Raw genomic sequence first — 72,089 nt, forward strand, 5'->3', positions numbered from 1 at the left:
CAGTTCATGATTATCTAATTGAAATATTATAATTTACACTTCACAAGCAGTCTTCAGTTTAGAAGGTTGCACATCCTTCATTTGGCAAATGGAAGATGTAGCTAAATCTTGTTGTGCATCCATTTGGTGTGCCTGAAAAATAAAAAATAATAATTAAACACATAATTTTTCAGAGCTACCAAACCTGGAAATTAATAAAAATGCATGAATACGTTCACGTTACAAGAGATACCTCCCCATGCCTGAAAAGTTAGGAATGAAAGGTCGACAATAAGAACACATTCCCAAGAAGGAAAGATTTGTTTCTTTGTGATGGGTTTAGGAGTGGCAACAATGGCCTCAACGTGTTCGGGAGACAACGTTTTTCTGCTGGGGTGTCAGAAGGTGACCCAAGAAAACCACTTCCTGGTTGAAGTTTGCACAAGGAGGCTTTATGGCCTTCTGCAGCGAGATGGCAGAGACGTTTCACTGTGTCGTTTTCACACTTGTTTGGAAGGAGCGACTATCAACAAGTCATCTACATATCATAACAGCGCCGTCCCTGGAGTGAGTGTCAGAGAAGAGAGACTCTGAGCTAGACCCTCACAGAAGATGGTGGGGCTGCATGTCAACCCTTAACAGAGTCGAGTCCAAGTGTACTTCTTCCCTTTGAACTGGCAGGAAAAATAGGTGTTTGAACAGGTGAGTCATTACACGGAACGATGACTCCGGCCGACAGTAGGGACTTGAAAACAGGTGTGATCCCCTGTATAGCCTCCTCTCAAGCGGATATTGACGTTGTTGTGGTCTGTAGCCTGAATTCGGTACAATTTTGACTGGAGGACAATCTTTAATGAGGCCTACCATGTTTACTGGTAGACCTCAAAGTAGCAGGAACTTGCATCGTGGGAGGGGCTCGCCACAAGCTGCACAGAGCAGAGGCAATGACATTTGACCAACTAAGGAAGTCTGTATGTGTTAGTTGGTTTAGAACAGAGGAGCTGTGGTCTGGTGGGGGGAGGAGAGTAGTTGCGTACTTGTGTGACTTTCTTCATGAACTCGCCCACGCTCTTCCAGCCTGCGGTAGGTTTTGTTAGAGAAACATGAGGTACAGAGCCAGAGGCATGATAGAATTTCTGCTGTGTGTCTGTGAGTGTGACAGAGTAAGCACAATAATCATCATCAAAATACAGATCTGTCAGGGTCAGACAATCATTCAGTTCTCTGTAAAAGCTCGCTCAGAGTCTGGTCCACGTGACACAAAAGCTGTGCAGTGGAGACTTTCAGGTTTCATTTTGTCTGAGGAGGAATTTAGGAATGGTGCAGCTGTCTCTACCAGAGAAATAGATGTATTACAGAATGTGTGGCACCTGAGTCCACCAAAAAGGTGATATTTTTCCCTTGAACATTACACACAATAGTTGGCATTTTCTTATAAGCATCATTATTAAGCATCATTATTTAAGGTTACATGAGTTCTTTCGGGGGTGAGGAGGCTCTGTTCTAACTAAGAGATCTTTCCCTGAACTAAAGGAAGCTGTGTATCAGTTGCAAGCGGCTCTTCTTTGCGACGAGCGTTGTGTGTTGTTTGTATGTGTCAGTGTCAGACCAGATCTCAGTCAGAGTGAGGAGACTGGAGCTGTCACTTTTGCCAGTTTCCTAAGTTCGGGCAATCTCTGGTCCAGTGTACGTCCTGTCCACATCTGTAGCATCGGTCACTTGGCCAGTCATCTCTTTCTCTGCCTCTTCCTCGTCCCCTGCCACAGACACGCCCTTGATAGTCTCCTTTCCCCCAAACGTGAACAGCTGCCCTGTGAATTGTGCCATTGTGAGGTTTGCACTGTATGTGGTTGAACGTCCAACTCATCTTGCATTCTGTGGAGCTCTGACAGGATGGGATAATGTCCCGATGTGGGTGTAGGTGTGTGTATTGGCGGTTTATCTTTCCCTTTCACTTCCACTACCACTCAGATTCACAGGCATCTGTTTCTGCAGCTGTTTTCTCTGCCTGATTTCACATTCATCTATCCACAATTTCCACACATCCATTTCATTCTCAAACTCTTGTAGTTTCCTTCCCTTCACTTTTGCTTTTGTTTTTCATCTATATCTTTCTCTATACTCTCTTGCAATTTTCTCAACTGATTCTCGCTCAGACTGCCTTCACTTGGGAAACCACGTTCATTACTCCACTTAGACATACATTGCACAGATTTGTTACCATATTTCTTTTTCATTGGTTGCATATAGGAAAGTGACAGTTTTCATCCAGAGATCGACCTCTGCTGCTGTTGGACCCCATTTTTTCCAACCGGACTTTAAGGCGAACTCGATCTGTGGAGGTTTTGGCATGAAATAAAAGTTCTTTCTTACCAATCAGTGTTGAGGGTTCTTTTTGTTCAGATACCGAGTTGACAACCGTCTCCGATGTCCGGTCCACTCCACACATCTTTTCCATGAACTTTCCACCATTTGAGTCTTACTTCTTCTTAGACAGGAGGTGAGAAGATCAAGAGGAAGTGTAACCGAAGTCAAACGAGACAACTAAAGGTCTTCAGTCTGCACATAGAAGATACAACATAACATCACACTTATTATGAACTTTCTATGAACTTCTGATGAACTTATTTCAGCTTGTTATGAACTCACATAGGCTAAAAGGTCACTTAAGCAAATACAGACAGAGAGAGAAGTAAGAATAAAATGTAATCACATAGCACTGATGCCTCCCAGTGAGAAAGTCCGAGTTCGTGTCCAGCTCAGGCCCTTCTGGATGGAGTTTGTGTGCTCTCCCTGTGTCCATGTGGGTTTTCACCAGGTACTCTGGCTCCCACCTCCAAATGTTAATGCTCGTGAGGCTAATCTGTGACCCTAAATTGACATTGCAAATGGTTGTTTGTCTCTGTGATAGGCTGATGCCCTGTCCCTGGTGTACCCCGCCTCTCGCCCAATGTCAGCTGGGATAGGCTCCAACAACCCCTGTGACCCTAGTGAGGATTAAGTGGTATGGAAAATGAGATAAGATGAGATATTCTTGATGTAATGTTACCGACCACCAGACCCTGAGTTGTCTCAATCTCTTTTCTGAAGCTGATGACTGACAACATCTGAATGTGTGTAACGTTTAACATTTACTGTTTCTTTGTTTCTGGGTAATGTAAAGGAGCTTCTCAAGGATAAACAGGGAGGAACAAATGGCTGCAGACTATTGGTGCTGTCAGTCTCTTATTTCACACATGCAGATAAATATATTTGTATATATTGAGTACAGTTCGACGTTATCTTTTGTGTTGTGTTACTCAAATAATGACCCATCAATCTATTATCTATATTATCAAAGTCTACTATGAAGGAAATGCTGCAAAGACCAAATACAGAAGGTTCACAGGATGCAAACTATTCATAAACCTCAAGAATGGAAAGACCAGATCAGCCTTTGCCATAAAAATCATCCAAAATAGACGGAGCAGTCCTGGGACAGTATTCTGCCTCTGGTTCTGATTATTAATGAGGCAACGATGGACAGAAGTAGTCGATGGATCCTGAAGTGTACAGAGATAAACTGTCAGCTCAAGTTCAGTGAAAAGATGCAAAGTTGAATGGATGATGTTTCACTGTAATGACCCACAACATACCGCCTGATCTGACAACATTACCTGATCTGACCCTGACACAGACATCACACTTGATCAACACAAAACTAAAGGAATTGAGACCCATAACACAAAAAGCAACTGAAGTCAGTGGCAGTAAAGGACTTGGCAAAGCATCACAAACGAGGACACTCACTGGAGCAATGACTGCCTGAAGTCAACTCTCCTCCAGTTTGAATGTGAGTATCGTCCAATTAAAGCTGGGCCTATACTTTACCCTCAGCAAACAACAGTTGTGTCAGTGTCCAAACATTTATGAACCGTATATACGAAAATCATTTGAAAACTTCATTAGTGTTAGGTATGATTGAATCTACGGCGTCTTCAGAGGCCAAACAGAGGAAAGATGACAACTCTAACTTATTCTATCTTAGCCACTAAATGTAACAACATGAGGAACTGAAAAATGGGTCGATATTATGATTTATTTTAACATTTATTCAAATGAATGTCCTTTTCTTTTGAGGCCAAATGACTCCACACACAATGCTGATTAAGCTTTTAGTCCAACTCTAAATGAAGAATCCTTCGCTCTCTTTCATCATGTCAGAAGGCTCAGATGATGTCTGTAAAAGGGAAGTCAAGTTGATGCCACTGAATTTCCTGCTCTCTGCACACAAAAACATTACGATATTGCCAGTTCTCACACAGTCCTCTGTGAACATCTTCCATTCATTCCTTTACTAAAATATGTTGGATTCATGCTAATATGTGTTTAAAGAATTTTAAAGTTGTGGGAGAAAATTAAAATGATATATATATTTAAAAAAAGTCTAATTAATCAATAATTTGGTCAACAGGGACCCTAGGGTTCCCTGTATGAAGAAAGAATGAAGAATCCTTCGCTCTCTTTCATCATGTCAGAAGGTTCAGCTGATGTCTGAAAAAGAGAAGCCAAGTTGATGCCAATGAATTTCCTTCTCTCAGCACACAAAAACATTATCGTAGTGCTAGTTTTATAATAGTGCACTCCTCTGTGGCTAACACTGAATTTCCTGCTCTCAGCACACACAAAAAAAGGAAGATAGTGTCAGTTTTCACACACTCCTCTGTGGCTAACACAGCTCACTGCAGAGTAAGGGACACTTGTAGCTGATAATTAGATAAACTTTCTAAAGCTGCAGACTGACTCAACAGAGGCTGAACTGAGAGGAGACATGAAAGCTGTGTTTGGACTGTTGTTGACGCTACTTGGAGTCTCTCATGGTGAGATGTTTTTTCTTCTCTACTTTTTTGTTCTGTTTTTCTCTACTGAAAACCGGCATGTGGTTGTTTTTGTCTTTATATTAAGTTCTGTAATCCATTTCACAGATATCTAATTAAACATGAATCTTTCTTAAAGAAAATATATGATATGAAATATGAATAACGAATTTGTAGCCATATATTTATCTAATAATTACTGTAGTCACAAGATCGATTATTTGTGTTTGTCAGTCAGCTGTAAACAGTGTTCCTCACAATACTGTGTTTTTTCAATGTTAATATTTAATTGTGAGTACTGGAATATGGATGTGTCTTTGGGTTGTTAATAATTTAAATCAAATGTTTCATAATTTTGTTTGTGTTGTACGAGACCAACTTCCTGTCTGCATACTGTCATTGGTTCTGTTGTGGATAGGCCACAGGACTGTAAGGACTGCAGTTGAGTTTATTCCTTTACCCATGTGCAGTCATGAAGATTTCCTTTCCTGGCCTGTGTCAGTAATGGATCAGCCTTAGGTCCAACTGTGGGACCTCTATCCATGGTTCAACATTGTACATTTCATGACTGCTGAAGATTAACTTGACTTTGAATAAAACATCTTGGCTCCTATTATCAGGTCAGAGGTTTCCCTCTACTGGTTCATAAAGGCTGTGCTGTTGACTTCATATTTTGGCAAGAGTTAAAAACATTTTCATGTGGCCGTCCAGAAATAGAAAAAGGGAAAAAAAAACAAATAAAAAGACATAAAAAAAGGAAAGAAAGAGAAGAGAAGATCATTTCAAGGAGTTGAAATGATTATAAATTTCCAGTTGACAGCTTTACATTGTGATAGAAATGGAGACTTTATATCTGTTTCCTCACAATAAAAAATATTCAGTCTACATGTTGACTATCAAAAGATCCAGTTTAATGGTCGACTATAACTTTGTTGAATGGATAAATGTTTTTCTTAGTATCTATCTTGTCAACCATGTTGTTAGTGGTGTCAGGTTGTTTGGATGTTGAAAATACTGTGAGGTTTCTTTTTGTGGTGAGTTAAGTTATGTTCACTTCCTTGTTGTTGCCTCTCTATGTTCAGTGTTTGTAAAACCTCTTCTTGTGAAGGTGATCAGTAAAAGGAGACGTTTCAGACTGTTCAGTGTAGGATGTATGCTGATGTCTTAGAAATGTTAGCTTTCAGTGTCACAATGAGGGATATTTCCTTCTCTTCCACTCAGTCCATCACACAGAAAAACACACTTGTTGAACTGAGGCTAAAAAAGGAAGAAAGTTGATTCTGCTTCCCTTAATTTTTACTTCATATAACGAGAAGCTTGAAACAACGTTGTGCACATTTCACACACTCTCCTCTGAGGCTGATCACTACCACAACACACTGCTTTCTGTTGAGAGCAGGGTACATAGGTTTGACTTTGGGAGGAATTAGATAAAGTTTGAAAGCTGCTGAGTGCTGAACAGAGTGTGAAGAGAGAGGAGACATGGAAGCTGTGGTTGGACTGATGCTGATGATACTTGGAGTCTCTCATGGTGAGATATTGACGTGGTACTTTATTCAGGTTTCTAAAGATGGTTTAGTGGATGAGTGAAATGTTAAACTTCTTGTTAACTGGTTCTGAAAGGAGGTTTGAAAGTCTCACACGTTTATCAAACAGTTTGACTGAGGACAATGAAGATGATATGATAGTCTTTTATACACACGGCTTTAGTTTGTAACTTTCCACAAAGTGAAGACAGCTTGATAATTTGGTGGGTTTAACTCAGTTTGACACACACACAGGTCTGTAATTACTGGTTGAATTCAACTAATGTAAAAACTCTGTTTAACAGATTGATGTTGTTAAATGAATCACAGCAGTTTTCCAGCCACTGACCTGTGAAATGCTCAGCAGCAGAAATACATGTTTGATTGTCTGTTTTAGGTCAATGCATGTGAATGAAATATTGCAACAATTATGCTTCATAGTGGTAGAAATTAAATACTCTCAATGTTTTAATTCACAGGTGGAGAAACTTACTGTGATGGCAGACAGAGTGGAGCTCAGTGTTATGGAGCTTTGGGAGGAACTGTGGTCATCAGACTAATGGACAACGCCTTAGAAACATTTAAATGTGATGTGAAAAAGGGATCATCAGTAATATTAAGATGGAGAAACAAAACGATTGTAACTAATGTGATAAAAGACAGATCTGTCTTTAATCTCAGTGATGGAACATTTAGGATCAATGACATGAGCAGGAATGACAGTGGTCAATATGATCTGAAAAGCTTTGACTCAAATGGATCAACATTATCTGAACAGACTCTACAGTTGTTTATTGAAGGTAAAATATTTTTTTCTACTCCAGAGAAATTAAGTCATATTGACAGATCTAAATGTCAAATTGTATTGATTTGTGTAAAAACAAAGATATCTTACATCCACTTACCAGTTTTTAGATTCACTAGTGAAAACAAATATAACAGTCCTGAACTGAATCCTCCTTCATTACTGTTACAGTCAGAGTCTAAATAATATACTTTATATTCTGCATGTTTCTGTATTTATTTATTAAGAGATAATTACCTTGTTATCAAAAGTCATCTGTGTGTGTTTCTCTCAGCTCCGGTGTCCTCTGTCCATCTGGTCTCTGAGTGTCTGTCCCGTGGAGAGAAGAGGGTGTCCTGCTCCTCTGATGGAGGGGACAGTCCTCAGTACAGCTGGACTCTGGATGGACACTCAGTGACAGACGCTGAGCTCCTCTCTGGAAATAATGAGACTAATGTCATCACTCTGAAACAAGACGTCTCAGGACATCTGGTCTGTTCAGTCAGGAATCACATCAGTAATGTCTCCAGAGGAGAGAGGATCTCTACCTGTGGTGAGTGACAACATGATGAGAAATAACTTGGTAATCATGTTGGTGTCATAACATCAGTCATAAATGATCTTTGTTTGTTCATAGGCTTCATATTCATCAACTGCACCTTACCTAATGGGACACACATATCAGAGTGGGTGTTTGGGGCCAATAACACAGTGTGTATTAACCCAACTACTGCCCCTCCCACTATTTTGGGTAAGTAGACTACCATAGTGTCAAATAAACCCTACAATCAAACTTTAACCAGTGATGAACCGTGGTACATTAATAAGTGAAACTCGACTGCCATGGATTCATTAACATTTTTTTTTCTTTCTATCTTTGTTTGTCTTCCTAAAAAGACATGTATTGTTCTCTGATTTAAAGTCCATGTTTCTTCTGTCTTTTATCTTCCAACAGCCTATTTGCCAATAATAGTTGGTGTATCCTCAGCCCTGGTCATTGTCTTGGTTGTGGTCTTATCAGTCATCTGGGCTCTGAAGAAAAAGCGAAGAAACAACAAACCTCAAGGTACAAAACTAAACTTCACTGGAGTCACAGTTATACCATTCGCTGTAATTAATTTTTAAAAAGATATTTCACACACAAACTGGAAACAGAGGAAAACAGTTAACTTGGCTGTTGCTAATGCAGACATTGACGTACATGAATATTGTGTCTAAATCTCTTCAATAAAGCCAAATAAATGTATTTCCCAAAATGTAAAACTTGCTCTTCAATAATTAACAGTTCATGGTCCTTGTGTCTTTCCTTCCTGTTGCTCTACAGATGAAGAAATTGACCAGGAATTAACCTACGCTGATGTCAGTATCATGCAACAGCAGGCTGAGCAAAGGCCGAATGTGGAGGTGGAGTATGGTCGAGTCAAGTCACGACCCCAGAAGACTGAACCAATAGAAGATGATTGTGTTTATACAAATATCCGTCAAGACGGGTGATTTAAAGTTTTACTTTGAAAAAAAAGAGAAAATGTTGAAGCTCTTATAATAAATGTTACTTTGATAAGAAAATAAAATGAAAGACAGACAGAGGCCTCCACCATATAAAGAGACCAGACATGTATTTATTTGAGCTGTAGGAGGAAGCTGGGCCACCTGGATAAAACCCACACAGTCAGTAGGAGAAAATGAAATCTCCTCTCAAGAGACAGAATACAGTCCAGAAACTTCCTCAGCTCAACAGAGACAGAGGAGTTGAAACGACGAGAGAGGTAGAAAACTCACACCAGTTCCTCTTCCCAGACACTGTTTGGTCATAAGGTGGCAGCACTGAGCCCTGTTTTACCACGAAGTGCATTTTGAGTAATTGTTGTTCTTCTTCCTGCTGGATGTGGGGCCTGAGAATTGCAAAGTTTGTAACGGACACCCTGTTGCTTAAATGAAAAGCTAAAAAACAAATAAACAAAAAAAAAAAAAAAAAAAAACACACACACACCATCATGTTGGAAAATATTGTACAGTGGAACATAACTGTTTGTGAAGCAACCGAACATGATAATTGATAAAGAATGGTAATACATGATAGGCGTCAACCACGAGGTTACATGCTGACATTCCGACATTCTACTATTCAGACATGTCACCATTCCATAGGGAAATGTGCACACTTCCGAGTGTGTGTGTGTTCTTTTTTTTTTTATGTTTTAAGACATGTGTGCAGATGTGATACAGTCAGTGGAAGCTTAATCGATAAACACAAAGTCTTGCCATCCCAAAGAGGAGTTGCATTGAATGGGAAGCAGACCGCCGTGGTTTTCAATCACACACTCCGATCAAAGACGTTGGAACTAGGGGTGCGGGGGTGCGGCCGCACCCACTCTTATCCGCCTTATATTTATCTCACATAATGTATAGATCTATGCTTGTGCAGCCTGCCTGACTCCATGCAGCAGCCTGGCATCTAGCACAGTATGCATGGAGTCAGGCTGCATCTGACAGCTCAGTGTGACATAGGCTACAGCCGATGACCTTTATTGGAGGCAAGCTTGTAAATACAAGCCGGGTCACACACACAAAAAAAAATAAAAAATGAGAACGATATGATCAGAAACTCCGTGTCCGGTCGAGACCGGAGCATGGATGTATTATGATAGATTCGTGGACCAGAGACGGACTGCAGCGCACGCTGGGAAAATGCTCTGACTGACGCGAGTGAAACGCTACAGCGCAACTGAGACAGAGACCCAGGTCCGACAGCGCAGCGAGGAGAACAGCACGTGAGGAAGATGAAGATGAGTTACTGAACGATGAGGATTTGAATTGAATTGAATTGATTTGATTTAGAAATAAAAGCTTCCCTCAGATCGAAGCTTGCCTCTAATAAAGGCCGTCGGCTGTAGCCTACGTCACACTGAGCTGTCAGATGCAGCCTGACTCCATCCATACTGTGCCAGATGCCAGGATGCTGCATGGAGCCAGGCAGGCTCCACCAGCATAGATCTATGCATTATGTGAGTGAAATTTAAGTCAGACAAATTGAATTTAAATTCAGAGTCTTTTTTCTTTTTTATAAGTGTGCTGTGGGTAGGGAGGCTGATGGAGTGCAGGGGGCGGATAGGAGGGGGTGTGGCCGCACCCCTAGTTCCGTTCTGTTTTGGTACTTTACATTTAAAATTGTTTGTTGAAAGGTTACATAACATTGTGTTGCGTTGTTCTGTGTGATTAGTTCTTCGACCACTGCTTATTTTGGGACATTATATATACTTTATATATACATTATTTATTTTTTCAAATATCAAAACTGAGAGCAGCCCTCAGATTTTTGGGTTATTGAAAGGCCAACTATTGCAAACAAAATTAAAGCTGCAAAACCCCAATTATTGTGTCCTGTGTGTGTGTATTCAAACCCCATGGGCTACACACACATCAGAACATGTCATCAAAATGTCAACATCATGATCTTCAGAGATGTTGTGGCAGTGCTGCTGTTGCATTACTAGATTTATGTTTGACACAGATGTGACAATAGACGCATGACTGTAGTTAAAATAAAAAATAAACTGAGTAATGATAACAACTCAGGGGAGTTTGTTTTGATTCTCCACATACAGGATTTAAAAGGTTGATCAGTAATAGGAGACATTTTAAAATATTTCTAGTTTGATACACCTTCATGATGGTGTCTTAGGAATATCAGCTGTCAGTCTCAGAAGGAGGATGTTTCATTTTATTTCAGAGGACACATGGAAGCTTTGGTGGAAGCAGCTTTGGGACCATGAAGCCACAGGTTCAGATCCCCCTATGTCCATGGTACCTCAGCTGTGTCCATGACTGAGGACATGAGGAAGTCCACTGCTCCACACTGCTGTGTGAATGAATGACTGGGTTAAATGCAGACAAACTTTTCCTCCATGAGAGATAAACAAAATAAAACACATCTTTTGTACAGGTTCTAGATTAAATATGTATATTTTTGAAAGGGTAACCTCACATTTTAATTTTTTTAATAAAAGCACAATTTGTGTTTTACATCAATAAAAATATATCAACTGGCTCCAAGTTTGTTTGTTCGTTTTTTCAACTCATAAATCATTGCGTTGTGTAAATAACAGATTTATGCTTCCATCATTCGATTACAGTCATTAACTGTATAATATTGTTCAAAGCTTTAAAAAGGAAATGTGTTACTGTGTTGTTCTTTGTTCAGTAAACCTCTCTTTTCTTCCATGGAAATACACAATCCATAAAAAAATAATTTCTGCTGTTTGCAGGGATTTTTCTTTGTAGGTGTCTATTTACCGTGACAGAGATCAGACTTAGACTTTAATGATCCACAAGGGAAATTAATTGATCACAATAGCTTAATTGAAACAAAAAGATGAGCTGTTATACAGCTGGATAGAATAAGGAATAAAGGAAGTTCTGTGGCGTTCACTATGGCAGCGGAGCTGAATCAATCTGCTGGAGAATGAGCTCCTCTGACCCTCTCATGTTTGGTGTAGTGAATTGGATGGATTGTCCATAATGGAGAGCAGTTTATCCAATGTCCTCCTGTCCCGCGCTGAGACAAATGACTCCCTACGGATCACGTCTCCAGCCTTTCGGATCAATTTGTCTATCCTACTGATGTCTTTTTTGCTGGTACTACTTCCCCAACAAACCACAGCAAAGAACAGGGCACTCGCAACAACAGACTGGTAGAAAGACTCTAATTTACTGCACACATTGAAAGACCTGAGCTTCCTGAGAAAGTAGAGTCTACTCAGGCCCTTCTTGACTCGCAGATACTTGTAGCAGTCCACTACTTCCACCTCCAGTCCCTGGATGGTGATGTTCTCCACTGGTGTCCTCTTCCTCCTGAAGCCAGTTCCTTGGTCTTGCCCACATTCAGGAGTAGGTGGTTTGCCTGGGACCACTCAACGAAATCCGCGATCAGTGTCCTATACTCCACCTCCTGTCCATCTCTGATACACCATACCACTGCAGAGTCATCAGAGAACTTCTGCAGGTGACAGGACCCCGAGCTGTAACCCAAATCATAGGTGTAAAGAGTGAACAGTAAAGGAGATAAGACGGTCCCCTGTGGTGCCCCTACATTACTGATAACTGTATCCAACAGGGACCCCCTCAGCACAAACTGAGGCCTGACAGACAAGTAATCAGAAATCCAGGAGACAGTGAAGGAGCTGACACCCATCCTGAGCAACTTCTCACTCTGGGCTGAATGGTGTTAAAAGATGACCCAGCCTCCCGCAGTAAAAGCAAAGTCTGTCCTGCTGAAGACGCCGTCACTCCTCACCCTGCCTTGCTGCATGGGCTCCTTTGTTTCCACTGTGGGGGAGTAAAGAGTAGAGCCATACTATTCAGTAACCCTTCACCTACTTCCATGCCATGGTGTTACAAGTGCTGGAGAAATCAAAGAACATGGTCCTCACAGTACCCTTCCCACCATCCAGGTGAGAGTGAGCTGCAGCAGGTAGATAACGGCATCATCCACACCAACATGAGACTGATGCGCAAACTGAAGAGGGTCCAAGACAGAAGCCACCAGGGGTCTCAGCTGAGCCAGGACGAGTCTCTCCAGGACCTTCAAGGTGAAATTTACAAGATGTTTCTTTTTCTGTTGTCATCAGAAACCTACTGAGAATATTAACAGACTACACACATCACAAGTTATTTTGACAGATTCATCACATCTCGCATACAAAAAAAGATCAATCAAGACTCATCAAGTTATTTGTCAACATTTGGTTTCATTCCTCTCGCTGCCAGAAGAGGGAGACAAAAGATCATCACTGTGACTTCAAGGAAGTAAGAGCTTCACGCAAATGATCACCGTTAACTGTCTAAAGGATGATCACTGAAATTCACGTTTACACTGACATTAATCAATAGTTTTGTAGTAGGCTTTACTGTAACAGAGGAGACTGAGGTCATAAAATACCTTAACATGGACTTCCTTACACCAATTTTAAGGTCTCTGCTCTGGTTAAGTATCTGCTTCAGGAGCAATTTTAAGATCCTCTTAAGGGATTTTAAAGCTCTTAATGGTCTTGGTCCTAATTATTTATCCGATTTGAACACATGAGCCCTCTAGAACTCTCAGGTCTTCAGGCAGCAGCGTTTTAATTACGGCAAAAGTTTTAACCAAAACATACGATGACGCCTCCTTTTACCATTATGGTCCCCGCTTGTGGAACAGTCTGCCTGAGGACCTGAGGAAAACAGACAATGTGGACATGATTAAAAGCAAACTAAAGACCTACCTTTTTAATTTTGCTTTCAACTGAATTTTATTTTCCTTTTAGTCTGGTTATTTTATTTTATTTACTCATTTAATACTTTATCGTTTTAGTCTGACTTTTAACTCATTTAAATAACTTTATTATTTTTACCTTTTTAGTATACATTTGAATAGAATTTTATTTATTATAGTTGTAATTTTATTACAGTTATTTTTATGTCTCTAGTGTTTCCTCTGCTTCAAGGTAGTGAGGGTGGGATAGCGTTTCGTTAGTGTTCTTAATTCCTCACTGGTTTTAAAAGAATGGCAGAATTGACAGAGACAATGTGAATTTCAGTCAAACCTTTCCTAGATGTCAAGGGTGTAAACAGCTGCCCTTGCAGCCTTCCCCCCACTCAATGATTTTTCACCTTTCCCAGTTAATGTGTGGGTTGTGACGGAGTAGCCAAAGGATGTCCCAATATGAAGTTGATGTGAATAGGAAAAGGTTCATCTGCTCCTGGTGTCCATCAGCGTGGAGATCAAGAGGCTCTGTGGTGTGTGTGTAATGATGAATAATGCGCTTCCATCAAGTGCACACGCCTTAATGGGCCTATCTAAAAGTTCAGTCTTCAGACTCAGTTTGTCAGTTAATCTCCAGTCCTTCATGCTCTCGTCAGCCCCTAGTCTATGAGAGTTCCCAGGTGTGTGGGGGTGGCATGGTGCATTACCTTGAGTAACCTTGAGTTTTTGTCAAGTGGAGCCAGAGGCTGTGAACTGACTCATCATCGTGGGTCGCTTAGCAAGGCATGCTGCGATGAGATGACCCAACCTCCCGCAGTAAAAGCAATGTTCCTCCGACTGACGACACCGTCACTCCTCACCCTACCTTGCTGGATGGGCTCCTTCGTTTCCTCTGTGGGGGAGCGAATTTGTCGCTCCAATGATGAACGGCAGGAATGCAATGGTTTTGGTGCTTGTGAGTGTGGGATTTTTTTTGTAGTTAATGAGCAGGTGCTGGATACTGAGTTAAGCTCACAGATCCTGCTATCCGTGCGAATGGCTAGTGCTATAAAGGAATCCAGATTGGGGGGTAAATCCAACAGCATCAGGAGCTCTTGGTTGGGAACAGCCAGCCCCTTGAGGAAGACATCATACAAGGAGGTGGAATTCTGTTCATTCTCCGTCGCCAGGGTGCGGAAGTGGATGGCCTAGTCGCAGATGGTTCGGTTACCTTGTTTCTGCCCACTCGGTTCCTGTGCCTTCTCCTGGTCGATCGACACAGGATCAAAAGTTTTCTGTAATGCCTCTTTAAAAATAGTAAGGAAACTGCACAGCAATGAGAGCCTTGTGACTACTCTTCCATATTCCATGTTCGGGTTCTGCTTGACAAGTGGGATATTATGAAGGCTATCTTTGACCTGTCAGAGAGAACTGGGGCAAATGTTCAAAGTACATGGAACATGCATTGTCCGATCCCTCCAGAGAATCGCTCTGAAGCAGCTAACTTATTGCCAGTGCCAACTGAAGGCACGGCTGAGGCAGGAGAAGCAGCGAAAGGCTGCCGTCATCTGCTCCATCTCTGCTGAGTCCATACTGGCCAAAGTGTACTGTCAGGCTGGGACTCAAAACAGAACTCAAACGCAGAGAGGAGAGGGATGCGGCTGCGACAAAAATGCTTGATCAAAAAACTCTCAAAGGAAAACCCACTCCAAAGGAGAGAAACTAAAAATGGCGCAATGCTGAGACAAACTGTGGTCAAAAAAAAGAAAAGGCTGGAGTGATCGCATGACGACAGACGAAACACTCTGGCACCGGACAAGGGAAGACGCAGACCATATATACACACACATATGGGAAATGAGGAACAGATGCAAACAACTGGAAAGGAAGACACACCCGTAACACATGAGAGAAGGACTAGTGACCTGAAACAAGAGGTGACATTCTTTTCAAAATGTCCATGTGGGGCCCATAAGGGTTAAATTTGGGCTGCAGATAAGGGTCCCAAGTGAGTTCCGCAGCTTCCATGGTGACCCCACCTGTGTTTGCCCATATGGGCCTCAGTTAGGTTCTGACCGGGTTTCAGGTGGGGCCCAACTTGTTGAGTTGCACAGGACCAATGTAGGCCTCATATCTTTGCCCACATGGGCACAAAGGGGGATAAGACTGGACCTTAAATGAGGCCCAACTTAAAATTTGCCCTTTCTATGCCTAAGCCCACTTAGCCCACTTACATCTCTTATGGGGCTCATACAGCCAGCCCACATGGGTTTCACACGTGGGGCCCAGTTCAATCCCATGCTCACTCAGTACCTACATAGCCCATATTTAACCCTTGTGGGCCCCACATGGGCATGCTGGCTGGGCTCTGGTATAGTTGGTCAGGGCTTCATCCTACAGCAAGATAATGACCCAAAACTCTAGTCCAATCTCTACCAGAAGTACCTCAGGATAAAAACAAGATGGAAAGCTTGAAAACTAGGAGTGGCCCATGTCTCCATGGCCCAGTCTCTAGACTTTAACCCCATGGAGCTGGTTTGTGATGAACTGGACAGAAGAGTGAAAGCAAAGCACCCTACAAGTGACACACATTTCTGGGAACTTCTGCGACAAAATTGGGAAGAACTTCAAAGATGGTTACTTTGATGAGTCGAAAATGTAAGATAGATTTTGGGTTATATATTGATTCCATGATTATTGTTATTTTTTTGGTTTCTTTGTTTATTTGGTCTGCGCTTCCATTAAAATGAGATATTAAACTGCAGAAATATTTGAGTGTTTTAAAACTTTTGACCAGTAGTGTATGGTGTAACGATTCATCCACTATATCAATGAATCGATTTATTTTCCTACGATCCAACTACATCGATCTGTGCTCGGCAAGTTGGCCTTCCGGACGACATGTATCGATCTAATATCGTTTTAAAAGGTAATCAATCGATTGTTTCGATACTAGGAAATAACGTATTGGATTTAAGCATGTCATACTTTTTATTGATGTGTTTCTTTAGCACTTTTAATGATAAAGGCGTTAAACCTTACTCGATTAGAATTACAAGAACAGACTCTACAGTTGTTTATTGAAGGTAAAATACTTTTTTCTACTCCTGAGAAATTAAGTCATATTGACAGATCTAAATGTCAAATTGTATTGATTTGTGTACAAACAAAGATATCTTATATTCACTTACCAGTTTTTAGGTTCACGAGTGAAAACAAATATAACAGTCCTGAACTGAATCCTCCTTCATTACTGTTACAGTCAGAGTCTAAATAATATACTTCATATTCTGCATGTTTCTGTATTTATTTATTAAGAGATAATTACCTTGTTATCAAAAGTCATCTGTGTGTGTTTCTCTCAGCTCCGGTGTCCTCTGTCCATCTGGTCTCTGAGTGTCTGTCCCATGGAGAGAAGAGGGTGTCCTGCTCCTCTGATGGAGGGGACAGTCCTCAGTACAGCTGGACTCTGGATGGACACTCAGTGACAGACGCTGAGCTCCTCTCTGGAAATAATGAGACTAACGTCATCACTCTGAAACAAGACGTCTCAGGACATCTGGTCTGTTCAGTCAGGAATCACATCAGTAATGTCTCCAGAGGAGAGAGGATCTCTACCTGTGGTGAGTGACAACATGATGAGAAATAACTTGGTAATCATGTTGGTGTCATAACATCACTCATAAATGATCTTTGTTTGTTCATAGGCTTCATATTCATCAACTGCACCTTACCTAATGGGACACACATATCAGAGTGGGTGTTTGAAGCCAATAACACACTGTGTATTAACCCAACTACTGCCCCTCCCACTAGTTTGGGTAAGTAGACTACCATAGTGTCAAATAAACCCTCCAATCAAACTTCGATCAGTGATGAACTGTGGTACATTAGTAAATTAAACTTTACTAACTAAATAAAATAAAAACTCTCCTGTCACAGCTTCACCCTGACATGTGACGTTTGTGTCTCTGAACAGGTCACTTGTCCATCATATCTGCGTTGAAAGTAGCTGTGATAATTCTCTTGTTAATTATGTTAGGTAATAATATACCCACATTGAGCTATGTGATGTCCTTGTTTAAATATAACTACTATCTGTCCTTTAATAAGGCCAACAACATGTCTTGGACAGTCCTCCAAGCAGCCAGAGCAAACAACAGTTGAGCAGAGCCAGTACCGGTACAAGTCCAGTAACACAGTCTGACCAGATGCCCTTCTCTGGTGAGTACATGCATCTGTTGCACACAATTACTCTTTTGGGTTAGATGGGCTGAAAAATAACATAATCTACCTGTAACTTAGTGTAATATAGTACAATCAGCAGCAGTGAATTGACAGTGTGCTTATAAATCAGTATCATCAGTTGGGTCTATCTTCTCTAGATTCTGATTTGGTAGCAAATGACACACAACTAATGATGGGATGGGATTATGGGATGAACACAGGATACTTTATCACAATGTACAGAAAAAAATGACTTTTGTATCCAGCAGTAGCAATAGTTCCCCCAACAACAATATGTTGTTCATTTAGTTCTCATGTATAGTCAGCCTGGTGTGTATTTTCTTTGTAGTGTGTTATGTTGAGATCTTGCAAGCTTGTCTGTCCCAAAGCAACGGTGTCATCTATAGTGGGACTCATGTGCCTGCTGTGGTGTTGGAAAGGGCTGTATCGTCTTGCACCTTTATCCTGGTCCTGCCTCTTAAACTGTTATTATTTAATAGCTGCTAATATTTTCTGTCTTCTCTTCAGGTGGTTACAGCTCAGAAACTGCAACTTCACTACGATCAACAAGTAGTTCAAGTATGGACACCACAACTCATCAACTGTATAGAGCAGGGGTCGGAGACCCGCAGCTCCGGAGCCGCATGCGACTCCTTCGTTCCTCTGTTGCAGCTCTCTGCAGCGAGCGGTGCGGAGCAAGGATGCCGATCAAAGCCGTTCACTTTTTCACGCTAACTAACTGCCTCAGAATAGCGGCAACTGGTCACTCATCAGTGAACGACCAAGAGTTACACAACAACTGAATGACACTGAATGCCACACCACACTCATGGTTGTAACATCAACCAAAAAACACTGAACTCCCACAGTGCATTGCAGCTCATTTACTAGTTGCTGTCGAGTATTTAATTCAAATGTATTTTTATTTTAGTGTATTAGTTTTTTAAATATAATTCTAAATTTGAATTGATGGTGATCTTTTAACATTAAAATGTATTTAAGTTTTTGTTGCACAAAATATACGCCACAACTGCCGACGTGCGACACCCGCCAGCAGGTCCAGCCCGCTATTTATTGAACTTTTCGACCCCAGGTAAGCCAACCGTGGATAAATCCCCGTTGTGTATGCATAATGCAATTTCGTTTTCTCTGTAGCAGTTATTTCATTTCATAAATGCAACACACAGTGTTATCTTCATTTTAGATGTCAAAGGGGTTTTGTGGCTCCCAGTGTTTTCTTTCCAAATGGCTCTTTGAGTTTTGAGGGTTTCCGACCCCTGGTATAGAGTGTGGATTCATTTCCAGTGAAGTTGTTTCAGAACCAGTCATTTTAATTGAATAGATTTTTGAATATTGCTGTAATAATGGCTACCTGCTACAGTTGAATAAAAAGTTGAATGTTTACACAGTTGAATGAAAAGATCAAATTATGGTTGTATACTGTTATATTACATCTAATCTAATATAGCCTACAGCCTTTTTAAAAAATGTTTGTTAAAATTACAAATGCAAACTGTATTTTAATTATGGAAAATAACTGTATTTTTACGAGAACATGTTTTTCCGTTATTTTACGGCAGCTTTGGGCCATGAGGCCACAGGTTCAGATCCTCCTATGTCCATGGTACCTCAACTGTGTCCATGACTGAGGACATGACCAAGTCCACTACTCCAGGTGTACACACTGCTGTGTGAATGAATGACTGGATTAAATGAGACAAACTATTTCACCTTGAGGGATGAATGAAATGAAACACTATTTTGTACAGGTTCTAGATTAAGATATGTATGTTTTTGAAAGGGTAACCTCACATTTTAAGTTTTGTTAAAGCAGTTTGTGTTTTACCTCAATATAAATATATCAACTGGCACAAAGTTGTTGTTGTTGTTTTTTAACTCAGAAATCATTGTGTTGTGTACAGATTGTTGTTCCTATCATCTGATTACAGTCATAAACTGCATAATATTGTTCAAAGCTTTAAAATAAAGAAAAGGAAAATGTGTTACTGTCTTGTTCTGTGGTCAGTAAACCTCTATGTTCTTCAAGGGAAAAAGAATTACTGTTGTTTGCAAACAGTGAAGACTTGTCTGAAAGAGACATACCCAGAAACCACACATTTAAATAGATACATTTAAATGTCCACATTTTCAAACATCTCAGTGTTTCTGATCAAGTTGTCAGAGTTTTCTTTGTAGGTGTCTGTTTACTGTGACAGAGATCAGAGTGAAATTTAAAAGATGTCTCTTGTTCTGTTGTCATCAGAAACCTACTGAGAATATTAACAGACTAAACACATGTCACCTTATTTTGACAGACTCATTACATCTCACATACAACTATATAAAGATCAATCAAGACTCATCAAGTTATTTCTCAACATTTGGTTTGATTCCTCTCGCTGCCAGAAGAGGGAGACAAAAGATCATCACTGTGACTTGAAGGAAGTAAGAGCTTCTCACAAATGATCACCATTAACTGTCTACAGGATGATCACTGATACTCACATTTACACTGACATTAATCACTAGTTTTGTAGTCGTCTATACTGTAATAGAGGAGACTGAGGTCATAAAATACCTTAACATGGACTTCCTTACTCCATTTTTAAGGTCCCTGCTCTGGTTACGTGTCTGCTTCAGGAGCGAATTTAAGATCCTATTAATGGCTTTTAAAGCTCTTAATGGTCTTGGTCCTAATTATTTATCCGATTTGCTTTTAACATATGAGCCCTCTAGAACTCTCAGGTCTTCGGGCAGCAGCCTCTTAATTACGCGTAAACCTTGTTACGATGTAATAACAGACCACAGGTGACTAATAGTCAATGTTCATAGATGGACCAGTAATAGAAGACTACGAGCTCGTGAGAGCCTTTGCTGGGGGCGTGCACCTTATTCCTTATTTGGATGAAAACAAGTGGATGGCTTTTTCCTCACCTACATCTCTTGGAAGACTCCACATCAAGATAAGAAGTATTCATTGTAGAATGTTTATTTAGTTATGTAAATCTAGATAGACGAATACTTTAAACCTCTAAAAACGTACAGATAAAGTTACTTGGCTTGTTATCTCCAGCGGGATGACGACGGAGTCGGCCCCGGGCGATCAGTTCAGTAGACCGGTTACTGCCTCTGAGACGTGCCGGTACCGTGGATAACTAGCCCCCGGTCGCTTATCCTTCTGCACTTCTCCCAAAACAAACGTCGTAGCAAATTTCCAACAGGCGATATCTGGATAAACTGACCACATACTGGGGATTTAACGGTGAGAAAATATATTAAAACTTTCAGCGAGCGGATGATGCTGGCTGTGTGTTTTGAAGGTCGTTTCAAACTATGTGCGTTTGCTTGAACATCTTTTTAATTTTCTCAGGAACAGCAATGATGCTCTTGGGTCAATTTGACTCGGAGCATGTTTAGTTATCAAAAACTCTCAGAAACTAAAATATCACAATAAACACTGTTTATAGTCTATATCTCATTATTAATTCCAATAGTAACCATTTCAAACAATATTTAGTGCAATTATTTTATTTACGTCTCAAAAATCATGATTCAATGAGAATAATCCACTCGTTCATTGAATAAAAAATGCATGTTCAAAGTTTTTTTTTAACGTACCTTGGAGAGACCTACATATAAAATACAATAGTTTTACATTACATTGAATTTTTTTTTTTTTTTTTTTACAAAAATCTATGTGTGTGTATATATATATTTAATTCTTGTGGAGTGATGTTGATAAATTAACCTGAGACACCTCTTCTGTTCAGGGTCAAATTGACCTGCTGACTTAAAATGAAGACAAATGAGTCATGAGGATTTGTATTGAAACTGTTTTTGAACTAGAAATGAACAAAACAACAAAATAAGACATTAACAATATGAACAAGGTGTGTGTGTATAGGTGTCTTTTTTTTAATATTTTATTTTCATTTTTTTATGTAGTCTATACAGACACAACAGTATACCAACAGTAGAGCGACATAACAAAGACCAAAAAAAACAAACAAAAAAGGTCAGTGTTCAAGGTCAATACAATACAATCAACTACATTAAATCCTTAAGTGTTTGGTGTCTGAGATGTACCAATATGGTCTAAGGAAGGATACCAAATTTTCAAAAAGGCATTAAAGCGTTTTCTGAGACAATAAGTGATTTCTTCCAGGGGGATTTAACTATCCATCTCAACAGACCTTCTGTAAGTAAGAAGAGGGGAGTCGGATTTCCATGACACTGCAATGCACCTCTCAGCCACGCATAGAGCAACTTCAATGAATATGAGTTGTGCATTGGTTAGAGAACAGCGAATACTTGTAAAGTTCCCCAATAAACAGAGCTCACGGTCCACTGGAACATTAACTCCTGTGATCTTGGTTAAAGTGGAGCGGATATCATGCCAGCAAGGTCTAACTTGTGTTTATATGTGTCTTGACTTGATATCTGACATGCGAGTCACTGCCATCCTAGTGGGCCCTGGCATTGTCTTTATGTTGTTTTCAGAAGACAGTTTTGCATATGGGATGGAGATCACTGTATTTCACCATTTCTTGACATGAATGTGTTTCTTGGAGGGATAGTGTTACGGCAGTGAGGGTTGGCCGTATTTCTCTCCCCTCTCGATGTGTGTGTGCGCATGTACTTGTGTGTCTGCATGTCTGTTTGTATCTTGCGCTAGGTGTATTGTGGAGAGTCTCCAAAGGGCGTGTCCTCTCAGCCTGGAGCAGATCCCAGCGCATCGTTGCGAGCCCCAGCCAACCATCGCTCGCCAGCTATAAGAGCCGACTGGGCCTGACAGACACTGGCAGCCACCCTCCTCCAGAACTTCTGTTGAACATAAGAGTTAACTAGAACTAGTGCGCTGTGTGTGTGTGTGTGTGTGTGTGTGTGTCCCAGATTTGGGCAAGGGTAAGATCTGATACTGCTACTGATTTTGTTGTGCACTCATGGTTAGTTTTTTTCTTGATTGTTTAGATACACTAGGTATAGAGGTGCTGTTCCCTTGTATTTTTGGTTACGCACACTAGAGCAGCCAGATAGGTTTTGTTGTAAGAACATTTACGTTTATTATCACCAGCACTTACACTTTAGTTCTTAGCCAGAAAACTCTGTTTTATTTCCAAGGGGGTCCTCTTTTTGTTATATTTCTTTATTTGATTTAACAGCACCTGTCAGCCCATTTCTGTTTTCCACATTGTCTTTTAAATAAATACCCACCTTATCACAGTCCTTTGTCTGATTGTGTGTGTGTTACCTCCCCCTTCCCCACAACAAGCTGGGGTTCGTAACAGATAGAATAGCAGTGTCCTCATTTTCTTCATCAGAATTTATACTGGATCTTCATCTGTCTTATTGTTATTATTATCCTCTTTGAGAGTTTATTTTCAATTGCTCAATGAAAAAAATTTAAAAAGATCATCAACCACTTTTCCTGCTTGAATAAGACTGAGACTGTGCTGGTACCTTTGGGATGCCTCAACAATTGATTTCCAAACAACTTTTTTGCTAGGTTCATCTGATGGACATCTAGGGACAGATTCACTAAGGTTTGCACAGCTTTTGCTCATGCTAAACCTGTACAGACTGAACAAGCTGCCCCTCTGTTTGTTTTTGAAGACCCTCTTCACATGTTTCAAAACAAAACACAGAGAGACAGATTGTGCAGGTTTAGCATGAGCAAAAGCTGTGCAAACCTTAGCAAATCTGGACCCTAGTCTCATGCTAAAATTGACTGTAAATTCAGCTTTAAAGTTGTTGTTTTTCTTTGTTTGTTTTTTTTTTTTTTTTTTTACCCCTGATGAGTTTGCACCCCTGTTGTTGGTGGCAGATGGGCTGGTCTGAGTATTTCAGTAACTCAAATAACCACTTGTTCTTGTTGCATTTTCTTCTTTGCATGAAAAGTGCTATATAAATTAAGTGTGATTTGATTTGGTTGGAGCAATATTTTCTGCATTTTACTGGTCCTTTGTTGGCTTGGGGTGAACTTTTGGCTGGAAATGTGGCTTAAAGCTGTGATGTCCTGTCCTTGTGTTATTGTTAGCTGTCCCTTTTAACACTATAGCACATAGTGCTCTGGTGCAACTAGGATGGCATTTCTCCACTGGTTGTAATTTAGTGCTATAATGTGAAGGAAAAACTTCATTATTATATTATGTTAAACAGGTCTCTTTGATGTAGTCTTTTCTTCCATAGACAAAACAGGGTCTACAAGGTCAGCTGGATAGACTGACTGCCACCACAGATGATGGAAGCCAGTGATTGACCTCCCACCTAAATTCTCATCTTATATTCCTCCTGGCATGAGGGTAGTAGTACATCATACCTCATGAGGTATTAATGGGTCGACCTATGTTCACAGGAGCAAGTCCACCTTTGACCCCACACAAAGTCACTCTAATGGGGACCGATGATTATATGACTGAGTATGTGAAATGTTTGACTGAGGTCTTACGAAAGTTTCATTTACAGGTTTGAAAAGTGTTGAAGTCATGCATGTCCTGCTATATCTCTTTCTCATGCATTTAAATGCTTACATGTAGAAGGAGGCCGATCCTGGACAGCAGGAACTCTGCAGACGTCCTGTCTATGCAAACCTAGGATAAAGAGTGAGGTCACAGTCTGTGGTGTTAAAGTTCAAGTAAAGATGTAAGTCTTTTTATGTTGTCGAGTCTAATGCCATCAAATTAACGAGTGTTAGTTGCTATGGAAACGATCGATTTGATTCAAATAGAACATCACAAGGGAAAAAACAAAAACAAAACAAAACTCAAGAACTCAAGTTCAACCAAATTAAGATTGTCATGAACGTAAACATTAATTCTCAAGCAAAATAAATGGATTACACACACACTCCGCTACAATACTTTAACTTAATTTTTTTTTTTAAAAAAGTATTAAGCTAGTATACTTTCTAGTACACTACACGCACATGGTCCTTAGTATACCTGCTAAACTTCTACTTCTACTGGAGCATACTTCATGACATGAAATTCAAGTAAACTACTTTTTACTGAGGGTCAGAAACACAGAAAGTATGATTATACTGTTCAGACCTCATATATTTCCATCCAACATTATATTCAGAAAACCAAATAGATTTTTTCTTTTTCTCCTGTTGGTTTCAAAGAAGTATTGGTCATAAACAAACAGTTTTTAAATGGACACGTTTCTCTTTCAGGCTGCTGACTAGTGATATGTCGTTAGTGAACGTGCCTGCTCGTGCCTGCGAGTCGATTGTTTGCAGCCAACGAGAAGAGTCGATTCCCGTGGAGGACGGACTAGGATCAAACCATTGTGTTAAAAACAGGAAAGAGAGGGCAGATGCTCCAAATACAGCGAGTGTAATGGTCCAGGCCAGGTAAACACAGAGCCACAGAGAGATGGGGGAGCTGGATTTAAATGTGAAGGCATTGGAAAAACAGAAGAACTGAGGGAAAACTGGACGTCCAAGCTGAGGCATTTGGTATTAACTCCAACCTGCACTAAAGACTTTTATCTGAAGTGTTATAATGTTTAGACTTTGGCCTGTATTGATTTAATTTGTGTGCTGTTGCTTTTATGGAAATAACGTCTTGCTCTTAATTCATAATTACCAAATGAGGACCAAATAGAAGACTTCCCTTCACTACTGCTGGCCAGGTAATAAACACAGTCCCTCCTTCTTTGTCACGTGTTTAGTTTTATGATGCAACCGTTGATCCAAGTTCAAACCTGCAGCTACTTCCTCCTCTGAAACATTTTTCCTTTTTCTACTATGAAGTGAAGCAGTTCCCCCGTGCAGCTACAAACAAGTAAGTAGGCTCTAACCATTTGTTTTCACTGTAGATTATTTACCTGACTCATGGTAGGTCATTCATTAAGATCAGGAAATCAGATCTAATCAAGAGTTTTAACATTGGCTCCTTTAAACTTTCGGCGTTAACATGGAAAATCTCTTCCAGGACTCTTGGTTGTTCAGTATTAGTTAATAAACGTCAAGATAATAAGAGCAATATGTGTGTAACTGTAACATGTCTGTGCCGTGAATGATGTGGATTTTATTGTAATTTATTTTGTCATCTGCTCCTCTTCCTGGAACAAGTCAGAGTCTGATAACTCCTCCCTCTTCCTGGAGCAGCTCCACTCATATTTCCTTATGTTTCCGTGTTCCCTCCCCTTTAGATCTCTATATTGAAGATGGGTGTAAGCAGCAAGTGGTGAAGAGTGAGAGCTGACAGGCTCCATTCACTGTAGAATCACATGTTGTTCAGATCAGAGCTCAGACTACTTTCACTTCTAGCAAACAGAAACTCACACAGTCGTCGACACTGAGAGGTGAAATGGAACAGAAAGCAGTTCAGCTGGACAGAGAAACCTTCTCTTGTTCCATCTGTCTGGATCTACTGAAGGATCCTGTGTCTATTCACTGTGGACACAACTACTGCATGAACTGTATTAAAAGCCACTGGGATGAAGAAGACCAGAAGGGAATCTACAGCTGCCCTCAGTGCAGGACGACTTTCACACCGAGGCCTGTCCTAGAGAAAAACACCATGTTAGCAGAGTTAGTGGAGCAGCTCAAGAAAACTGGACTCCAAGCTGCTCCAGGTGATCACTGTTATGCTGGACCTGAAGATGTGGTCTGTGATGTCTGCACTGGGAGGAAGAGGAAAGCCTTCAAGTCCTGTCTAAACTGTCCAGCCTCCTACTGTGAGAAACACCTCCAACCTCACTATGATGCAGCTCCATTAAAGAAACACAAGCTGATGGAGCCCTCCAAGAAGCTCCAGGAGAACATGTGCTCTCGTCATGATGAGGTGATGAAGATGTTCTGTCGTACTGATAGGCAGACTATCTGTTATCTCTGCTCTGTGGATGAACATAAAGGCCATGACATAGTCTCAGCTGAAGCAGAAAAGACTGAGAGGCAGAAGGAGGTGGAGGTGACTGTAGAAAACATCCTGCAGGGAATCGAGGCGAGACGGAAAGATGTGGAGCTGCTTAGACAGGAGCCGAAGGCCATCGCTCACTCTGCTGATAAAACAGTGGAGGACAGTCGGGAGATCTTCACTGAGATGATCCATCTCCTCCAGAAAAGAAGCTCTGATGTGGAGCAGCTGGTCAGATCCCAGCAAAAAACTGAAGAGAGTCGAGTCAAAGATGTTCAGGAGAAGCTGGAGCAGCAGATCACTGAGCTGGAGCGGACAGGCTCTGAGCTGATGCAGCTATTAAACACAGAGGATCACAGCCAGTTTCTGCACAACTACTACTCACTACCACCATCCTGTGAGTCTACACACTCCTCCAGCATCAAGATTCGTCCTCTGAGGTACTTTGATGACGTCAAAGCAGCTGTGACAGAGACCAGAGAGAAACTACAGGACATTCTGAGAGAGACATGGACAGACATTTCCCTGACAGTGACTGAAGTGGATGTTTTACTGTCACGACCAGAGCCAGAGACCAGAGATGAATTCCTGAAATATTCATGTGATATCACACTGGATCCAAACACAGCAAATGCAGAGCTGCTATTATCTAAGAGGAACACAAAAGTAACACTGAAGGATGAACAACAGTCTTATTATGATCATCCAGACAGATTCACTTATTGGAGGCAGGTCCTGAGTAGAGAGAGTTTGACTGGACGTTGTTACTGGGAGGTGGAGTGGAGAGGAAAAGGAGGAAGAGTTTATATAGCAGTCGCATACAAGAGTATCAGCAGAGCAGGGAGGTCAGATGAATGTAAATTTGGATTAAATGACAAATCTTGGTCATTAAGTTGTGAGACAAACAAATTTCATCACAACAAAGTCGAAACTTCCATCTCAGGTTCTGTTTGCTACAGAGTAGGAGTGTACCTGAATCACAGAGCAGGTCTTCTGTCCTTCTACAGCATCTCTGAAACCATGACTCTCCTCCACCGAGTCCAGACCAGATTCACTCAGCCTCTCTATGCTGGACTTAGATTCCATGGTTCTGGATCCACTGCTGAGTTGATTTAAGTGAAATAGCCGTGTCTCTTCAGGGACAGTTGGTTAAAATGTGTCTTCTAGTTTCTAGGTGATTTGGTCTCCACGGTTGTAGCTGAGAGCTTATTTTTGTGTCCTGTCTTGCTCAGAGAACAGCTGTCAATCACACTTTGTGGGAGGTACTTTGACATCTCCTGGTTTGTTGTTTGCTTGATGTTGGACTTTGTTTGGGTGGTGCTCCTTCCGGTGTCTGTTTATCCACGGAGGCTCTCACTGCTCACCATGACTTTGATTCAGATAAACTGACATTTATCCACATGAGAATCCGAACTTGTCTGTGCTGTGAACGTCTCAGAAACATTTCTGCTGATGTGTTTGTATGTTGTTGTCTCTCTTCCGCTGCATGGGCCTTATCAGAGAAACCAGCAGACCTTTATCACAGAGATTAAGTTCTGACTTTGGAAATAAAGAAATCTACATCCGATATCTACTGCCAATAGGGAGGGGACAACGGGTCTGCTGTCCCTGGCCCCCAGGGTACGGCTCAGAACTGGACCCTCATTAAATTATGGAATAATTAAAAAAAAAAAAAAAAAAAAAAAAAAAAAACATAATAATTAAAATAGACAAGTCTGGCGCTAAGAAAAGAAATGAAAAGAAGAGAAGAGAAGAAAATAAAAGGCTTAGAGATTTTCTGACTAAATAGTTTTTTTGTTTTTTTAAAAAAAAAAAGGTGGTGACGGTGAAGCTGGAACGAGTCACCTCAGCGTAGAGCAAAGTAAGAAACAGCACAGCCAACGTTTACCAGCCTTGTATGGCCAGCTCTAATGTTACCGTCCGTTAGCTTGTATAAAAGCCTGACACAACACGTTATCTTTGACAGAAACAGTTGAGTTTAGCTCCGTCAGATAAGATGAGACAGAGGAGAGAGATCCAGCTAGGGTTGGGCGATAATATGGTAATAAGCAAGGGTATCAGTTTAAATACCGCCATTTCAGTCAAAAAAAAAAAAAAAAAAAAAGCAGTGTCCTTATATAGGAGATAAGGATTGAATGAAAGATATAATTAATTCAATGCCTAAAAATAATTCTACTGTCGGTGTGTGTTCAAAAACTGTTCTGCATTAACCGCATTAACTGTTCGTTAATTTAATTGTTTGACTGTTGTATTTGCACTTTTTTAACTGTTGCTAATAAAGGTTGTTAATATTGTGCACATTATGTTGTTATTGTTTCATTATTAGTGTTTGGTATTCAGGTTCTGAACGGTGTAGGCACAAGCCAACAGTTTGGTGATGCTGTCGGGCCCGTCCGCGGCGCGTTGCGTGAGCTTTGTGTATTTGGTCCGTCCTGAACGCAACTTCAAAACCTACCAGGAGCGTTTCAGAAGCGAGCGTTTAGCCCGTCAGACTTTGTTTACAGACTTGGCTTTTCCCGGTGTATGTTGTTCTAAACATGCTTCTACATTTGTAAATATGCTACGTAGTTAATAAGTTTCACTTTTGTCTGTTTTTACGACCGGCAGTTTGCACGGGGTATTTTATTTTGAAAATGCACCAGATTCTCTTTGTTTTTTCTGTGTTTGGCTTCCGCCCACTCGAGGTGGTCTGTGTAAATTAACACGTGCTTCATAATTGTTAATTAATCACGGTAATACCGTGTACCGCGGTAAAATGTGGAGACGGTATGATGATTATCTCGTCCTGGGCCCAGGCAAGACTGTCAGCTTGCCTGCCACTGAGTGGTTTGGAGAACACATGTGGTTGTTGTTGTTGTTGTTGAAATGGATGAAGAGAGGAGCTCATGTCAACTGTAGTGATCATGATCATCATCAATCAGGACATCAATCATTATTTGATTGTACATAGCTGATATTCTGAGTCCAACTAACTGATTGTGTGGATGAAGTAAATCTGTGCATGAAATGACTTAACAAAAGTCATTGATCAGACTTTACTGATTTAATGGGAGAACAAACTGAAGCTTCACATGATGAATAAAGCTTCTGTTTGTCACATGAACAAATGACCGTCTCCTCTCTTTATTCCAGGGTCTCAAACAAAGCCTGTGGAGAAATTGTGGAGCTGACAAATAAGTGGTGACATGCATCATATGAAATGATTTAACTTTAATAAGAACTTGAACATGTTCTAATCAACAGGTAAAACAACAGAAACAGAGTCCAGGCAGATATGGACATGAGTGGATGTTTAAAAGTGGCCTTTTATCCCACAGGACTTGAACGCACCAGATCATTTGACAGCTTCTAAATGTGATTTGATCTCTCTGATAACATGTGATGAAGCCAAACTGTGGACAAAGTCAGTTGAGGAGCTTTGACCTCCACTTCATCCCTGGTTAGCAGGATGAAGGCGCCCTCTTGTGGTCTTCATCTCATTTCACTTGTTCGCCTGCTGTGACGTTCACTGCAGGAAGACAAAGAAAGTTGACTGAGCCTTCGGCAGCCTTCAGACTCCATCAGGACTGAGAGATTTACACTCAGAGACACCATGAACATTTACAGTTGCTGAGCTGAGCTACAGTTGAATTAAATTTCTTTACAAGTTGACTTTTGAAAGCCTCAGTAGACGAGGAGAATGGTCTGGTAGGAGGACAGTTTGGAGTTTTAGGGCATATTTACAACAGGCTCATTTTTTTCCCACTTGAAATTGACCTTTTCTCTGGTCCGGACTTTGTGTAGGTGTGAATACAAATCAGCGGACTCTGGTGCGGACCAAACAAGTGAACCGAGATCACCTCTGCAGCTGGGACTTGGGTACACTTATTTGGTCCGCACCAGAGTCCCTAACGAACCCTTTTTTTGTTCTGTGAATGCAATCTGAACATTTTCCAAACTAAATGCAACATCTGAGTGCCTTTTTGGATTAAACAGGCTTCTGTTTGGAATAATTCACCATACACACAAGGGGGATCTTTTCAGGACAACAATACCTTTTATGTAATTAATATCTTACACCTTTGAAACCACCAACACAACACTCAAAAGTCCGACATGAGTGTAGGGCGTACCTTATTTAATTAACAGAAATAATGTCCTTTTTTACATTATGTAACTTCAAAATAATTCCAAATCTAACAAAAGAAAATTAGATTTGCCCCTTTCAACCCACTCTTAAATGTTTAAATTATATTAAATTCGTTTAACCTCACGGCCACCAATGCTTTCTTTGAATAATGATATTTTCATATACATATACAAAATAACCTTCACCTCTTGTAAATAAATTCTTAAATATTGCCATGTGCACATGTAGAAAAATACAGTAGAAAAATATAGTGACTCTTCTATTTGCCAGAGATTTTATCTTTTATTATTTTAAATATGAAAAGTAAATAAACCATTTTTAAACTGCTAATTCCCTTTGACCAGGAAAAAGAAAAAAAATAATTTAAATTCAATTATTATTCCAATTCAAATAATCATTAATTCTTTGGTGGATTATTTTCACTTGGTAAATTTGTGTTGCCCTTTACAGTAACATATAACGGGTGTAGCTGTCAGGTCAAATCCAGTTTCTACCTGCTTCTCTGTGTGACACATCGCCCTTTAAGAGATCATAATATTGCTGCTGTGTTTTTTCACTGTTTCAGACTGAGAGGTCTAATGTAGAGTTATAGAGTTGGGTGGAGGTGTGTAGGCAAATCTATGCTTTCTGTCACGCTCCCTCGCTTAATTAGCTCCCCACCTCACTCGACCGCAGCTATACTAGCTAAAGTAACAGCATACTATAGAAACTTACTAACGCAGCAACGCCTTTTTATATAACATTTCACATTGCATTTACATTTTTTATAACTAACAGTAAAGCGAAATAAAGCTATAGTAGTGCCCCATCGAAAGGACCAAGCAGTAGCTGACGTTAGCAGCCTGTTCCTCTCCTCAGCAGTGGAGCTGCTGCTGTCAGAGACACAGGTAGCAGGGGAAAGTAATAACCATAACCGATGGTTTGGGTATATTTTCGGTTATTTGCCCAGCCTTAAGTGTACTGTAAGCTTGGCTAATGTTACTCACCAGGACTTCCTTGGTGGTATTGTGATGACAGACAGACTTTTCTGAAAACAGATAGAAAACAGCTAAAATGTCCATTTTTGGAAATACCCAGCAACGTGTAAAGATCAATGGGCTCTTGTTTATTTTTGCTCACCTGCGGTATTTTGTCTCTTAGGTGGGGGGCAAAAATGCTTGGGCGCCATGCCTAAGCCGTATCATGGCAGGGAAAATCCTGGGAAAAAAAACATCCAAGAAAGCCAGTCGTAGAAAAAGAAGTAGAGGAACGAAGCCGCTAGAACAGGGCTGGCCAACCCGCGGCTCCTGAGCCGCATGCTGCTCTTTGCCCGGTTCCATGCGACTCTTATATTACGTTCATATCGAAGTTTCGCTTCGCTTCGCTTGAGTTCAATACGGTATTTTCATCCAACGCGCATGTGGGTTGGATGAAAATACGTCAAAGTTTCCCAGTAGGAGCAAGATCATTTGAGTAAACAATTTGTGTTAAGTTCGCTCTCAAAATGGCAGGGAAAAAATGCACAGCAAAACGAAAATATGAAGATGAACACAGGACGTTTTTAACAAAGTGGGAGAGTTTATATCTTTTTGTTAAACGTAATGGCAAACCACTCTGCCTTATGTCAGGCGTCATTAGTGCATTTCAAAGCTTCAAATCTTCAGCGCCACTTCAGCTCACTAAGTAAGTAGTAAGTAACATGCATAGTAAAAGAAAAAAGCTATTGTAAATTATAATAATTTTGTTTGTGGACTTTGTCTGTGTGAGACAGTTCACACAGTGTTCATTGTTGGAAATGACTGGCCTCTCTTTGTACTGTAGGAGTCAATTTCTGTCATTATCATGTTGGTGTGTGACATTTACAATAAATCTGGCTGAGCAAAGGTGTGTGTGTGTGTGTGTGTGTGAGGAAGGGATGGGGTGATGTTCATGCGTGCCCATGTGTATGATGTGGCTGTTTGCCATAACACAGTAAAAAATGTAGCTCTTGGTCTCTGCCTGTTTGGCCACCCCTGCGCTAGAAGAACCGTCTGAGGGATAGCGCGGATCTTACCTGCACCAGAAGTAGCGCCAACATTACATACGAGATTTAAAAATGTACAATTATCCGTGTAGTTGTTGTTTGAAAAGCTGGTCTGCCGCATAAACGACTCTTGTTTATAATATCACATAATAGGTCAACCAGAAATTGGGCCGTATTAACGTGGTATTATCCCGCTGAAAAGACACGTATCGCCACCTAGTGTGGAAGAGGAGAACAGTTACTCGATTTTCTTGCGCTGCATTTAAACTGGGACAAGGACTGAAGTCAGAAAGTCCAATTTTGAGCATAGCTCGATTAAGCTCTGCATGTAAATGCACTGATGGACTCTGAAAACAATCTCTCTGGATCTCTGGAAACCTCACACGAACCCAGCTGGAAACACCCCGATAGACAGTGGACTGTGCCTGGGACTTCATCAAATGAAGTCGCAGAAAAAAAAACCTGACCTACAGAGTAGAGATGTCATGATTACTCAATTTCACAATTAATTGCGATATAAAGCACTACAATGAATTGATCGTAATGTTACCTGAATACCGTCAGAAAATATTATGCCAGAACCATATTTAAGGGCAACTTAAACAGAACGAAAACAAAGTTACGCAACACCCAGTTGTTGCCGTCCCCGCGTTCGTTTGTATGCCAAAATAAGGGCAAATACACAGTAACATTCAAATACGTCAGCGTTTTTGTAACGTTGCATTGAATTAGTAGGAAATTAAATGTTAGCGTGTCATTCACAATTAATTGTGTATGAGCACGATGCAGGTTCGCCTTTCAGTGCAGAGTGACGTCGATTGCTTTTTTCCTTTCTTTCTTTTTTTGTGGTCGGATAGTCTCAGTCTCAGTGTCTGTGCAGTGACGTGTAGAAGAAAACGCCATGTAGTCAAGGTCCTCACTCAGTCAGTAAACATTTAGCATTACCTCCTTTTGCTTTCTCCCATCTATGCATAAATGTTGGGCTTGTACTTCCAGCTTCAATTGAACGAATTGGATTTAAGCACGTCAGACTTTATATTTATGTGTTTCTTTAGCACTTTTAATGATAAGGGCGTTAAACCTTATCCGATTAAGTCTGACTAAGAGTGGCAGTGGAACAACCGCGAGAAGCGTTCTACACGGACTCTTTGAAGTGCTACACACACAGTGTGTCAGGCATGGCAATTATGTGATAGACACGTCTATGTGCTTGGTATGTCTGATGACTATGTTTAGCCCTATTTTTGAAAATTAGACAATAATGAATATGATTTATTGGTGGGTTTTCAATAAAGATATGATAACTTTTGCAATGATCCTCATGACTCTGCATTGTTTTTATCTGACCTGGGCCCTACATAGCATTTGCTTCCCATGTTTGGATTCGTTTTGCAGTTTTCAATCAGTTTTCATTTCGCAAAAACTGACTGAAAGCATAGTATAGTTACTGAGAGGTTATTTCTGCCTAAATATGACTCAATCTCATTCATGAGCTTCATAATGTAAACACTAGATCTCACAGGACAGCTTGGAATTCTTTTAAAGGACCAATACAACACAAAATATGCATTTTCACCTGCCAAAAATTGATTGCAGCTCCTTGTAACCTAACACATTTTCTGCCTCAAAATGAGTTTAAATCACTGCACTATCAACATTTCAGAAGCCTTTGTCTTACGGCGAAAATTGCTTTGCTCGAGTGTCGATAATCCTGGGGGTAGGGTTCCATCAGACAAGAATCACTTTATCTTTTCAAATAGACAGGAATCCATGATGAATGATGAAGTAAAGTGAAGTCACTCCAGTGCATCTAGCAGCCTATGCATGCATGTGTCAATTAAGCAGGCCTGTTAATTCACCAAGTGTGAATGGGCACGTATGCATGCAGCCTGCATGCATTAAAAGGGCCAATGCAATGCATAAATAGCATTTTTACATTTGCCAAATATTGTTTCCAGCTCCTGATGTTGAACTGAATGGGCTGCTCTGCCTCAAAGTCATTTCATATTACTCATCGGTTAATTAGCTCAGCTAATTAGCCTTGCCATCAGCTGTAGGTAATAGAGATGATGGGAATGTGACTACACTCGGACCAGACATCTCTTCCTTCTGCCTATGTCAGAAACGAGATACAATTAGCCTAGCCAAACATTCCTCCCCTCTGCCAAGATCAGAAGTTACACACAAGAAAACGCCAGCAAACGAGCCTAACTAGCAACAGTAGGCAGTGTGCAGCACATCATTGGGGTTTTCAAGTGGGCACCTCCCTTCACCGATGTTTCATTAAGTTAGGCCCACGACACCTCAAGAAGGCTTAATAGTGAGCTCCAGCGTCCTGGAGTCACCCCCCTCAATGCAGCCACCACGCCACCGTGTGCCTTTCAACCGACAGATTAGATTACTCTTGCTACAACTGCTACCTATTGACAGCTACATAGCTAGCCTTACCTTCAGCATGCTCCCCAGTTAACGTGCTTCCTCCGTAGCCACAACCACTGGCTCGGTCGCTCCACTGCCAGGGACGTATTCTTTACAGCAACCCTCTGTTCTTTTCCGCGAATGCCCAACTCACACCGGAGAGCAATGGCGGATTTCGCAACAAATCCACGGCAGCCGACCTCCACTGGGCGCACACGGGCGCTCCAGCCTCGTTGCTCTGCTTCCGATGCCAACTCCGCGTATCTATCTCTCTTGCGCTCATTCGCCTCTTCAACTCTGTCTTCCCACGGGACAGTTAATTTCACAAAATACACTATCCTTTCTTTCTCAGACCACAACAGCACGTCCGGTCTTTTGAGGGTCACAGCTATCTGTTGTGGAACGCTCAAACCACTATCTAAATCGGTCCTCAGCTCCCAGGCTCCGCCCACACTTAGCTGCCCCACACTATACCTGAATCACACAAATAAGACACAAGGCTTAACCCATCCTTAGATTAGTCACTGTTGGAAACCTAGTGTGTCCAAAACAAAATATGGAGTTACAAGGTTTCCATCCAAACAGCAATGAAATTGTCACACCGTGGTGAGGGTGTCTTGTCTTGGGTTTGTTTTGTCTTGTCATTTCCTGTTTTATTTTGAAAAGTAATTCTCCGCTCGTTTCAGGTCACTTGCCCTTCCTCATGTGTCTCTGTCTGATTGCCCTAAGTGTTTCCACCTGTCCCCTATTTCCCTCCATGTGTTTAAGTAGTCTGTGTTCCCTTTGTCTTGTGCCAGAGTGTTATCGTCCTCAACCTACACCCGTGCCTTGTTTCATGTCTTCAACCATAGAAGTTTTCAAGTAAGCCTGGTATTCCTCTCGAAGAGAGAGTTTTTGTTTGTTAATTCTTTCCTTAGTTTAGATCCTTAGTCCTGAGGTTTTCCTCCATTCGGAGTGTTTTGTGTTTTTTTTTTTCGAATTGTTTCTTTGAATTGAGTTTTTCCTCCTTCTGAAGAGTTTTTCGTTCTCAGTAGTCAGATTAGCGTCTAGGTTTTTTTGTAGCCATTTGTTTGTCCCTCTGTGAGGGATCTCTGGAGAATCCAATAAAAGCCTTTTGTCATTTCTTATCTCTGCATTCTGAGTCCTGCTTTGAGTCTCGGCCTGACAGCAATAATCTAGTTGGATAAAGGAAAAGTTATTGTCAAGATAATTCAGAAAGTCTCATGATTGACCATTTCATTTTTCAATTTGATGGCAGAATGGCACTGTGATTAGGTTGTATCAATGAGTGTGCAGGAAAAATAATGAACTATATTTGAGTAACTGTATTTGGCCTTCAATCAATTTTTGGCAATGCCTATTTTGTGTTGTATTGGTCCTTTAAAAGAATTCCAAGCTGTCCTGTGAGATCTAGTATTTACATTATGAAGCTCGTGTTTAAGATCAAGTTATATTTAGGCAGAAATAACCTCTCAGTAACTATACTATGCCTTCAATCAGTTTTTGCGAGGTGAAAACTGAAAACAGCAAAACGCATCCAAACATAGGAAGCAAATGCTATGTAGGGCCCAGATCAAATAAAAACAATGCAGAGTCACAAGGATCATTGCAAAAGTTATCATATCTTTATTGAAAACCCACCAATAAATCATATTCATTATTGTCTAATTTCCAAAAATATGGCTAAACAGTCATCAGACATACCAAGCACATAGAGGTGTCTATTACATAATTGCCATGCCTATTTCTCTACAAGCTACTGTATATTATGACAATCCAGAGAAATTAAAATGTTTTTGCACTACCGCTCAACGGGCTGCTGTACGCGCTCCCGTGGGCACAAATCAGTATCTGGCAGGCAATCACTTTTTGGCACGACACCTGCAGCACGAATTTGGAACTTTGGATGTGAAAGCGATCAGCCAACAGCCCTGCATGGACTACTGCAAAGAGGCAAAAACGAGTGAAAAAGGAAAAACGATTCAATTTCGTAACATCAGTGACGAAATAACGTTACATATTCGTGTTTTACTGTTGTTCACTACAATGATAAAATCCGTTTTTATTGCGCTTAATCACGGCTCGGTCTTGTTATGTTTGTGGATAAGCAAAGCTATTGAAGTCAGTAAACATGACGTCATGCTTGGGAAACGGGTGAAATAACCAGCAGCATGCAGCTACTTGTTAAATGAAAAACTTGAATGGCCTTCTGAGAGTAGATGCTACAATCCTCTATATTTTCTTTTAAGTAGGCTATCATCATGAAACGGAGCAAGAAGGACATTATGTCCTTTTTTTAAATTTTTCTTTGTATTTTTCCTCCTTACTGTACATAAAGAAAGAGTGAGATGAGTGTGATTTAGATATAATGTGATTGTACATTTAAGCCTCATGCTGTGAAAAAGAACTCTGCGTGCAGCTAAATGCTTAGATTAAAAAAGTGTAATTGTGCAGATAAAAGTTTTATTTTATGCAAAAACTGAACTCTTATTTTACAAAAAGACCAACATGGTTTCAAGGTTTATTGCACACATTTTATTTTATGTTTATTAAGACAAAGAATATTTGTCTTATTGTATTAATACTTAATGTATTTCATTTTGGTTTTAAAAATACTAAACTAAGCATTTTTAACGCGTAAATACTGGCCTGTTTTGTCCTTATGTGTGCCCCCCTGAAGAAACACTGGCCTCACCTCGGCCCCACTGGTAATTTTGATCTAGAACCGCCACTGCTGAGTAGGTATTTATTTCAGTCACTCTTTTTGGCTAAAAAGTTACTGAATCAATTTCAAGTCACTGAATCGTTTCGGATCGTGTTGTTCTAGATGAACCAAAATGGTCCTTGAAACGATTCACTGACTTGAAATAGATTCATTCACCCCATATATGGACCCATATAGACACTTTAAAAGTGTTTAGATAAACTCTTATAGTGTTCATTTGGGTATGCTGATTTTACTGTGTAAGTCTGGTTTAGGTCAATGTATGTGACTGAAATATTGGAACAATTATGCTTCATAGTGGTAGAAATGAAATACTCTCAATGTTTTAATTCACAGGTGGAGAAACTTACTGTGATGGCAGACAGAGTGGAGCTCAGTGTTATGGAGCTTTGGGAGAAACTGTGGTCATCAGACTGATGGACAACGCCTTAGAAATATATAGATGTGATATGATAAAGGGAACATCAGTAATATTAACATGGAGAAACAAAATGATTGTAACTAATGTGATAAAAGACAGATCTGTCTTTAATCCCAGTGATGGAACATTTAGGATCAATGACATGAGCAGGAATGACAGTGGTCAATATGATCTGAGAAGATTTGATTCAAATGGATCAAAATTACCAGAACAGACTCTACAGTTGTTTATTGAAGGTAAAATATTTTTTCTACTCCTGAGAAATTAAGTCATATTGACAGATCTAAATGTCAAATTGTATTGATTTGTGTACAAACAAAGATATCTTACATTCACTTACCAGATTTTGGGTTCACTAGTGAAAACAAATATAACAGTCCTGAACTGAATCCTCCTTCATTACTGTTACAGTCAGAGTCTAAATAATATACTTTATATTCTGCATGTTTCTGTATTTATTTATTAAGAGATAATTACCTTGTTATCAAAAGTCATCTGTGTGTGTTTCTCTCAGCTCCGGTGTCCTCTGTCCATCTGGTCTCTGAGGGTCTGTCCCATGGAGAGAAGAGGATGTCCTGCTCCTCTGATGGAGGGGACAGTCCTCAGTACAGCTGGACTCTGGATGGACACTCAGTGACAGACGCTGAGCTCCTCCCTGGAAATAATGAGACTAACGTCATCACTCTGAAACAAGACGTCTCAGGACATCTGGTCTGTTCAGTCAGGAATCACTTCAGTAATGTCTCCAGAGGAGAGAGGATCTCTACCTGTGGTGAGTGACAACATGATGAGAAATAACTTGGTAATCATGTTGGTGTCATAACATCAGTCATAAATGATCTTTGTTTGTTCATAGGCTTCATATTCATCAACTGCATCTTACCTAATGGGACACACATATCAGAGTGGGTGTTTGAAGACAATAACACACTGTGCATTAACCCAACTACTGCCCCTACCACTAGTCTGGGTAAGTAGACTACCATAGTGTCAAATAAACCCTCCAATCAAACTTTGATCAATGATGAACTGTGGTACATTAGTAAATTAAACTTTACTAAGTAAATAAAATATAAACTCTCCTGTCACAGCTTCACCCTGACATGTGACATTTTTGTCTCTGAACAGGTCACATGTCCAACAATGGTGCGTTGAAAGTAGCTGTGATAATTCTCTTGTTAATCGGGATTCTCATCTTTTTTGCCTGGAAGAAAAAAAGACGAGGAAAAGCTGAAGGCTCAGCTGTCCCACAAACACTGGAACCTCCAAAGAACTCTGTCATGATGGTTGAAACCAACAGTGTCACGTTATAACCTGCTGTGAATAGTTTTGTGTCTGTATGGTTGTGAATATGTGATTTACAGTAAAATTTCTCTTCTGACTTTATTTTTCAGAAAATTTTTTTTTACCATTTACATTTAGATTAAAGCCACATTTTTTGTAAGTGTATAGATGTTGTACAGTTTTAATTTACAAATCTGAGGTTGTATTATATTAAACCACCTAAGATTTAAGTTGTAAATTTGTTGATACAGGTCACTTTTAGTAGTTAAAAGTAAGTCGGGAAACACATGGTTTTCTTTTTTGTTCTCCACTTAGTTATGTGTATAATCAAATATATCCACATGAAACTCAGGAAAGTTATTGCATTGTTTTATGTTCATCTCATCTGATTATAAATGATGTAAAATTGTTCAAGGCCTTTAAAAGTAGGACCTTTAATTCAGTTGCATTCAAGTGTTGTGTGTATTTAAAACTTCCGTCAGTCAGTCAGACCTCAGATTTTAGATGGAGTAAAGTTCTCCAGTTATAGTCCAATTAAGGCAATAATTGTTTTGTTTTGTTTTTTCACGTGCATGTAAACGCACTGACTGACAGCCTCCCAGATGGCCCATCTGCCTTGCTGGGATTGGGTCACAGCAGTGGCGGCTGGCCAATAGAGGGCGCTAGGGCACCACCCCACCACATTACTTTGAATAAGACATAAAAAATGTAAATAAAATGAAATAATAAAATAAAATAATGTCATGACATGACATCATGCTGCTTTTGTTGTTTTCATTCATAGTACGATACCTTCATATATGTTTGCTTGTTTTTTCTTTTTTGTTGTTATGTCTATTTTGGAATTATAGCCCTCCCTGAAGAAAACTCCACCAGCCGCCACTGGGTCACAGCCATGACCTTGTAGCCCTCCTCTTTCTCCCTCTTGACTTCCAAGATCCAAAGCTTACTTTCCTCTCTTGAGGCTTTGGACCATGGCTTGGATGATGTTCGCGGTCAGGGCTTGATATTGTAATAAATTTTTGTTAACCCGGTCTGGTCCGGTACCCACCGCAGACAGGTAAATATGGAAATAGACAAATCTTTATTTCAATGAATTATTAATTAATAAGTTAGGGAGACATGCAGCCCACAGGGCAACAAGGGCAGCTCCAGCAGGCCAGGCAGGTACTCCACCATCCTGCAACACCAACACTGCAAACAAGCAGAACACACACCACACAAAGACACACTGCACACAGGAACCACTGCACAGCAACTGAACTAGAGCACTACACACAAGGGGAGCTAGAAATCACTGGCTCCATAGGGAATACTGCAAACATATGGGGGAGCCCTAGTGACAAAAGTGGGGTTTGTAGAGTGCTGCACGGACAGTAAATTGCCCTAAAAGGAGACCGCTAGCACAGTTACGTCAATACATTAAAATCCTTTCTTAAAACGAAATAATATTGACACGGACATTAACTAACAGGACAACACACAGGTAGTTTATATGAATATAATTAAAACCAATGACTTATCCTGCCCTGGCCTGGTGACGAGACCCCATCGTGGGGTCTGGGCAATGTAGAGAGTCGGGCTGCTCAGCTGGCAGACTTGGAGCTACCTAAAGGATGTTTCTGACCTCCTCTCTTAATACAGGACTGATCAACACGACAAACTCCCTTACTCAGCTGTCTTTACTGCCGGCAGCACTGTAAGCTGCGAACAGCATGTAGTATATGGTCTTCTTGTTTTTCTCTTCTGTCCCTTTTCCTGTTTTGGGAGGTTTGCGAAGTGTGTACAAAGTTTAAAGGTCAAAAGATCATTTCCCAAATGCCAGCTCGTAAAACTAACTAGATGTAAGGATATAATTTCTTTGTTTATGAATGGGGGTTTTTGGGGATGAGCGTCATATATAAGGTGACTGTTGGAGCGAAGATAAGACTTGTCAGTTTCTTCAGCACATCAATACACAACAAGCACCCAGCCGCCACAGTGCCACTGCTCAAAAACCGCTCAGGCCGACTGCTCCCCACGTCTTGCTATCTGTCTTTTTTCTTCCCCACTGCCTCTTTTCTTTTCAGCCCCAACCCAGGTGAGTCTCCTCCCCACACAGGTGGACCGCATCAACCAGTAATTGCACGGCCCTCTCCTGGAAGTTCCCAGCCCCGCATCACTCCCTCACTACAATATTATGGGGTGCCGTTTGTAAAGCTGCGCGTGTTAAAATGAGCACGCAATTTTTCCCACATTTAGCTCCGAAACACTTTTTTTTATATATCACATTTAGTAAATGTTAAATCTAAATATGAATACTAAATCTAAATGTTAAATTTTAAATTTAAATGTCAAATATAAATGTTAAATGTAGCGCTTGGAGAAACTAAATATTTAGCAAACATGCTAATTGGCTCTGCCGTTCAGCGGAAGTAGACTACCAAAATAAAAGCTGAGCAGTGTTCTGGTGGGATCGTCACCGCGCCTCTGTCAGAGGTTCTCTCCGTGCTGCCCGTCACTGACCGACTTTATGTCTCGGCGATTCCTTCCAGCAGCGGTCCTTCGACTATCGTGGAGCTAAAGCTATCTATCTATCTAGCTAAAACTAGCAGCAGATTTAGCCGGCGCTTTGCTAGATTAGTTAGCGATCAACGTGCTTCGTGAAAAGCGCATTTGCTTTGATTCTGCAGCGCCGTGCTGTCTGCTGGACATTTGCAATCCACATCATCTTAAAGCTAATGCTACTGTATCTGGACAGAAATGTCTCCTCAGGGCTTCACCAGCTCTGAACAAGGCCAAACTATTTAAAAGCATGTTAGAGTTCACTCTCGTTTATATATTGTTAAACTTACTGTGTTGGCGTTTTATTTTATTTTATTTTATTTTATTTTATTTTATTTTTAACTGTACCAGGATAAACAAGGTTGCATCAACAACAAAATTGACCATCCCAATATTAAAGAAGTGATCTGGGCTTCAAAGACTGTGGTTCATCTTCTAAGACCATGACTGTGGAGGATGAACTCAGCAGGTGCGTCATCCAGGAGAAGGACAGATATAGTTAAACGTGTACATTGTGTCCAAATTTCATGTGTCTATTGATGCTTCCAGAGAACTTAATTAGCGATGACTGTGTTATTATGCGCAGAACCAAAGGAACTGCAGCCTTGGTTACACACCTACTTTTTATGAACTGAAACCCAATGAGTATTCTGGAAATGAAGCATGTTCTGTCACCTGATATCTAACTTTGGTGTCTGATTATTTTCACACATTAAAAAGGACTATGCCAAATAATAGCATCACTATAATAATCATCAGATATGGGAACTGCATGTGTAGAAATATAAAGCATATTATTAGATGACTGTGTCAACAACGTATAGTGTAATTGATGGATTTTGTATTAGAAATGTGGTGACAAAGCAGCAGTTTTCTGTGCCTGGAACTGGTAACAGGCAGGTACAGGAATGGGTAAGATGTCAGTAGCAATCACACAATTAAATTCTTGTGTTTGAGATATAAACATGACGATTAACTTCATGAATGATAAACATAGCATTTAGTAGGTCAGAGTTAGGGATGTCACGATTACTCGATTTCATAATTAACTGCGGTATTAAGCGCTACGATTAATTGTTTGTAACGTTTCCTGAATATCGTCAGAAAATATCATGCCGGAACCATAGTTAAGGGCAACTCAAAGGGAACGAAAACAAAGTTACGCCACACCCACGTGTTGCCGAGCCCGCGTGTGTTGCTTTGTTTTTGTCTATGCAAGTTGCAGATGAGAGGTGTGTCTGTGGGGAAACTGGCAGAAGAGTTATTCCCCCCGACCAAACGTGTCAAATCAGTCGTGTTGGAATATTTTGGACACAGAAAAAACGACCAGGGTGTTGTTTTTGAGGACGGCTTACCAGCATGTAAATTATGTTCTAAAATAATTGCAGTCAAAGGAGGAAACACATCTAATATCTTTCACCACTTGCGGGACAACCACCCGTCTTTGTATGCCAAAATAAAGGTAAATTCACAGTAACGTTAAAATACGTAAGTGTTTTTCTATCGTCCGATTGAATAAGTAGGAAACTAAATGTTCCGCGTGTGATTTGCAATGTATTGTGTACGAGTACGACACGGATTCGCCTTTCAGTGCAGCGTGAGGTCGATCGCTTCTTCTTGTTTTCTTTTTTTTTTGTTTTTGTCGTCGGACAGTCTCGGTGTCTGTGCAGTGACATGTAGAAAAAAAAGTGCCATGTGCGCCAGTCAACATTTAGCATTACCTCCTTTGCTTTCTCCTTTCATCTATGCATAAATGGTGGGCTTGTGCTTCCAGCTCGATCCAGTGCTTGTACATTTGTGCTGTAATTTAAACATAAAATAAATTAACCAAAATAATAGATACGCCACAAAATTATACAAATAATTAAAACGATTAAAAATAAACATTTGGTATAGACTACAACTGATGACTTAAATATTCTAAACAGTTCTCCTGGGGTTTAATGATTGGTTGTATATAAATAGATACTTAAATATACAAATACAAATATTGGGTCATATAATTATATATATATATAGTCATATAATTAGTAATATAATTATAATACTAATATAATTAGTAATATAATTATATTAGGGCATCAAAAGATAGAAATAAAGGAAACTTCAATGAGTGTTCATGTGATTTTACATATGAATAGAGTTGTGAAATCAATCAACGCATAATAATTGTGATTATCGTAATATCGTGATAAATTGTCTGACAATAATCGTACTAAGGAAAACTGTTATTGTGACATCCCCAGTCAGAGTTTATGATTATCTTATTGAAATGCTATAATTTACATTTCACAAGCAGTCTTCAGTTTAGAAGGTTGCACATTCTCCATTTGGCAAGTGGAAGATGTAGCTAAATCTTGTTGTGCATCCATTTGGTGTGTCTGAAAGATAAAAAATAATAAACACATCATTTTTCAGAGCTACTGAACCTGAAAATTAATGAAAATGCACGAACACATCTACATTACAAGAGATACCTCTCCATGCCTGAAAAGTTAGGAATGAAAGGTCGACAATAATAATACATTCCTAAGAAGGAAAGAACTTGTTTCTTTGTGATGGGTTTAGGAGTGGCATCAATGGCCTTAACACGTTCGGGAGACAACGTTTTTCTGCTGGGGTGTCAGAAGGTGACCCAAGAAAACCACTTCCTGGTTGAAGTTTGCACAAGGAGGCTTTATGGCCTTCTGTAGCGAGATGGCAGAGACGTTTCACTGTGTTGTTTTCACACTGTTGTTTGGAAGGAGCGACTATCAACAAGTCATCCACGTATTATAACAGCGCCGTCCCTGGAGTGAGTGTCAGAGAAGAGAGACTCTGAGCTAGAGCCTCACAGAAGATGGTGGGGCTGCATGTCAACCCTTAACAGAGTCGAGTCCAAGTGTACTTCTTCCCTTCGAACTGGCAGGAAAAATAGGTGTTTGAACGGTTGAGTCATGACACGGAACGATGACTCCGGCCGACAGTAGGGACTTGAAAACAGGTGTGATCCCCTCTATAGCCTCCTTTCTAAGCGGATATTGATGTTGTTGTGGTCTGTAGCCTGGTTTCGGTACAATTTTGACTGGAGGACAATCTTTAATGAGGCCTACCATGTTTACTGATAGACCTCAAAGTAGCAGGAACTTGCATCGTGGGAGGGGCTCGCCACAAGCTGCACAGAGCAGAGGCAATGACCAACTAAGGAAGTCTGTATGTGTTAGTTGATTTAGAATAGAAGAGCTGTGGTCTGGTGGGGGAAGGAGAGTAGTCACGTACCTGTGTGGCTTTCTCCATGAACTCGCCCACACTCTTCCAGCCTGCGGTAGGTTTGGTTAGAGAAACATGAGGTACAGAGCCAGAGACAAGATAGAATTTCTGCTGTGTGTCTGTGAGTGTGACAGAGTAAGCACAATCATCATCATTAAAATACAGATCTGTCAGGGTCAGACAATCATTCAGTTCTCTGTAAAAGCTCGCTTCAAAGTCAGAGTCTGGTCCACGTGACACAAAAGCTCTGCAGTGGAGACTTTCAGGTTTCATTTTGTCTGAGGAGGAATTTAGGAATGGTGCAGCTGTCTCTACCAGAGAAATGGATGTATTACAGAATGTGTGGCACCTGAGTCCACCAAAAAGGTGATATTTTCTCCTTGAACATTACACACAATAGTTGGCATTTTCTTATAAGCATCATTATTTAAGGTTACATAAGTTCTCTCGGGGGTGAGGAGGCTCTGTTCTAACTAAGAGATCTTTCCCTGAACTAAAGCAAACTGTGTATCAGTTGCAAGCGGCTCTTCTTTGTGGTGAGCGTTGTGTGTGTGTGTATGTGTGTCAGTGTCAGACCAGATCTCAGTCAGAGTGAGGAGACTGGAGCTGTCACTTTTGCCGGTTTCCTAAGTTCGGACAATCTCTGGTCCAGTGTACGTCCTGTCCACATCTGTAGCATCGGTCACTTGGCCAGTCATCTCTTTCTCTGCCTCTTCCTCGTCCCCTGCCATGGCCACGCCCTTGATAGTCTCCTTTTCCCCCAAACGTGAACAGCTGCCCTGCGAATTGTGCCATTGTGAGATATGCATTGTATGTGGTGGAACATCCAACTCATCTTGCATTCGGCGGAGCTCTGATAATGTCCCGATGTGGGTGTTTAACTCGAACTCGATCTGCGGATGTTTTGACATGAAATAAAAGTTCTTTCTTACCAATCAGTGTTGAGGGTTCTTTTTGTTGAGATACCGAGGTGACAGCCGTCTCCAATGTCTGGTCCACTCGGCCTTAAATGTTCAGGGTGTAGAAGGAATAATCCTGGGTGGCCAACCACCGTCCATGGAGACGACAATCAGCCTGGTATTCCACTTATGACACCAAATTCTGATGGCAATTCTTGTTTTCCTCAATAAAATATCGTTCAAATGATGGCTGTCCAGTCAGTTGTTCTATATGCGACGCAAGGTTTATTCTTACCCGGGGAGAGCAGCTCTGTGTATGACGGGAAACAAATCTGACTCTCCTTCATATTCACATTCTTTTATAGCAGTGCACAAACAGTAAGAATAAGTATGTAATCACATAGCGCTGATGCCTCCCAGCGAGAAGGTCCGAGTTCGAGTCCAGCTCAGGCCCTTCTGGATGGAGTTTGCGAGTTCTCCCTGTGTCCACGTAGGTTTTCACCAGGTTCTCTGGCTCCCACCTCCAAATGTTCATGCTCGTTAGGCTAATCTTTGACCCTAAATTGACAGTGCAAATGGTTGTTTGCCTCTGTGATAGGCTGATGCCCTGTCCAGGGTGTACCACGCCTCTCACCCGATGTCAGCTGGGATAGGCTACAACAACCCCTGTGACCCTAGTGAGGATTAAGTAGTATGGAAAATGAGATGAGATGAGATATTCTTGATGTAATGTTACCGACCACCAGACCCTGAGTTGTCATCCTCTTATCTGAAGCTGATGACTGACAACATGTGAATGTGTGTAACGTTAAACATGTACTGTTTCTTTGCGTCTGGGTAATGTAAAGGAGCTTCTCTCAAAGATAAACAGGGAGGAACAAATGGCTGCAGACTATTGGTGCTAACAGTCTCTTATTTCACACATGCAGACGAATATATTTGCTGAGTACAGTTTGACGTTATCTTTTCTGTTGTGTTACCCAAATAATGACCCATCAATCTATTACCTATATTAACCAAGTCTACTATCAAGGAAATGCTTCAAAGACAAAATACAGAGGGTTCACAAGATTTAAACTTTTCATAATCCTCAAGAATGGAAAGATCAGAGCAGCCTTTGCCAAAAAAACATCCAAAAAAGACGGGGACATTATTCTGCCTCTGGTTCTGATTATTAATGAGGCAACGATGGACAGAAGTAGTCGATTGATCCTGAAGTGTACAGAGATAAACTGTCAGCTCAAGTTCAGTGAAAAGATGCAAATTTGAATGGATGGTGCTTCACTGTAATGACCCACAACATACCGCCTGATCTGACAACATTACCTGATCTGACCCTGACACAAATAGACATCACACTTGATGAACACAAAACTAAAGGAACTGAGACCCATTACACGAAAAGCAACTAAAGTCAGTGGCAGTAAAGGCCTCGGCAAAGCATCACAAACGAGGACACTCACTGGAGCAACGACTGCCTGAAGTCACCTTTCCTCCAGTTTGAATGTGAGTATCGTCTAATTAAAGCTGGGCCTATACTTTATCCTCAGCAAACAACAGTTGTGTCAGTGTCCAAACATTTATAAACCGTATATACGAAAATCATTTGAAAACACATCAGTGTACAGTATGTAATGTTTATGGTTGAATCTACGGCGTCTTCAGAGGCCAAAGAGAGAAAAGATGACAACACTAACTTATTCTATCTCAGTCACTAAATGTAACAACAGGAGGAAGTGAAACATGGGTCTATATTATGATTTATTTTAACATTTATTTTTCTTTTGAAGCCAAATGACTCCACACACAATGCTGATTAAGCTTTTAGTCCAACTCTAAATGTAGAATCCTTCACTCTCATTCTTCATGTCAGAAGGCTCAGATGATGTCTGTAAAAGGGAAGTCAAGTTGATACCACTGAATTTCCTGCCCTCAGCACACAAAACCATTATGATAGTGATAGTTTTGACACACTTCTCTGTGGCTAACACTGAATTTCCTGCTCTCAGCACACAAAAACATCATGATAGTGCCAGCACGGACACAGTCATCTTTGTAACACAGCTCACTGCAGAGTAAGGGACACTTGTAGCTGACAATTAGATAAACTTTCTAAATCTGCAGACTGACTCAACAGAGGCTGAACTGAGAGGAGACATGAAAGTTGTGTTTGGACTGTTGTTGATGCTACTTGGAGTCTCTCATGGTGAGATGTTTTTTCTATCTCTACTTTTTTTTTTTTTTTTCTCTACTGAAAACCAGCAGTGGTTGTTTTTGTCTTTGATAAATTCAGATTCTGTTAAATACATCCACAGATATATATATTTTCACATAGTCACAAGATCGATTATTTGTGTTTGTCAATCAGCTGTGAACAGTGTTCCTTACAATACTGTGTTTCTTCAATGTAAGTACTTAATTGCGAGTACTGGAATATGGATGTGTCTTTGGGTTGTTAATAATTTAAATCAAATGTTTCATAATTTTGTTTGTGTTGAATGAGATCAACTTCCTGTCTGCATACTGTCATTGGTTCTGTTGTGGATAGGCCACAGGACTGTAAGGACTGCAGTTGAGTTTATTCCTTTGCCCATGTGCAGTCATGAAGATTTCCTTTCCTGGCCTGTGTCAGTAATGGATCAGCCTTGGGTCCAACTGTGGGACCTCTATCCATGGTTCAACATTGTACATTTCATGACTGCTGAAGATTAACTTGACTTTGAATAAAACATCTTGGCTCCTATTAGCGGGTCAGAGGTTTCCCTCTACTGGTTCATAAAGGCTGTGCTGTTGACTTCATATCTTAACATGAGTTAAAAACATTTTCATGTGGCCGTCCAGAAATAAAAAATGTGTAGGATGTATGCTGATGTCTTAGAAATGTAGCTGTCAGTGTCACAATGAGGGATATTTCCTTCTCTTTCACTCAGTCCATCACACATGAAGACCCACTTGTTGTACTGAAGGCTAAAAGAGGTAGAAAACTCATATCAGTTCCTCTTCCCAGCACCACAAAGATACAACACCCTGCTCGGTCAAGTTTTCACACACTCCTCTGAGCTCATAGTTAGTGTTGGGTTGGACTGGACTGCATCACGTTCCTCTTTGACTATGAACTCAGTAATTAACACTGTATATGAATTTACACACATCAGATCATGTCACCAAAATGTCAACATCATGATCTTCAGAGATGTTGTGGTAGAGCTACTGTTGTGTTACTAGATTTATGTTTGACACAGATGAGACAATAGACACATGACTGCAGTTAAAATAAAAAACTGAGCAATAAGTTTGTTTTGATTCTCCACATACAAGATTTAAAAGGTTGATCAGTAATAGGAGACATTTTAAAATGTTTCTAGTTTGATACACCTTCATGATGGTGTCTTAGAAATATCAGCTGTCAGTCTCAGAAGGAGGATGTTTCATTTAGTCCATCACACAGAAAAACACACTTGTTGAACTGAGGCTAAAAAAGGAAGAAAGTTGATACTGCTTCCCTTTCTTTTTTCTTCATATAACGAGAAGTTAGAAACAACGTTGTGCACATTTCACGCACTCTCCTCTGAGGCTGATCACTACCACAACACACTGCTTTCTGTTGAGAGCAGGGTACATAGGTTTGACTTTGGGAGGAATTAGATAAAGTTTGAAAGCTGCTGAGTGAATGAACAGAGTGTGAAGAGAGAGGAGACATGGAAGCTGTGGTTGGACTGATGCTCATGATACTTGGAGTCTCTCATGGTGAGATATTGACGTGGTACTTTATTCAGGTTTCTAAAGATGGTTTAGTGGATGAGTGAAATGTTAAACTTCTTGTTAACTGGTTGTGAAAGGAGGTTTGAAAGTCTCACATGTTTATCAAACAGTTTGATTGAGGACAATGAAGATGACATGATAGTCTTTTATACACACGGCTTTAGTTTGTAACTTTCCACAAAGTGAAGACAGCTTTTCTCCCAAAATATCTACAGAGAAAATATTAAGATTGATGCTTTGTGTCTTTGGGGTTGTGACACAGACATGGTCTCAGTGAATTCTTTCTAGTTTGGAGAAAGTCACAACTGAGAGATTTACACTTTGGAGGAAGGACAATAAACAATAGTCATGTATCAGAGACCAACTAAGGATGATAAATTATATTTGTGTAACTCTGCTGTTACATTGTGCTTCATGTGGCCTTGAGCCTCTGTAACTTTGTTGAGTAAACCTGAAGAACAAAACCAGTGACAGATATAATGCCTTATATGTCCTTGTTCCAACACTTCCTTGTAGCTACATACTGCCTACCCACTCTGAGTGACATATTCACATCTCTTAGTTTTATTGGCTGCACTACTGCTTCAAATGATTCTACATTATTAATCATTTTATTCACATTTATTCAGAAAATGAACCAACAGATAATTTGGTGGGTTTAACTCAGTTTGACACACACAGGTCTGTAATTACTGGTTGAATTCAACTAATGTAAAAACTCTGTTTAACAGATTAATGTTGTTAAATGAATCACAGCAATTTTCCAGCCACTGACCTGTGAAATGCTCAGCAGCAGAAATACATGTTTGATTGATTGTTTAGTCTGAGAAAGAAAAACCCACTAAGTCTGTTTTAGGTCAATGCATGTGACTGAAATATTGCAACATTTATGCTTCATAGTGGTAGAAATGAAATACTCTCAATGTTTTAATTCACAGGTGGAGAAACTTACTGTGATGGCAGACAGAGTGGAGCTCAGTGTTATGGAGCTTTGGGAGGAACTGTGGTCATCAGACTGATGGACAACGCCTCAGAGATATATAGATGTGATGTGAAAAAGAGATCATCAGTAATATTAAGATGGAGAAACAAAACGATTGTAACTAATGTGATCAAAGACAGATCTGTCTTTAATCTCAGTGATGGAACATTTACGATCAATGACCTGAGCAGGAATGACAGTGGTCAATACAATCTGAGCAGCTTTGACTCAAATGGAAAAGAATTACAAGAACAGACTCTACAGTTGTTTATTGAAGGTAAAATATTTTTTTCTACTCCTGAGAAATTGAGTCATATTGACAGATCTAAATTTCAAATTGTATTGATTTGTGTACAAACAAAGATATCTTACATTCACTTACCAGTTTTTAGGTTCACTAGTGAAAACAAATATAACAGTCCTGAACTGAATCCTCCTTCATTACTGTTACAGTCAGAGTCTAAATAATATACTTTATATTCTGCATGTTTCTGTATTTATTTATTAAGAGACAATTACCTTGTTATCAAAAGTCATGTGGTGTGTTTTCTCTCAGCTCCGGTGTCCTCTGTCCATCTGGTCTCTGAGTGTCTGTCCCATGGAGAGAAGAGGGTGTCCTGCTCCTCTGATGGAGGGGACAGTCCTCAGTACAGCTGGACTCTGGATGGACACTCAGTGACAGACACTGAGCTCCTCTCTGGGAATAATGAGACTAACGTCATCACTCTGAAACAAGACGTCTCAGGACATCTGGTCTGTTCAGTCAGGAATCACATCAGTAGTGTCTCCAGAGGAGAGAGGATCTCTGCCTGTGGTGAGTGACAACATGATGAGAAATAACTTGGTAATCATGTTGGTGTCATAACATCAGTCATAAATGATCTTTGTTTGTTCATGGGCTTCATATTCATCAACTGCACCTTACCTAATGGGACACACATATCAGAGTGGGTGTTTGAAGACAATAACACACTGTGTATTAACCCAACTACTGCCCCTAACACTAGTTTGGGTAAAAAGACTACCATAGTGTCAAATAAACCCTCCAATCAAACTTTGATCAGTGATGAACCGTGGTACATTAGTAAGTGAAACTGTACTGTAGTGGATTCATTGACAGATTTTTCTCTTTCTATATTTGTTTGTCTTTCTAAAAAGACATGTATTGTTCTCTGACTTAAAGTCCATCTTTCTTGTGTCTTTTATCTTCCAACAGCCTATTTGCCACTAATAGCTGGTGTATCCTCAGCCCTGGTCATTGTCTTGGTTGTGGTCTTATCAGTCATCTGGACTTTGAAGAAAAAGCAAAGAAAGAACAAACCTAAAGGTACAAAACTAAACTTCACTGGATTCACAGTTATACCATTTGTTTGTGTAAAAGGATATTTCACTAGCAAGGACCACACTTCCAAACAGTGTTACAGATGTAATGATTCATTGATGCATGATTATGGACGAGTATGAAAGTGACGATGGTATGATGTGAGTACGATGTGGGGAAACTTCGTGAGGAATCTGCAGAGGCTCCCGGGCACGACAGACCCCCCAAAAAGCGGCATTATTGTTGCGGAATAAAGCAGACTTGAAGCTACTGAGATCTGAGTGGCTGTCAGTATCGATGGTAGGCTTAGGATGACCGACGACCTAGGGACTGGATTATGAAGTCTGAAACGGGATTTTGTGCGGCTGAGGAGCGACCAGAGTAATGGAAGTCTGACAAGAAAATAACTTCACAGAAGTGACGGTGGACCCGAAAACAGTTAATGATCTGACAGACTCGAAGACGAATGGACATGCGGGACGCACTTAAGGACAGCTGGTTATGTAATTAGTTGCCGAGGATTAGGAAGGGTTAACTTGAATTCAGTGTCATGGTATAAGACTTGCTTTGGTGAGTCAAACTGGTTGGATTTGAAACGTTTTCATGTTTAAAATGATGGCATTGTTTCAGAAGTAGGACAGGTGTCCAAGGCAGCTATTCCTAGGAGAATCGAAGTGAAGGGCTGAATCTGAAAATTCCGAACCTCTGGGGAAACTGTAGAAGGCCAGGATGAACATGGCTTCTAAGGTCCAAGTGAAGTGACAGATGCTGTAGCAGGAGCGGTTGGTGATAATGCAGTGTGACAGCGATCTAAGATTGGAGGAAGGATTGAAGGAACCGAGTGATAGAGCGGAAGAATCGATAGATTGCAAGTTAGAGAAGAAGGCCTGATTACTGCAAAGTTGGTGGCGGCCTAGAAGTGAAGACAGTTGACGTATGGTGTGGCTAGGAGTGATGATGAAATTAGATATCGGAAGGCTAATTCGATCAAGCTTCTCTGTTGGCAATGGGAATTGTAACGGGATGGAATCAAGGACTATGCACAAAACACGAGGAACATTAACGGTACCTTCTCGCTGTTTTGTTTTTATTTTTACTTTGCTGCCGCTTCGAAATGTAACCATCTGCATCAATGGCACCTTAAGAGTTTTCATTTATGATAAAGACTATAGACAACTATCGTAACACAGGATTCAAATAGGCTGAGCAAGAGCCGGGAGGGAGCGAGAAGTAGCTGGGTGAGACAGGGCTCCATGTAAGGAGGATGAGAACGCTACTCAAGCATTGACGATGCAGTTGTTGATGGGACTACCCTGGTAAATGTCCCCGTTAAACTAATGCGGACAAGCTGCAATTTCTGATGCAAAATGGATGAGGTTCTAATAAAACCGTTACCGCCCAGGCGGAGGGTCAGAATCGCATAATGCGGCGGGCAATTGAGAGCATGGAGCGTCCCTGAAAAGGAGAGTGGTGAAACGGTGCAGTAGTGAGACATAAGGCTGACTGCTGTAGATTGACGATGGATAATGGCATCCCGGTGCCATGCACTCAGCTCAATTCAATCTAAGTTATATAATGCCCATAACGATACAAACTGTCTCAACTGTTTCATTTCATTTCAGAGTCTGAACAGGGAGGAGACATGGAAGCTGTGGTGGAAGCAGCTTTGGGACCATAAAGCCACAGGTTCAGATCCCCCTATGTCCATGGTACCTCAGCTGTGACCATGACTGAGGACACGAGGAAGTTCACTGCTCCACACTGCTGTGTGAATGAATGACTGGGTTAAATGCAGACAAACTTTTCCCCCATGAGGGATAAACAAAATAAAACACATCTTTTGTACAGGTTCTAGATTAAATATGTATATTTTTGAAAGGGTAACCTCACATTTTAATTTTTAATAAAAGCACAATTTGAGTTTTACATCAATAAAAATATATTAACTGGCTCCAAGTTTGTTTGTTTGTTTTTTTCAACTCATAAATCATTACGTTGTGTAAATAACAGATTTATGTTTCTATCATCTGATTACAGTCATTAACTGTATAATATTGTTCAAAGCTTTAAAAAGAAAATGTGTTACAGTGTTGTTCTTTGTTCAGTAAACCTCTCTATTCTTTCAGGGAAATACACAATCCATAAAAAAATAATTACTGCTGTTTGCAGGGATTTTTCTTTGTAGGTGTCTATTTACCGTGACAGAGATCAGAGTGAAATTTAAAAGATGTTTCTTTTTCTGTTGTCATCAGAAACCTACTGAGAATATTAATAGACTACACACATCTTAACTTGTGTTGACAGACTCATAACATCTCACATACAAATATATAAAGATCAATCAAGATTCATCAAGTTATTTGTCAACATTTGGTTTGATTCCTCTTGCTGCCAGAAGGGGGAGACAAAAGATCATCACTGTGACTTGAAGGAGGTAAGAGCTTCTCACAAATCATCACCATTAACTGTCTACAGGATGATCACTGATACTCACATTTACACTGACATTAATCAATAGTTTTGTAGTCGTCTACACTGTAACAGAGGAGACTGAGATCATAAAATACCTTAACATGGACTTCCTGGTTGATGCTGAGATGTTGACAAAGGTGATTTCTCAACTTAAACCCACAACCTGTGCCTTAAATCCTATCTCCACATCCTTTTTTTAAAAAATCAGTTCAAGATAGCTTTTAGATGAAGATTTGCTCAATATTGTTAACTGTTCTCTTCAGTCGGGTGTTTTCCCAACCTCTCTTAAAACTGCAATTGTCAGACCCCTTCTGAAGAGACACAATTTAGATCCATCAGTAATTTCACACCTGTATCTAATCTGCCATTTGTAAGTAAGATTTTAGAAAAGCTTGTTTTTAATCAGCTGAAATATTTTTTTAAAATTTCATGATATTTTATTTTATAATCATATTTTATTATATTTATTTTATTAACTTTTTCTACTTTAATCACCACAACACACTGAGATGACCTGAAAGGCTGCTGTGAAGAGAACTGGGGAGATGGAACAACCCATTGCTATTTCCTATTGCTGTTGATACCACACATAGTGGTTGTGCTGTTAGTGTGGAGTAACACACTTGGAGGTTGTTGAAGTAGGTGGTTATCAGGCTCTGGATGAATGGTGGGATGTGGAAAAGTTCAGTGTGTATCAGATGAGCTGGTGGGGAACAGACCCATAGGCTTTAGCCAGATCCAGACAGACTTGTTGGGTTTGGTTGTCTGAATCTGTTCCCAGATCATCAGGCAGTGATCCAGCAGCACTCATGCATCCCCAAACCAGGATACTGCCTCCACCATTTTTGACAGTAGGTACTGTACATGCTGGAGACACTGCTTGGCCTGGCCTTCTGTGTACCCACATATTAGCAGGAGGAAGATAAAGCCTCATCAACCACAGAATCTTTTTCCATTTCCTATCTGTCCAGTTCTTATGTGCTTGGGCCCAACGACGCTGGGCTAACCTATGTCTCTCATTGATCAGGGGCTTCTTGACAGCCTTACAGGACCTTAAGACATGATCTAAAAGTCAACCATGTACAGTGCAGGTGAAACACAGGGCACCAGTTTGGTTTGACCACTGTTGTTGGAGCTCTTGTGATGTCGTTCAGCGGTTTTTGGGAAATCAGGATGTGGTAATTTCTTGCTGAAGAAACCCTTGGACGCTCCCAGATCAGTTCATCTGTATTTCTGTGAGTGTATCCAACTGCTGAAGGACTGTATTTGCACTTCCAGGTGATCTGGAAGCAGCTGGAACCTTCCTGGCTGAGAATCTGTATCTTCAGGCGTGTTTCCTGTGTTAGGTTCCTTATTTTAGCCATTTTTGTCTCTGAAGAACTTTCAAATGTACTGGCTTTATATGAAGCACGGCAGCAGAAAAATGTGTCTTATTATAAAAAGCACGTCCTTCATTAGTGGATCACTGGTACCAAAATGACCCAATATTCAAACCTTCTCTGTATTTGTATGGAACCAATCAATTTTAAGTTTTTGATGGCTGTTTCAGGATTTGTTTAGTAATTTGTTTAAATTGTACTTGAAGATCTAAGAGTGATTCTTAATGAAATATTGCACAAATGCATGTGCCCGAAAACTTTTTTCCACAGCTGTATTTTATTAAACCACGTGCGATTTAAATTGTGTTTTGTGGTGTGAATAACACAGTTACACTTTTAGTACTTACTGGATTCTATAAGTGCAATATTTTCAATAACTTTTAAATAGTTCTGAAATAATTCATTCATAATTAATTTGACTGATATAAAAAGGTCAAACATGCATTTATATGAACTATAGGAGGAAGCTGGGCCACCTGGATAAAACCCACACAGTCAGTAGAAAATCAAATCTCCTCTCAAGAGACAGGTTAAAGTCCTGAAACATCTAAGCTCACCTTTACCTTTAATGACTGATGAACATTACTTTAACTTTGAATAAAACATCTTGGCTCCTATTAGCAGGTCAGAGGTTTCCCTCTACTGTTTATGAAGGCTGTGCTGTTGTCCTAGCATCTTGACATAAGTTAAAAACATTTCCACATGGTGATCAGTAAAAGGAGACATTTCAGACATTTCATTGTCTTTGATAAATTCAGATTCTGTTAAACACATCCACAGATTTATATATTTTAAGGCACTGCCAGATTCTAAGATTGAACGTGAATCTTGTCGTTTCATGTGGCCATCCAGAAATAAAAGATGTGTAGGATGCATGCGGATGTCTTAGAAATGTTAGCTGTCAGTGTCACAGTGAGGGATATTTTCTTCTCTTCCACTCAGTCCATCACACATGAAGGCCCACTTGTTGTACTGAAGGCTAAAAGAGGTAGAAAACTCACATCGGTTTCTCTTGTCAGCATCACAAAGATACAACACCCTGCTCAGTCAAGTTTTCACACACTCCTGAGGCGGATCGTTAACAAGACACCCTGTATTCTGTTGAGAGCAACAGAACTAACAACATTATAAGGAAACTTGATGAAAAACAAATTACAAGGAAATAAAGACTCTACCTCAGTACAAATGGACAGTATTTAATTCAGAGAAGTGATTTTCAGTGACTAAACAGAGGAGTCTGTGCTTTGACCATTGTGGAAGAGAACCTTTGTGGTTACATGAAAAGCATCAGACCACAGCTTCTAGATCAGTAATGACCAACATAAACCACATCCATGCCACAAACATAACACAGCCTTTAACTCCACATACACTGGACTAGTGAAATACCTCCACTCCATTTTTGTATGTTCATGAAGCACGATTCACTTGAAAGAACAATGAAACAAGAGAAAAACTTCACTAACTCTGGTAGGAAGAAGTTCAGCTGATGCCCCTACAGCCCAGTGTTTCTCATTTCCAGTCCTTGGGACCCACTGCCCTGCTTGTTTTCTATGTTTCCCTCCTCCAACACACCTAATTCAAATGTTGAATGGCTTATCAGGCCACTGCAGATCTTGATGACGAGCTGATCATTTGAATCAGGTGAGGTGGAGGCAGTGGGTCCCAAGGACCGGAAATGAGAAACATTAGTCTAGCTTAACTCAACTGCTAACTGTACATACACAAAAACTTGATGAACACAATGCATTTTGAGTAGAACTCTTCAAGGGGAACAGTCCATTTAGGAGCATTGTAACCCCAGCTGCTACAATAGATTATGCATTTTGATGTATTTGTAAGTGCAAGAATTAAGACTATATCAATAATAATTGCTTTAAATCAAAGGAAGCCTTATTAATCAGTTTTTATGAGACATTTGGGAGCCCTTGAAAATTGCACATGTTGCTTCAGAGGTCAAGTGAAGTCCACAGGTCAGGGCTGTGTTGAAGGTAAAAGAGGGAGAAATACAATACTAGGCAGTTGGTTATAAAGTCACTGATGACCGTGTATATGTATTAATTTAAATTTAGATGTGAGAAGGAGCTTATATGCTACCAGCCTTGCAGATAGTTTCACTTCCCTTGTTAGTTGGGTGAGTCTTTCCTTAGAGTATACTGGTGACATGTAAATTCTGAAAACATCAAAAACTTCTGCTAAAACATTTGTGAACATTAACTTTTATGCCAATTTAATTTAAGGTCATACATGTATACAGTGGCTGTTACATGAAGTTACTCAAAATTGGAGAATACTTGTAAATTTCGTAGCCCTGCCCTTTATGACTACAATAATTTGCATTTACACTGCCCACACTATCATGCCTCCATGGTCTTGTTGTGATGAACATATTTAGGATTAGAGTTACAATGATGTTTGTGGAGTAATATGTCTGTGATAGTTAAAGTGGCTTCATGTAAGTACCCTGGTTTAATAGTTTAATTCAGTCAAATAGCACAATAATTAGACAATTAGTATGAAAACTCACATTACAATGTGCCTGTGGATGCAGCATATGTCTGTAGATGTGACGTTTTTGGGTTTAAATATTCTTGATGTGATGTTACCGACCACCAGACCCTGAATTGTCATCCTCTTATCTGAAGCTGATGACTAACAACATCTGAGTGTGTAACATTAAACATTTACTGTTTCCTTGTTTCTGGGTAATGTAAAGGAGCTTCTCTCAAAGATAAACAGGGAGGAACAAATGGCTGCAGACTATTGAAGCTAACAGTCACTCGTTTCATACATATAGTTCGACGTTATCTTTTGTGTTGTGTTACTCAAATAATGACCCATCAATCTATTATCTGCCCAAGTCTACTATGACCAAATACAGAGGGTTCACAAGGTACACACTATTCATAAACCTCAAGAATGAAAAGACCAGATCAGCCTTTGCCAAAAAAAACATCCAAAAAAGACGGAACAGTCCTGGGACAGTATTCTGCCTCTGGTTCTCATTATTAATTAGACAACGATGGACAGGAGTAGTCGATGGATCCTGAAGTGTACAGAGATAAACTGTCAGCTCAGGTTCAGTGAAAAGATGCAAAGTTGAATGGATGGTGCTTCACTATAATGGCCCACAACATACCGTCTGATCTGACCCTGATACAAATAGACATCCCACTTGATGAACACAAAACTAAAGGAATTTAGACCCATAACACAAAAAGAAACTAAAGTCAGTGGCAGTAAAGGCCTTGGCCGTTATGTCATGTAAAGTCTGTTAATTCTGTTCTGCACTTTTATGTCAAGTTAAATCAATCATGTCTAGTCTTGTCGTCCACTTCCTGTTTTATTTTCCCTTTTGTTTCAGGCACTGCCTTCCTTTAGGTGATTTTCCTTCTACTGTGATTACCTCCCAGTCCCTGATTCACCTCACCTGCACTGTAAAAAAATCGTAAAAAAACGGTAAATTTCTGGCAGCAGGGGCGCCATAAAAAAAAAATAACGGAAAAATTACTTTCTCGTAAAAATACAGGTATTTTCCATAATTAAAATACAGTTTGTACTTGTAATTTTAACGGAATTTTGGAGTATTTTCAGGTTGTTTTAACATTTAGAGACATTTTCACATTTTAAAACAATTAAATCACCTAGAAATATGGTTAAATAAATGTTGTATTACGAACAATAATGCTTAAATTTACAGAAATGTGCTGTTATTAATCGGTTTTAATGACATTATTTTATGGGAAGCGATAGTATAATAATTTATATTTGATGTAATACAACAGTATATGACACAGAATAATTGATTAATCTTTCAAAACACGTCAAAAAAACTTGCAAAACTATATATTTGTTTAGATTGCAAGAATTAGCAAATTAACATTGTAAGATGAATAATAATGCTTAAAGTTACAGAAATGTGCTCTTATTAGTTGTTTTAATGGCATTATTTTATTTTAAAAGGCTGTAGGCTATATTAGATTAGATGTAATACAATACAATACAGCTGGAGCCGGATTCTTCTTTGTAGGGAAGAAAGATGGGTCTCTCAGGCCCTGTATCAACTATGTTCCATTGAATAACATCACCGTTAAAACAGGTACCCCCTCCCACTCATCTCCTCTGCCTTTGAACTTTTACAGGATGCCAAAATATTTACTAAGCTAGATCTCCGTAATGCTTACCATTTGGTCCGAATGAGAGGTGGACGAATGGAAGACAGGGTTTAATACACCTCATAGACATTATGAGTATGTTGTGATGGCTTTCGGCCTAACGAATGCTCCTGCTGTTTCCAAGCTCTTGTCAACGATGTGCTTAGACACATTTTAAACAGATTTGTGTTTGAATATCTGGACTACATTTTAATTTTCTCCCCTGATGAAAAGACTCATATCCAGCACGTCTGGCAGGTTCTCCAGACGCTTCTGGATAACCAATTGTTTGTGAAAGCTGAGAAGTGCGAATTTCATTCCTAGGATTCATCATCTCAGCGAACCAGGTCCAGATGGACCCTAGCAAGGTCAGTGCTGTCAATTGGCCTACTCCGATCAGCCGCAAAAAGCTGCAACAGTTCTTAGTGTTTGCTAACTTTTACTGGAGGTTTGTGAGAAATTTCAGTGCCATTGCGTCCCCTTTGCATGCTCTGACCTCCTCTGATGTTCAATTAGTATGGAATCCTCAGGTGGAGCGAGCATTCCAGCAGCTGAAAGAAAAGTTCACCTCTGCCTCTATACTCACTGTTCCTGACCCGCAGCGGCAGTTTGTGGTGGAAGTGGATGCCTCAAATGACGGCATTGGAGCCATTTGATCACAATCGTCGGCCAAGGACAACAAACTCCACCCCTGTGCCTTCATCTCACATAAGTTGACAGCTGAGAAGAACTATGATGTAGGCAACAAAGAACTTTTAGCAGTCAAAGTTGCATTAGAGGAGTGGAGGCACTGGCTGGAGGGGGCTGAGCAGGCTTTTTTGGTCTGGACAAATCATAAAAACCTTTAATACTGAAAGAACGCTAAGAACGCTGCCGCCGCGTCTGGGCTTTGGCTCGCAGGGCCCTGCTACGAAGCGGCACAAGGATGAAGAATGTTGCAGATCGGCAAAGTTGTTCAGCTCCATGCTACAGGCCGGATCAGAAAGTCTGGCTGGCCACCAAGGACGTACCTCTCCATGTCATGTCACGTAAGCTAGCTCCCACGTTTTGTTGTCCATTTCCAGTGTCTAATGTGGTTAATACTGCGTCTGTGAGATTAAAACGATTTTTAATAAAAGCACATCCCACATTCTATGTCAGCAAGGTCAAACCACTAACAGAACACCTTGTTACCCACCTCCATTTAGTTCACATTCTTCAACCTCCTTTGTGAGCGCCTTTTGTTATATTTTTGTATCCACCATGAGCACGTCTTTTGTTTGGTCTTAAGTAAAACATTTTATTTAACCATACTGCCAGCTTTGAGTCTTGCTTTTGAGTCCCTGTCCCTGTGGACATGTTCTTGACATTAGCAAACCATCACAAACGAGGACACTCACTGGAACAATGACTGCCTGAAGTCACCTGTCCTCCAGTTTGAATGTGAGTATCGTCTAATTAAAGTTGGGCCTATTCTTCACCCTCAGCAAACAAGAGTTCTATCAGTGTCCAAAAATGTATGAACCGTATACGAAAAACATTTGAAAACTTCATCAGTGTAAGGTATGTAATGTTTATGGTTGAATCTACAGCCTCTTCAGAAGCCAAAGAGAGGGAAGATGACAAGTCTAGCTTATTCTATCTCAGTCACGAAACAACAGGAGGAACTGAAACATGGCTCTATATTATGATTTATTTTAAGATTTATTCAAATCCTTTTCTTTCGAGGCTTTGCCAAATGACTGATTCCACTGAATTTCCTGCTCTCAGCACACACACTTGAAGCTGATAATTAGATTAACTTTCTAAAGCTGCAGACTGACTCAACAGAAGCTGAACTGAGAGGAGACATGAAAGTTGTGTTTGGACTGTTGTTGATGGTACTTGGAGTCTCTCATGGTGAGAAGTTTTTTCTATCTCTACTTTTTTGTTCTTTTTTTCTCTTCTGAAAACCAGCAGTGGTTGTTGTTGTCTTTGATAAATTCAGATTCTGTTAAACACATCCACAGATTTATATATTTTAAGGCACTGCCAGATTCTAAGATTGAACGTGAATCTTTTCTTTTCATGTAGCCATCTAGAAATAAAAGATGTGTGGGATGTATGCTGATGTCTTGAATGTTGTCAGTGTCACAGGGATATTTGATATTGAGGGATATTTCCTTCTCTTCCACTCAGTCCATCACACACGAAGGCCCACTTGTTGCACTGAAGGCTAAAAGAGGTAGAAAACTCACATCAGTTTCTCTTCTCAGCATGACAAAATACAACACCCTGCTCGGTCAAGTTTTCACACACTCCTCTGAGGTGGATCATTAACAAGACCCTGTATTCTGTTGAGAACAACAGGACTAACGGCATTATAAGGAAATGGAAGGTCTTCCTATATTTATTTTTAACACCTGTAATGTGGTGTTTTTAACGTTCATAACCATATTTATAGAGAACATTAGTGAGACAACAGCAAGGGTTGTTCCAGTGTTTTCTGTTCTTGTCAAAGTCCACTTTACTGTGATGCTCATGTTTTCCACACATCTGAGTTTTATCACTGAGCTCATAGTTAGTGTTGGGTCTGACTGGACTGCATCATGTTCCTCTTTGACTATGAACTCAGGAATTAACACTGTACATGAATTTACACACATCAGATCATGTCACCAAAATGTCAACATCATGATCTTCAGAGATGTTGTGGCAGTGCTGTTGTTGCGTTACTAGATTTATGTTTGACACAGATGAGACAATAGACACATGACTGTAGTTAAAATTAAAAACTGAGCAATAAGTTTGTTTTGATTCTCCACATACAGGATTTAAAAGGTTGATCAGTATTGGGAGACATTTTAAAATGTTTCTAGTTTGATAGACCTTCATGATGGTGTCTTAGAAATATCAGCTGTCAGTCTCAGAAGGAGGATGTTTCATTTAGTTCATCACACAGAAAAACACACTTGTTCAACTGAGGCTAAAAAAGGAAGAAAGTTGATACTGCTTCCCTTTCTTTTTTCTTCATATAACGAGAAGTTAGAAACAACGTTGTGCACATTTCACACACTCTCCTCTGAGGCTGATCACTACCACAACACACTGCTTTCTGTTGAGAGCAGGGTACATATGTTTGACTTTGGGAGGAATTAGATAAAGTTTGAAAGCTGCTGAGTGACTGAACAGAGTGTGAAGAGAGAGGAGACATGGAAGCTGTGGTTGGACTGATGCTCATGATACTTGGAGTCTCTCATGGTGAGATATTGACGTAGTACTTTATTCAGGTTTCTAAAGATGGTTTAGTGGATGAGTGAAATGTTAAACTTCTTGTTAACTGGTTGTGAAAGGAGGTTTGAAAGTCTCACATGTTTATCAAACAGTTTGATTGAGGACAATGAAGATGACATGATAGTCTTTTATACACACGGCTTTAGTTTGTAACTTTCCACAAAGTGAAGACAGCTTGTCTCCCAAAATATCTACAGAGAAAAGATTAAGATTGATGCTTCGTGTCTTTGGGGTTGTGACACAGACATGGTCTCAGTGAATTCTTTCTAGTTTGGAGAAAGTCACAACTGAGAGATTTACACTTTGGAGGAAGGACAATAAACAATAGTCATGTATCAGAGACCAACCAAGGATGATAAATTATATTTGTGTAACTCTGCTGTTACATTGTGCTTCATGTGGCCTTGAGCCTCTGTAACTTTGTTGAGTAAACCTGAAGAACAAAACCAGTGACAGATATAATGCCTTATATGTCCTTGTTCCAACACTTCCTTGTAGCTACATACTGCCTACCCACTCTGAGTGACATATTCACATCTCTTAGTTTTATTGGCTGCACTACTGCTTCAAATGATTCTACATTATTCATCATTTTATTCACATTAATTCATAAAATGAACCAACAGATAATTTGATGGGTTTAACTCAGTTTGACACACACAGGTCTTTAAAAACTCTGTTTAACAGATTAATGTTGTTAAATGAATCACAGCAGTTTTCCAGCCACTGACCTGTGAAATGCTCAGCAGCAGAAATACATGTTTGATTGATTGTTTAGTCTGAGAGAGAAAAACCCACTAAGTCTGTTTTAGGTCAATGCATGTGACTGAAATATTGCAACAATTATGCTTCATAGTGGTAGAAATGAAATACTCTCAATTTTTTAATTCACAGGTGGAGAAACTTACTGTGATGGCAGACAGAGTGGAGCTCAGTGTTATGGAGCTTTGGGAGGAACTGTGGTCATCAGACTGATGGACAACGCCTTAGAAATATATAGATGTGATGTGAAAAAGGGATCATCAGTAATATTAAGATGGAGAAACAAAATGATTGTAACTAATGTGATAAAAGACAGATCTGTCTTTAATCCCAGTGATGGAACATTTAGGATCAATGAACTGAGCAGGAATGACAGTGGTCAATATGTTTTGAGCAGCTTTGACTCAAATGGATCAACATTACCAGAACAGACTCTACAGTTGTTTATTGAAGGTAAAATATTTATTTTTCTACTCCTGAGAAATTAAGTCATATTTATAGATCTAAATGTCAAATTGTATTGATTTGTGTACAAACAAAGATATCTTACATCCACTTACCAGTTTTTAGGTTCACTAGTGAAAACAAATATAACAGTCCTGAACTGAATCCTCCATTACTGTTACAGTCAGAGTCTAAATAATATACTTTATATTCTGCATGTTTCTGTATTTATTTATTAAGAGATAATTACCTTGTTATCAAAAGTCATCTGTGTGTGTTTCTCTCAGCTCCGGTGTCCTCTGTCCATCTGGTCTCTGAGTGTCTCTCCCATGGAGAGAAGAGGGTGTCCTGCTCCTCTGATGGAGGGGACAGTCCTCAGTACAGCTGGACTCTGGATGGACACTCAGTGACAGACGCTGAGCTCCTCCCTGGAAATAATGAGACTAACGTCATCACTCTGAAACAAGACGTCTCAGGACATCTGGTCTGTTCAGTCAGGAATCACATCAGTAATGTCTCCAGAGGAGAGAGGATCTCTACCTGTGGTGAGTGACAACATGATGAGAAATAACTTGGTCATCATGTTGGTGTCATAACATCAGTCATAAATGATCTTTGTTTGTTCATAGGCTTCATATTCATCAACTGCACCTTACCTAATGGGACACACATATCAGAGTGGGTGTTTGAAGCCAATAACACACTGTGTATTAACCCAACTACTGTCCCAGACACTAGTTTGGGTAAGAAAAAACACTCCAATCAAACTTTGACCAGTGATGAACCGTGGTACATTAGTAAGTGAAACCTTATTCTACTGTAGTGGATTCATTGACAGATTTTTCTCTTTCTATCTTTGTTTGTCTTCCTAAAAAGACATGTATTGTTCTCTGATTTAAAGTCCATGTTTCTTGTGTCTTTTATCTTCCAACAGCCTATTTGCCACTAATAGTTGGTGTACTCTCAGCCCTGGTCATTGTCTTGGTTGTGGTCTTATCAGTCATATGGGCTCTGAAAAAGCAAAGAAACAACAAACCTAAAGGTACAAAACTAAACTTCACTGGATTCACAGTTATACCATTTGCTGTAATTAAAATTTAAACAGATATTTAACACACAAACTGGAAACAGAGGGAAACAATTATTACTACAGCTACTACAGACAATGACCTACATGAATATTTTGTCTTAATCTCTTCAAAAACGCAAATAACGGCATTTCCCAAAATGTAAAACTTGCTTTTAATAATTAATGAGTTTATGATTCTTGTGTCTTACCTTCCTGTTGCTCTACAGAGGAGCAGCAGCAGAGGAGGCAGGCTGAGCAAAGGCCGAATGTGGAGGTGGAGTACGGTCGAGTCAAGCCACGACCCCGGAAGATTGAACCAATAGAAGATGATTGTGTTTATGCAAATGTCCATTAAGACAGTTGATTTAAAGATTTATTTTGAAAAAAGAGAAGAGGAAAATGTTGAAGACTCCTAATATAAATGTTACTGTGATAAGAAAATAAAATGAAAGACAGACAGAGGCCTCCATCATATAAAGAGACCAGACATGCATTTATTTGAGTGGTAGGAGGAAGCTGGGCCACCTGGATAAAACCCACACAGTCAGTAGGAAAAAATGAAATCTCCTCTCAAGAGACAGAATACAGTCCAGAAACTTCCTTTTCTTTTTCTGTCTTATTTTGTTTTATTTTTTATTTTTAATTATTGAGTTACCCTTATAATCAAACATGTATATTTCATGACTGCTGAACATTACTTTGACTTTGAATAAAACATCTTGGCTCCTATTAGCGGGTCAGAGGTTTCCCTCTACTGGTTCATAAAGGCTGTGCTGTAGAAAACTAAGAGGAAAAAAAAAGATTATATATATACAGTGGGGGAAATAAGTATTTGATCCCCTGCTGAATTTGTAAGTTTGCCCACTTCCATAGAAATGATCAGACTCTGGTTTTTATGGTTGTTTACTGGTTATGGGTATAGACAGAATATCAGTCGAAAATGCATAAAAAACACACAATCTAAAAGTTATAAATTGTTATGTATTTTATTAAGGGAAATAAGTATTTGATCCCCAAGCACAACACAAGTCAGTACTTTGTAGAGAAACCTTTGTTGGCAAGCACAGCGATGAGACGTTTCTTGTAGTTGGTCACCAGGTTTGCACACAGCGCAGGAGGGATTTTGGCCCATTCATCTTTACAGACAGTCTCTAAATCCTTCAAGTTTCTTGGCTGCCTCTTGGAAACTCGGAGCTTCAGCTCCCTCCACAGGTTTTCGATCGGGTTAAGGTCTGGAGACTGACTAGGCCACTCCATGACCTTAATATGCTTCTTCTTGAGCCACTCCTTTGTTGTCCTGGCAGTATGTTTTGGGTCATTGTCATGTTGGAAAACCCACCCACGAGGCATCTTCAGTGTTCTTGCTGAGGAAAGAAGGTTTTTGTCCAAGATGTTACAGTACATGGCTGCATTCATTGGCCCCATAATGCGGTGAAGTTGCCCTGTACCCTTTGCTGAAAAACAGCCCCAAAACATGATGTTTCCACCTCCATGCTTAACCGTGGGTATGGTGTTCTTTGGGTCATACTCACGTTTTTTCATCCTCCAAACACGGCGGGTCGAGTTAATGCCAAATAGCTCAACTTTGGTTTCGTCAGACCACAGCACTTTCTCCCAAGCCTTCTCTGAGTCATTTAGATTTTCACTGGCAAACTTAAGGCGGGCCTGTACATGTGCCTTCTTGAGCAGGGGGACCTTGCGGGCACTGCAAGAGTTCAATCCATAACGGTGCAGTGTGTTGCCAACTGTTTTCTTGGTGACGGAGGTCCCAACTGCTTCCAGATCATTAACAAGCTCCTGCCGTGTTGTTTTAGGCTGCTCCCTCACCTTTCTCATCATCATCCTCACTCCATGAGGCGAGATTTTGCGGGGAGCTCCAGACCGAGGACAGTTGATGGTCCTTTTATGGGTCTTCCACTTGCGAATAATGGCACCAATAGTTGTCACCTTCTCACCAAGCCTTTTGCTGATGGTTTTGTAACCTATACCAGCCTTGTGCAGGTCTACAATCTTGTCCCTGACATCTTTTGACAGCTCTTTGGTCTTGCCCATGGTGCTGTAGAAGTTGGAATGTAAGAAACTGATTCTTAGAGCAGGTGTGCTTTATATACATGACGAGTTAAGATCAGGAGTATTGGTAATTAGTTGACTGAGCACAGCTGTGTGCCACATGCGCACCAGCCAATCTGTAGGAGCCTGAATTCTAAGTGAATTGTTGGGGATCAAATACTTATTTCCCTTAATAAAATACATAACAATTTATAACTTTTAGATTGTGTGTTTTTTATGCATTTTCGACTGACATTCTGTCTATACCCATAACCAGTAAACAACCATAAAAACCAGAGTCTGATCATTTCTATGGAAGTGGGCAAACATACAAATTCAGCAGGGGATCAAATACTTATTTCCCCCACTGTATATATATATATATATATATATATATATATATATATATATATATATATATATATAATCTTTTTAATCATATATCAGCATCACAAAGATACAACACCCTGCTTAGTCTAGTTTTCACACACTCCACTGAGCTCATAGTTAGTGTTAGGTTGGACTGGACTGCATCATGTTCCTCTTTGACTATGAACTCAGTAATTAACACTGTACATGAATTTACACACATCAGATCATGTCACTAAAATGTCAACATCATGATCTTCAGAGATGTTGTGGCAGTGCTGCTGTTGTGTTACTAGATTTATGTTTGACACAGATGAGACAATAGACACATGACTGTAGTTAAAATAAAAAATAAACTGAGGAATAATAACAACTCAGGGGAGTTTTTTTTGATTCTCCACATACAGAAATTAAAAGGTTGATCAGTAATAGGAGACATTTTAAAATGTTTCTAGTTTGATACACCTTCATGATGGTGTCTTAGAAATATCAGCTGTCAGTCTCAGAAGGAGGATGTTTCATTTAGTTCATCACACAGAAAAACACACTTGTTGAACTGAGGCTAACAAAGGAAGAAAGTTGATACTGTTTCCCTTTCTTTTCTCTTCATATAACAAGTAGCTCGAAACAACGTTGTGCACATTTCACACACTGTCCTCTGAGGCTGATCACTACCACAACACACTGGCTCCAAGTTAAGAATTACTGCTGTTTGTAGGGATTTTGTTTGTAGGTGTCTATTTACTGTGACAGAGATCAGAGCGAAACTTAAAAGATGTTTCTTGTTCTGTTGTCATCAGAAACCTACTGAGAATATTAATAGACTACACACATCTCAAGTTATTTTGACAGACTCATCACATCTCACATACAAATAGAAAAAGATCAATCAAGATTCATCAAATAATTTGTCAACATTTGGTTTGATTCCTCTCGCTGCCAGAAGAGGGAGACAAAAGATCATCACTGTGGCTTCAAGGAAGTAAGAGCTTCTCACAAATGATCACCATTAACTGTCTACAGGATGATACGGATGATCACGATACTCATATTTACACTGACATTAATAAATAGTTTTGCTGTACTGTATTGTAGTATAATTTTAAAGCCTGTGATGTGCTAAGAAGAAGATAAATGAAAAACGCAAACAGATGACACTGATGTCATGTTTGATTACAATGTTACATAGATTACAATATGTCTGATTTAATGTAATTAGTTTGATTATAATATGTAGTTTGATATGATGGGACTTCACCAGGCATATGCTACTGGAACACAGAGGGAGAGCACTGGAATCAAATGTATATCTACTAGGGCTGTAACGATTCGTTTTAAAAACGATTCGGTTCAAATCATGATTTGTGGCTGCCGATACGATTCAAGGCTGATTTTGGTTCGTTTAGAACGATACGATGCGATTCAGTGACTTGAAATCGATTTAGTAACTTTTTAGCCAAAATTTAAACTGACTGAAATTCATACCTACTCAGCAGGGCGGTTCTAGATCAAAATTACCAAAATTATCTGGTTTTGCATAAAATAAAACTTTTATCTGCACGATGACACTTCTTTAATCTGGGCATTTAGCTACACGCAGTTTCATGATGATAGCATACTAAAAAGAAAATATAGAGGATTGTAGCATCTACTCTCAGAAGGCCATTCAAGTTTTTCATGAAACAAGTAGCTACTTGCTGCTGGTTATTTCACCCGTTTCCCAAGCATGACATCATGTTTACTGACTTCAATAGCTTTGCTTATTTCCAAACATAACAAGACCAAGCTGTGAATAAAAATGGATTTTATCATTGTAGTGAACAACAGTAAAACATGAATATGTTACCTTATTTCGTCACTGACGTTACGAAATAGAATCGTTTTCCAACCTTCTCCTCTTTGCAGTAGTCCATGCAGGGCTGCTGGCTGTTCGCTTTCACATCCAAAGTTCCAAATTCGTGCTGCCGGTCTTCCAGAAGTGGGTAACACTTTGTGTGTTACATTTAAAAGACTCCGTGTAGAACGCTCCGTCGCGTTAGTTCCGATCTTCAAGTGGTAGTCCCCTAACACCTTACTACCACCGCCACTTCATAGTCAGACCTAATCGGGTAAGGTTTAACGCCTTTGTCATTAAATCTATTTATCTCAAACTAAAAGTCAATCATTAAGTCAACGTGAGACAGGAGAATAAAATAATAAGTATAACGATACTACTAAATAAGTTTTAGTTATCAATTCACCTGACGGAGCTGGGGAGGGGATCTGGTACAATCACGGCCTGGTGTTGGGGTCAGGTCTCTTGAGCATTGTGGCTGAAAGGCGCGCAGCTTCTCTCGTATTGGCTCCGGGTGAGTTGCTCACCGACGACGCTTGTCTCCGACCCTCTCCCACGCTGTGGTGCGAGGTACTGGAGCCGGGCCGGGTTCATGCTGGTTGATCGGGAATCTTCTTTTCCGAAGGTCGTCAGCAGCTTCTCTGGCATCGGTGTAGATCCTGGGTCCGTCAACCAGAAACACCTTGAGCTTGGCAGGTGGAGGAGTCTGGAACCGCACATCGTTCTCCTTAAGCATTCACCTTATTCCAGCAAACTCTCTTCTCTTCTTAACTATCTTGGTCGGGAAATCGTGGTCGAAATAAACTCTTGTGTCTTTGTAAAAGACCTCCTTATTCTTCCAAGCAGACGACAATATCGCTTCTTTAGTTTTATACTCCTGAAATTTGCTAACTATGGAGTGTGACGGAGCTTCCCGTGGTGGCCGTGGACCCAGAGCTGGCAGCGTTGTATTTTCAGGTCGAGCTCGCTGGGGGGGCTCAGTTCTTACTTCAGTAATTTGACCACAAAGTCAATCATATTATTTTCTTCCTCTCCTTCGGGAATTCCATATTTCCATTCATTTTTGTTTGCATAGATTTTTGTTTCAGCTGCGTTTGTCGGAGCGAATCCTCGAGGTGTAGGTTGCAGTCCTCCAGCTCAGCCACATGCTGTTCAGCTTCATCGACTCGCCTAGTTGTGTTTTTCAGGTCCCCCCTGATATCTCCCAGGGCCTGATTAATCTCATCTCGAAGCTCAGACAACTCTTTCTTTACGTCCTCTCTCAACGTAGATCGGAATGAGTGCAGCTCGTTCTGTGTCGGGGCGCATCGCCTTAATCTCAGAGTGAATGCCGGCTAGCAGGCTAGCTCCAGCCGGGGCAAGTCCGACCGGGCTAGGTGTGCTAGCGTTAGCATCGTCTCTGCGGTTACTTTATCGTGTTCTCCAGATCTTGTGTTCATTTTCCTTTTAGCTTTGCTAATTAAGACCCCTTCCTTTGTAGAATAAACGCGTTATCTCACCAAAGCACTTGAATCTGGGGAAAAAATTCTGTGATTTTGGGAGTGTGTTAGGTCAGCCTGCCATCTTGTCTACTTTCCCACTGGAAGTCACTAAAACATGATTTTGTTGTGTTAATAACACAAATACAGGTCTTACTGTAACATAGTTACTGAACGTTCACACACTGAAAGTCTAAGATTCTATGAGTGTGACATTTTCAATAATAACTTTTAAATAGTTCTGAAATAGTTCATTCATAATTCATTTGACTCATATAAAAAGACCAAACATGCATTGATTTGAACTGTAGGAGGAAGCTAGACCACCTGGATAGAAACCCACACAGTCAGTAGTAGAAAATGAAATCTCCTCTCAAGAGACAGGTTGAAGTCCTGAAACTTCCTCAGCTCGTCTTTTCCTTTTCTTTTTTTTTCCCCCAATAATTGAGTTACACATATAATCAAACATTGCACCTTTACTGACTGATGAACAGGTCAGAGGTTTCCCTCTACTGGTTTATAAAGGCTGTGCTGTTGTCCTTAACATGAGTCAACAACATTTTCACATGGTGATCAGTAAAAGGAGATCTTTCAGACTGTTTAGTGTAGGATGTATGCTAATGTCTTTGAAATTT

General features: G+C 40.1%; 1 protein-coding gene and 2 long non-coding RNA genes across 3 annotated transcripts; all 3 read left to right on the plus strand.

Annotated features, from left to right (window-relative positions):
- The first annotated feature begins 25,291 nt into the window (after positions 1-25,291).
- On the plus strand, positions 25,292-28,148 carry LOC125007990 (tripartite motif-containing protein 16-like). Its single transcript, XM_047584989.1, has 2 exons — positions 25,292-25,379; positions 25,750-28,148. The coding sequence occupies exon 2, from the start codon at positions 25,908-25,910 to the stop codon at positions 27,570-27,572; it is 1,665 nt and encodes a 554-aa protein (XP_047440945.1). The 5' UTR covers positions 25,292-25,379; positions 25,750-25,907; the 3' UTR covers positions 27,573-28,148.
- A 10,736-nt stretch (positions 28,149-38,884) lies between these two features.
- LOC125008003 lies at positions 38,885-42,658 on the plus strand. The gene is made up of 2 exons (XR_007112833.1): positions 38,885-38,923; positions 42,331-42,658. It is a non-coding gene; the product is annotated as an uncharacterized LOC125008003 (long non-coding RNA).
- A 22,634-nt stretch (positions 42,659-65,292) lies between these two features.
- Positions 65,293-66,248, plus strand: LOC125008009. Its single transcript, XR_007112838.1, has 3 exons — positions 65,293-65,452; positions 65,590-65,697; positions 65,952-66,248. It is a non-coding gene; the product is annotated as an uncharacterized LOC125008009 (long non-coding RNA).
- Positions 66,249-72,089: the final 5,841 nt, after the last annotated feature.

Source organism: Mugil cephalus, chromosome 5 (genome assembly GCF_022458985.1).
Source record: "Mugil cephalus isolate CIBA_MC_2020 chromosome 5, CIBA_Mcephalus_1.1, whole genome shotgun sequence".
In the NCBI taxonomy this organism is placed as follows: domain Eukaryota; kingdom Metazoa; phylum Chordata; class Actinopteri; order Mugiliformes; family Mugilidae; genus Mugil; species Mugil cephalus.

Bases quoted from the DNA above. Each gene is read 5' to 3' on its own strand.
- LOC125007990 (XM_047584989.1), top strand. From the start codon at position 25,908: ATGGAACAGAAAGCAGTTCAGCTGGACAGAGAAACCTTCTCTTGTTCC.